Here is a 72,089-nt window from a genome sequence, read left to right as displayed (position 1 = left end):
TTTTTTTGTGTTTTATACTTTTGGCATTTTGGTTATTCATGTTGATTTTAAAATGACCTTTTTCATGTTTGAAATGTACTAACTCGTTTTTTCCTCACAGCAGGTCAACTTGGCAGTGGTTGCAACATTACGGTCCCATTGAGTACATTTTTGGAGAAAGGGACATCTGTTGCACCACAGGGTGGGAGGAGGATGAGCAGCTCAATACAATTTCTTTCTGTGGTAAGCATTTTCTTGTGTTTTATACTTTTGGATTTTCGGTTTTTCATGTTGATTTTAAAATGACCTTTTTCATGTTTGAAATGTACTAACTCGTTTTTTCCTCACAGCAGGTCAACTTGGCAGTGGTTGCAACATTAAGGTCCCATTGAGTACATTTTTGGAGTAAGGGACATCTGTTGCACCACAGGGCGGGAGGAGGGTGAGCAGCTCGATACAATTTCTTCCTTGGTAAGCATTTTTTTGTGTTTTATACTTTTGGAATTTTGGTTTTTCATGTTGATTTTAAAATGACCTTTTTCATGTTTGAAATGTACTAACTCGTTTTTTCCTCACAGCAGGTCAACTTGGCAGTGGTTGCAACATTACGGTCCCATTGAGTACATTTTTGGAGAAAGGGACATCTGTTGCACCACAGGGCGGGAGGTGAGTGAGCAGCTCGATACAATTTCTTTCTGTGGTTAGCATTTTTTTGTGTTTTGTACTTTTGGAATTTTGGTTTTTCATGTTGATTTTAAAATGACCTTTTTCATGTTTGAAATGTACTAACTCGTTTTTTCCTCATAGCAGGTCAACTTGGCAGTGGTTGCAACATTACGGTCCCATTGAGTACATTTTTGGAGAAAGGGACATCTGTTGCACCACAGGGCGTGAGGAGGGTGAGCAGCTCGATACAATTTCTTCCTTGGTAAGCATTTTTTTGTGTTTTATACTTTTGGAATTTTGGGATTTCATGTTGATTTTAAAATGACCTTTTTCATGTTTGAAATGTACTAACTCGTTTTTTCCTCACAGCAGGTCAACTTGGCAGTGGTTGCAACATTAAGGTCCCATTGAGTACATTTTTGGAGATAGGGACATCTGTTGCACCGCAGGGCGGGAGGAGGGTGAGCAGCTCGATACAATTCCTTCCTTGGTAAGCATTTTTTTATGTGTTATACTTTTGGAATTTTGGTTTTTCATGTTGATTTTAAAATGACCTTTTTCATGTTTGAAATGTACTAACTCGTTTTTTCCTCACAGCAGGTCAACTTGGCAGTGGTTGCAACATTAGGGTCCCATTGAGTACATTTTTGGAGAAAGGGACATCTGTTGCACCACAGGCCGGGAGGAGGGTGAGCAGCTCGATACAATTTCTTCCTTTGTTTTATACTTTTGGAATTTTGGTTTTTTATGTTGAATTTAAAATGACCTTTTTCATGTTTGAAATGTACTAACTCGTTTTTTCCTCACAGCAGGTCAACTTGGCAGTGGTTGCAACTTTAGGGTCTCATTGAGTACATTTTTGGAGAAAGGGACATCTGTTGCACCACAGGGTTGGAGGAGGGTGAGCAGCTCGATACAAGTTCTTTCTTGGTAAGCATTTTTTTGTGTTTTATACTTTTGGAAATTTGGTTTTTCATGTTGATTTCAAAATGACCTTTTTCATGTTTGAAATGTACTAACTCGTTTTTTCCTCACAGAAGGTCAATTTGGCAGTGGTTGCAACATTACGGTCCCATTGAGTACATTTTTGGAGAAAGGGACATCTGTTGCACCACAGGGCGGGAGGAGGGTGAGCAGCTCGATACAATTTCTTCCTTGGTAAGCATTTTTTGTGTTTTATACTTTTGGAATTTTGGTTTTTCATGTTGATTTTAAAATGAACTTTTTCATGTTTAAAATGTACTAACTCGTTTTTTCCTCACAGCCGGTCAACTTGGCAGTGGTTGCAATATTAGGGTCCAATTGAGTACATTTTTGGAGAAAGGGACATCTGTTGCACCACAGGGCGGGAGGAGGGTGAGCAGCTCGATACAATTTCTTTCTTGGTAAGCATTTTTTTGTGTTTTATACTTTTGGAATTTTGGTTTTTCATGTTGATTTTAAAATGACCTTTTTCATGTTTGAAATGTACTATCTTGTTTCTTCCTCACAGCAGGTCAACTTGGCTGTGGTTGCAACTTTAGGGTCCCATTGAGTACATTTTTGGAGAAAGGGACATCTGTTGCACCACATGGCGGGAGGAGGGTGAGCAGCTCGATACAATTTCTTTCTGTGGTAAGCATTTTTTTGTGTTTTATACTTTTGGAATTTTGGTTTTTCATGTTGATTTTAAAATGACCTTTTTCATGTTTGAAATGTACTAACTCGTTTTTTCCTCACAGCTGGTCAACTTGGCAGTGGTTGCAACATTGGGGTCCCATTGAGTACATTTTTGGAGAGAGGGACATCTGTTGCACCACAGTGCGGGAGGAGGGTGAGCAGCTCGATACAATTTCTTTCTGTGGTAAGCATTTCTTTGTGTTTTATACTTTTGGAATTTTGGTTTTTCATTTTGATTTTAAAATGACCTTTTTCATGTTTGAAATGTACTAACTCGTTTTTTCCTCACAGCAGGTCGACTTGGCAGTGGTTGCAACATTAGGGTCCCATTGAGTACATTTTTGGAGAAAGGGACATCTGTTGCACCACAGGGCGGGAGGAGGGTGAGCAGCTCGATACAATTTCTTTCTGTGGTAAGCATTTGTTTGTGTTTTATACTTTTGGAATTTTGGTTTTTCATGTTGATTTTAAAATGACCTTTTTCATGTTTGAAATGTACTAACTCGTTTTTTCCTCACAGCAGGTCAACTTGGCAGTGGTTGCAACATTAGGGTCCCATTGAGTACATTTTTGGAGAGAGGGACATCTGTTGCACCACAGGGCAGGAGGAGGGTGAGCAGCTCGATACAATTTCTTTCTGTGGTAAGCATTTTTTTGTGTTTTATACTTTTTGAATTTTGGTTTTTCATGTTGATTTTAAAATGACCTTTTTCATGTTTGAAATGTACTAACTCGTTTCTTCCTCACAGCAGGTCACCTTGGCAGTGGTTGCAACTTTGGGGTCCCATTGAGTACATTTTTGGAGAAAGGGTCATCTGTTGCACCACATGGCGGGAGGAGGGTGAGCAGCTCGATACAATTTCTTTCTGTGGTAAGCATTTTTTTATGTTTTATACTTTTGGAATTTTGGTTTTTCATGTTGATTTTAAAATGACCTTTTTCATGTTTGAAATGTACTAACTCGTTTCTTCCTCACAGCAGGTCACCTTGGCAGTGGTTGCAACTTTGGGGTCCCATTGAGTACATTTTTGGAGAAAGGGACATCTGTTGCACCACATGGCGGGAGGAGGGTGAGCAGCTCGATACAATTTCTTTCTGTGGTAAGCATTTTTTTATGTTTTATACTTTTGGAATTTTGGTTTTTCATGTTGATTTTAAAATGACCTTTTTCATGTTTGAAATGTACTAACTCGTTTCTTCCTCACAGCAGGTCACCTTGGCAGTGGTTGCAACTTTGGGGTCCTATTGAGTACATTTTTGGAGAAAGGGACATCTGTTGCACCACATGGCGGGAGGAGGGTGAGCAGCTCGATACAATTTCTTTCTGTGGTAAGCATTTTTTTATGTTTTATACTTTTGGAATTTTGGTTTTACATGTTGATTTTAAAATGACCTTTTTCATGTTTGAAATGTACTAACTCGTTTCCTCCTCACAGCAGGTCACCTTGGCAGTGGTTGCAACTTTGGGGTCCCATTGAGTACATTTTTGGAGAAAGGGACATCTGTTGCACCACATGGCGGGAGGAGGGTGAGCAGCTCGATACAATTTCTTTCTGTGGTAAGCATTTTTTTATGTTTTATACTTTTGGAATTTTGGTTTTTCATGTTGATTTTAAAATGACCTTTTTCATGTTTGAAATGTACTAACTCGTTTCTTCCTCACAGCAGGTCACCTTGGCAGTGGTTGCAACTTTGGGGTCCCATTGAGTACATTTTTGGAGAGAGGGACATCTGTTGCACCACAGGGCGGGGGGAGGGTGAGCAGCTCGATACAATTTCTTTCTGTGGTAAGCATTTTTGTGTTTTATACTTTTGGAATTTTGGTTTTCCATGTTGATTTAAAATGACCTTTTTCATGTTTGAAATGTACTAACTCGTTTTTTCTTCACAGCAGGTCAACTTGCCAGTGGTTGCAACATTAAGGTCCCGTTGAGTACATTTTTGGAGAAAGGGACATCTGTTGCACCACATGGCGGGAGGAGGGTGAGCAGCTCGATACAATTTCTTTCTGTGGTAAGCATTTTTTTGTGTTTTATACTTTTGGAATTTTGGTTTTTCATGTTGATTTTAAAATGACCTTTTTCATGTTTGAATTGTACTAACTCGTTTCTTCCTCACAGCAGGTCAACTTGGCAGTGGTTGCAACATTAGGGTCCCATTGAGTACATTTTTGGAGAGAGGGACATCTGTTGCACCACAGGGCGGGGGGCGGGTGAGCAGCTCGATACAATTTCTTTCTGTGGTAAGCATTTTTGTGTTTTATACTTTTGGAATTTTGGTTTTCCATGTTGATTTAAAATGACCTTTTTCATGTTTGAATTGTACTAACTCGTTTCTTCCTCACAGCAGGTCAACTTGGCAGTGGTTGCAACATTAGGGTCCCATTGAGTACATTTTTGGAGAGAGGGACATCTGTTGCACCACAGGGCGGGGGGAGGGTGAGCAGCTCGATACAATTTCTTTCTGTGGTAAGCATTTTTGTGTTTTATACTTTTGGAATTTTGGTTTTCCATGTTGATTTAAAATGACCTTTTTCATGTTTGAAATGTACTAACTCGTTTTTTCTTCACAGCAGGTAAACATGGCAGAGGTTGCAACATTAGGGTCCCATTGAGTACATTTTTGGAGAAAGGGACATCTGTTGCACCACAGGGCGGGAGGAGGGTGAGCAGCTCGATACAATTTCTTTCTGTGTTAAGCATTTTTTTGTGTTTTATACTTTTGGAATTATGGTTTTTCATGTTGATTTTAAAATGACCTTTTTCATGTTTGAAATGTACTAACTCGTTTTTTCCTCACAGCAGGTCAACTTGGCAGTGGTTGCAACATTAGGGTCCCATTGAGTACATTTTTGGAGAGAGGGACATCTGTTGCACCACAGGGCGGGAGGAGGGTGAGCAGCTCGATACAATTTCTTTCTGTGGTAAGCATTTTTTTGTGTTTTATACTTTTGGAATTTTGGTTTTTCATGTTGATTTTAAAATGACCTTTTTCATGTTTGAAATGTACTAACTCGTTTTTTCCTCACAGCAGGTCAACTTGGCAGTGGTTGCAACATTACGGTCCCATTGAGTACATTTTTGGAGAGAGGGACATCTGTTGCACCACAGGGCGGGAGGAGGGTGAGCAGCTCGATACAATTTCTTTCTGTGGTAAGCATTTTTTTGTGTTTTATACTTTTGGAATTATGGTTTTTCATGTTGATTTTAAAATGACCTTTTTCATGTTTGAAATGTACTAACTCGTTTTTTCCTCACAGCAGGTCAACTTGGCAGTGGTTGCAACATTAGGGTCCCATTGAGTACATTTTTGGAGAGAGGGACATCTGTTGCACCACGGGGCGGGAGGAGGGTGAGCAGCTCGATACAATTTCTTTCTGTGTTAAGCATTTTTTTGTGTTTTATACTTTTGGAATTATGGTTTTTCATGTTGATTTTAAAATGACCTTTTTCATGTTTGAAATGTACTAACTCGTTTTTTCCTCACAGCAGGTCAACTTGGCAGTGGTTGCAACATTAGGGCCCCATTGAGTACATTTTTGGAGAAAGGGACATCTGTTGCACCACAGGGCGGGAGGAGGGTGAGCAGCTCGATACAATTTCTTTCTGTGGTAAGCATTTTTTTGTGTTTTATACTTTTGGAATTATGGTTTTTCATGTTGATTTTAAAATGACCTTTTTCATGTTTGAAATGTACTAACTCGTTTTTTCCTCACAGCAGGTCAACTTGGCAGTGGTTGCAACATTACGGTCCCATTGAGTACATTTTTGGAGAGAGGGACATCTGTTGCACCACAGGGCGGGAGGAGGGTGAGCAGCTCGATACAATTTCTTTCTGTGGTAAGCATTTTTTTGTGTTTTATACTTTTGGAATTTTGGTTTTTCATGTTGATTTTAAAATGACCTTTTTCATGTTTGAAATGTACTAACTCGTTTTTTCCTCACAGCAGGTCAACTTGGCAGTGGTTGCAACATTAGGGTCCCATTGAGTACATTTTTGGAGAAAGGGACATCTGTTGCACCACAGGGCGGGAGGAGGGTGAGCAGCTCGATACAATTTCTTTCTGTGGTAAGCATTTTTTTGTGTTTTATACTTTTGGAATTTTGGTTTTTCATGTTGATTTTAAAATGACCTTTTTCATGTTTGAAATGTACTAACTCGTTTTTTCCTCACAGCAGGTCAACTTGGCAGCGGTTGCAACATTAGGGTCCCATTGAGTACATTTTTGGAGAGAGGGACATCTGTTGCACCACAGGGCGGGAGGAGGGTGAGCAGCTCGATACAATTTCTTTCTGTGGTAAGCATTTTTCTGTGTTTTATACTTTTGGAATTTTGGTTTTTCATGTTGATTTTAAAATGACCTTTTTCATGTTTGAAATGTACTAACTCGTTTTTTCCTCACAGCAGGTCAACTTGGCAGTGGTTGCAACATTAGGGTCCCATTGAGTACATTTTTGGAGAGAGGGACATCTGTTGCACCACAGGGCGGGAGGAGGGTGAGCAGCTCGATACAATTTCTTTCTGTGGTAAGCATTTTTTTGTGTTTTATACTTTTGGAATTTTGGTTTTTCATGTTGATTTTAAAATGACCTTTTTCATGTTTGAAATGTACTAACTCGTTTTTTCCTCACAGCAGGTCAACTTGGCAGTGGTTGCAACATTAGGGTCCCATTGAGTACATTTTTGGAGAGAGGGACATCTGTTGCACCACAGGGCGGGAGGAGGGTGAGCAGCTCGATACAATTTCTTTCTGTGGTAAGCATTTTTTTGTGTTTTATACTTTTGGAATTTTGGTTTTTCATGTTGATTTTAAAATGACCTTTTTCATGTTTGAAATGTACTAACTCGTTTTTTCCTCACAGCAGGTCAACTTGGCAGCGGTTGCAACATTAGGGTCCCATTGAGTACATTTTTGGAGAGAGGGACATCTGTTGCACCACAGGGCGGGAGGAGGGTGAGCAGCTCGATACAATTTCTTTCTATGTTAAGCATTTTTTTGTGTTTTATACTTTTGGAATTATGGTTTTTCATGTTGATTTTAAATTGACCTTTTTCATGTTTGAAATGTATTAACTCGTTTTTTCCTCACAGCAGGTCAACTTGGCAGTGGTTGCAACTTTAGGGTCTCATTGAGTACATTTTTGGAGAAAGGGACATCTGTTGCACCACAGGGTTGGAGGAGGGTGAGTAGCTCGATACAAGTTCTTTCTTGGTAAGCATTTTTTTGTGTTTTATACTTTTGGAATTTTGGTTTTTCACGTTGATTTTAAAATGACCTTTTCATGTTTGAAATGTACTAACTCGTTTTTTCCTCACAGCAGGTCAATTTGGCAGTGGTTGCAACATTACGGTCCCATTCAGTACATTTTTGGAGAAAGGGACATCTGTTGCACCACAGGGTGGGAGGAGGGTGAGCAGCTCGATACAAGTTCTTCCTTGGTAAGCATTTTTTTGTGTTTTATACTTTTAGAATTTTGGTTTTTCATGTTGATTTTTAAATGACCTTTTTCATGTTTAAATGTACTAACTCGTTTTTTCCTCACAGCAGGTCAACTTGGCAGTGGTTGCAACATTACGGTCCCATTGAGTACATTTTTGGAGAAAGGGACATCTGTTGCACCACAGGGCGTGAGGAGGGTGAGCAGCTCGATACAATTTCTTCCTTGGTAAGCATTTTTTTGTGTTTTATACTTTTGGAATTTTGGTTTTTCATGTTGATTTTAAATTGACCTTTTTCATGTTTGAAATGTACTAACTCGTTTTTTCCTCACAGCAGGTCAACTTGGCAGTGGTTGCAATATTAGGGTCCCATTGAGTACATTTTTGGAGAAAGGGACATCTGTTGCACCACAGGGCGGGAGGAGGGTGAGCAGCTCCATACAATTTCTTTCTTGGTAAGCATTTTTTTGTGTTTTATACTTTTGGAATTTTGGTTTTTCATGTTGATTTTAAAATGACCATTTTCATGTTTGAAATGTACTAACTCGTTTCTTCCTCACAGCAGGTCACCTTGGCAGTGGTTGCAACTTTGGGGTCCTATTGAGTACATTTTTGGAGAAAGGGACATCTGTTGCACCACAGGGCGGGAGGAGGGTGAGCAGCTCGATACAATTTCTTCCTTGGTAAGCATTTTTTTGTGTTTTATACTTTTGGAATTTTGGTTTTTCATGTTGATTTTAAAATGACCTTTTTCATGTTTAAAATGTACTAACTCGTTTTTTCCTCACAGCAGGTCAACTTGGCAGTGGTTGCAATATTAGGGTCCCATTGAGTACATTTTTGGAGAAAGGGACATCTGTTGCACCACAGGGCGGGAGGAGGGTGAGCAGCTCGATACAATTTCTTTCTGTGGTAAGCATTTTTTTGTGTTTTATACTTTTGGAATTTTGGTTTTTCATGTTGATTTTAAAATGACCTTTTTCATGTTTGAAATGTACTAACTCGTTTTTTCCTCACAGCAGGTCAACTTGGGTGTGGTTGCAACATTACGGTCCCATTGAGTACATTTTTGGAGAAAGGGACATCTGTTGCACCACAGGGCGGGGGGAGGGTGAGCAGCTCGATACAATTTCTTTCTGTGGTAAGCATTTTTTTGTGTTTTATACTTTTGGAATTTTGGTTATTCATGTTGATTTTAAAATGACCTTTCTCATGTTTGAAATGTACTAACTCGTTTTTTCCTCACAGCAGGTCAACTTGGCAGTGGTTGCAACATTACGGTCCCATTGAGTACATTTTTGGAGAAAGGGACATCTGTTGCACCACAGGGCGGGAGGAGGGTGAGCAGCTCGATACAATTTCTTCCTTTGTTTTATACTTTTGGAATTTTGGTTTTTCATGTTGATTTTAAAATGACCTTTTACATGTTTGAAATGTACTAACTCGTTTTTTCCTCACAGCAGGTCAACTTGGCAGAGGTTGCAACTTTAGGGTCCCATTGAGTACATTTTTGGAGAAAGGGACATCTGTTGCACCACAGGGCAGGAGGAGGGTGAGCAGCTCGATACAATTTCTTCCTTGGTAAGCATTTTTTTGTGTTTTATACTTTTGGAATTTTGGTTTTTCATGTTGATTTTAAAATGACCTTTTTCATGTTTGAAATGTACTAACTCGTTTTTTCCTCACAGAAGGTCAACTTGGGTGTGGTTGCAACATTACGGTCCCATTGAGTACATTTTTGGAGAAAGGGACATCTGTTGCACCACAGGGCGGGGGGAGGGTGAGCAGCTCGATACAATTTCTTCCTTGGTAAGCATTTTTTTGTGTTTTATACTTTTGGCATTTTGGTTATTCATGTTGATTTTAAAATGACCTTTTTCATGTTTGAAATGTACTAACTCGTTTTTTCCTCACAGCAGGTCAACTTGGCAGTGGTTGCAACATTACGGTCCCATTGAGTACATTTTTGGAGAAAGGGACATCTGTTGCACCACAGGGTGGGAGGAGGATGAGCAGCTCAATACAATTTCTTTCTGTGGTAAGCATTTTCTTGTGTTTTATACTTTTGGATTTTCGGTTTTTCATGTTGATTTTAAAATGACCTTTTTCATGTTTGAAATGTACTAACTCGTTTTTTCCTCACAGCAGGTCAACTTGGCAGTGGTTGCAACATTACGGTCCCATTGAGTACATTTTTGGAGTAAGGGACATCTGTTGCACCACAGGGCGGGAGGAGGGTGAGCAGCTCGATACAATTTCTTCCTTGGTAAGCATTTTTTTGTGTTTTATACTTTTGGAATTTTGGTTTTTCATGTTGATTTTAAAATGACCTTTTTCATGTTTGAAATGTACTAACTCGTTTTTTCCTCACAGCAGGTCAACTTGGCAGTGGTTGCAACATTACGGTCCCATTGAGTACATTTTTGGAGAAAGGGACATCTGTTGCACCACAGGGCGGGAGGTGAGTGAGCAGCTCGATACAATTTCTTTCTGTGGTTAGCATTTTTTTGTGTTTTGTACTTTTGGAATTTTGGTTTTTCATGTTGATTTTAAAATGACCTTTTTCATGTTTGAAATGTACTAACTCGTTTTTTCCTCATAGCAGGTCAACTTGGCAGTGGTTGCAACATTACGGTCCCATTGAGTACATTTTTGGAGAAAGGGACATCTGTTGCACCACAGGGCGTGAGGAGGGTGAGCAGCTCGATACAATTTCTTCCTTGGTAAGCATTTTTTTGTGTTTTATACTTTTGGAATTTTGGGATTTCATGTTGATTTTAAAATGACCTTTTTCATGTTTGAAATGTACTAACTCGTTTTTTCCTCACAGCAGGTCAACTTGGCAGTGGTTGCAACATTAAGGTCCCATTGAGTACATTTTTGGAGATAGGGACATCTGTTGCACCGCAGGGCGGGAGGAGGGTGAGCAGCTCGATACAATTCCTTCCTTGGTAAGCATTTTTTTGTGTGTTATACTTTTGGAATTTTGGTTTTTCATGTTGATTTTAAAATGACCTTTTTCATGTTTGAAATGTACTAACTCGTTTTTTCATCACAGCAGGTCAACTTGGCAGTGGTTGCAACATTAGGGTCCCATTGAGTACATTTTTGGAGAGCGGGACATCTGTTGCACCACAGGGCGGGAGGAGGGTGAGCAGCTCGATACAATTTCTTCCTTTGTTTTATACTTTTGGAATTTTGGTTTTTTATGTTGAATTTAAAATGACCTTTTTCATGTTTGAAATGTACTAACTCGTTTTTTCCTCACAGCAGGTCAACTTGGCAGTGGTTGCAACTTTAGGGTCTCATTGAGTACATTTTTGGAGAAAGGGACATCTGTTGCACCACAGGGTTGGAGGAGGGTGAGCAGCTCGATACAAGTTCTTTCTTGGTAAGCATTTTTTTGTGTTTTATACTTTTGGAAATTTGGTTTTTCATGTTGATTTCAAAATGACCTTTTTCATGTTTGAAATGTACTAACTCGTTTTTTCCTCACAGAAGGTCAATTTGGCAGTGGTTGCAACATTACGGTCCCATTGAGTACATTTTTGGAGAAAGGGACATCTGTTGCACCACAGGGCGGGAGGAGGGTGAGCAGCTCGATACAATTTCTTCCTTGGTAAGCATTTTTTGTGTTTTATACTTTTGGAATTTTGGTTTTTCATGTTGATTTTAAAATGAACTTTTTCATGTTTAAAATGTACTAACTCGTTTTTTCCTCACAGCCGGTCAACTTGGCAGTGGTTGCAATATTAGGGTCCAATTGAGTACATTTTTGGAGAAAGGGACATCTGTTGCACCACAGGGCGGGAGGAGGGTGAGCAGCTCCATACAATTTCTTTCTTGGTAAGCATTTTTTTGTGTTTTATACTTTTGGAATTTTGGTTTTTCATGTTGATTTTAAAATGACCTTTTTCATGTTTGAAATGTACTATCTTGTTTCTTCCTCACAGCAGGTCAACTTGGCTGTGGTTGCAACTTTAGGGTCCCATTGAGTACATTTTTGGAGAAAGGGACATCTGTTGCACCACATGGCGGGAGGAGGGTGAGCAGCTCGATACAATTTCTTTCTGTGGTAAGCATTTTTTTGTGTTTTATACTTTTGGAATTTTGGTTTTTCATGTTGATTTTAAAATGACCTTTTTCATGTTTGAAATGTACTAACTCGTTTTTTCCTCACAGCTGGTCAACTTGGCAGTGGTTGCAACATTGGGGTCCCATTGAGTACATTTTTGGAGAGAGGGACATCTGTTGCACCACAGTGCGGGAGGAGGGTGAGCAGCTCGATACAATTTCTTTCTGTGGTAAGCATTTCTTTGTGTTTTATACTTTTGGAATTTTGGTTTTTCATGTTGATTTTAAAATGACCTTTTTCATGTTTGAAATGTACTAACTCGTTTTTTCCTCACAGCAGGTCAACTTGGCAGTGGTTGCAACATTACGGTCCCATTGAGTACATTTTTGGAGTAAGGGACATCTGTTGCACCACAGGGCGGGAGGAGGGTGAGCAGCTCGATACAATTTCTTCCTTGGTAAGCATTTTTTTGTGTTTTATACTTTTGGAATTTTGGTTTTTCATGTTGATTTTAAAATGACCTTTTTCATGTTTGAAATGTACTAACTCGTTTTTTCCTCACAGCAGGTCAACTTGGCAGTGGTTGCAACATTACGGTCCCATTGAGTACATTTTTGGAGAAAGGGACATCTGTTGCACCACAGGGCGGGAGGTGAGTGAGCAGCTCGATACAATTTCTTTCTGTGGTTAGCATTTTTTTGTGTTTTGTACTTTTGGAATTTTGGTTTTTCATGTTGATTTTAAAATGACCTTTTTCATGTTTGAAATGTACTAACTCGTTTTTTCCTCATAGCAGGTCAACTTGGCAGTGGTTGCAACATTACGGTCCCATTGAGTACATTTTTGGAGAAAGGGACATCTGTTGCACCACAGGGCGTGAGGAGGGTGAGCAGCTCGATACAATTTCTTCCTTGGTAAGCATTTTTTTGTGTTTTATACTTTTGGAATTTTGGGATTTCATGTTGATTTTAAAATGACCTTTTTCATGTTTGAAATGTACTAACTCGTTTTTTCCTCACAGCAGGTCAACTTGGCAGTGGTTGCAACATTAAGGTCCCATTGAGTACATTTTTGGAGATAGGGACATCTGTTGCACCGCAGGGCGGGAGGAGGGTGAGCAGCTCGATACAATTCCTTCCTTGGTAAGCATTTTTTTGTGTGTTATACTTTTGGAATTTTGGTTTTTCATGTTGATTTTAAAATGACCTTTTTCATGTTTGAAATGTACTAACTCGTTTTTTCATCACAGCAGGTCAACTTGGCAGTGGTTGCAACATTAGGGTCCCATTGAGTACATTTTTGGAGAGCGGGACATCTGTTGCACCACAGGGCGGGAGGAGGGTGAGCAGCTCGATACAATTTCTTCCTTTGTTTTATACTTTTGGAATTTTGGTTTTTTATGTTGAATTTAAAATGACCTTTTTCATGTTTGAAATGTACTAACTCGTTTTTTCCTCACAGCAGGTCAACTTGGCAGTGGTTGCAACTTTAGGGTCTCATTGAGTACATTTTTGGAGAAAGGGACATCTGTTGCACCACAGGGTTGGAGGAGGGTGAGCAGCTCGATACAAGTTCTTTCTTGGTAAGCATTTTTTTGTGTTTTATACTTTTGGAAATTTGGTTTTTCATGTTGATTTCAAAATGACCTTTTTCATGTTTGAAATGTACTAACTCGTTTTTTCCTCACAGAAGGTCAATTTGGCAGTGGTTGCAACATTACGGTCCCATTGAGTACATTTTTGGAGAAAGGGACATCTGTTGCACCACAGGGCGGGAGGAGGGTGAGCAGCTCGATACAATTTCTTCCTTGGTAAGCATTTTTTGTGTTTTATACTTTTGGAATTTTGGTTTTTCATGTTGATTTTAAAATGAACTTTTTCATGTTTAAAATGTACTAACTCGTTTTTTCCTCACAGCCGGTCAACTTGGCAGTGGTTGCAATATTAGGGTCCAATTGAGTACATTTTTGGAGAAAGGGACATCTGTTGCACCACAGGGCGGGAGGAGGGTGAGCAGCTCCATACAATTTCTTTCTTGGTAAGCATTTTTTTGTGTTTTATACTTTTGGAATTTTGGTTTTTCATGTTGATTTTAAAATGACCTTTTTCATGTTTGAAATGTACTATCTTGTTTCTTCCTCACAGCAGGTCAACTTGGCTGTGGTTGCAACTTTAGGGTCCCATTGAGTACATTTTTGGAGAAAGGGACATCTGTTGCACCACATGGCGGGAGGAGGGTGAGCAGCTCGATACAATTTCTTTCTGTGGTAAGCATTTTTTTGTGTTTTATACTTTTGGAATTTTGGTTTTTCATGTTGATTTTAAAATGACCTTTTTCATGTTTGAAATGTACTAACTCGTTTTTTCCTCACAGCTGGTCAACTTGGCAGTGGTTGCAACATTGGGGTCCCATTGAGTACATTTTTGGAGAGAGGGACATCTGTTGCACCACAGTGCGGGAGGAGGGTGAGCAGCTCGATACAATTTCTTTCTGTGGTAAGCATTTCTTTGTGTTTTATACTTTTGGAATTTTGGTTTTTCATGTTGATTTTAAAATGACCTTTTTCATGTTTGAAATGTACTAACTCGTTTTTTCCTCACAGCAGGTCGACTTGGCAGTGGTTGCAACATTAGGGTCCCATTGAGTACATTTTTGGAGAAAGGGACATCTGTTGCACCACAGGGCGGGAGGAGGGTGAGCAGCTCGATACAATTTCTTTCTGTGGTAAGCATTTGTTTGTGTTTTATACTTTTGGAATTTTGGTTTTTCATGTTGATTTTAAAATGACCTTTTTCATGTTTGAAATGTACTAACTCGTTTTTTCCTCACAGCAGGTCAACTTGGCAGTGGTTGCAACATTAGGGTCCCATTGAGTACATTTTTGGAGAGAGGGACATCTGTTGCACCACAGGGCAGGAGGAGGGTGAGCAGCTCGATACAATTTCTTTCTGTGGTAAGCATTTTTTTGTGTTTTATACTTTTTGAATTTTGGTTTTTCATGTTGATTTTAAAATGACCTTTTTCATGTTTGAAATGTACTAACTCGTTTCTTCCTCACAGCAGGTCACCTTGGCAGTGGTTGCAACTTTGGGGTCCCATTGAGTACATTTTTGGAGAAAGGGTCATCTGTTGCACCACATGGCGGGAGGAGGGTGAGCAGCTCGATACAATTTCTTTCTGTGGTAAGCATTTTTTTATGTTTTATACTTTTGGAATTTTGGTTTTTCATGTTGATTTTAAAATGACCTTTTTCATGTTTGAAATGTACTAACTCGTTTCTTCCTCACAGCAGGTCACCTTGGCAGTGGTTGCAACTTTGGGGTCCCATTGAGTACATTTTTGGAGAAAGGGACATCTGTTGCACCACATGGCGGGAGGAGGGTGAGCAGCTCGATACAATTTCTTTCTGTGGTAAGCATTTTTTTATGTTTTATACTTTTGGAATTTTGGTTTTTCATGTTGATTTTAAAATGACCTTTTTCATGTTTGAAATGTACTAACTCGTTTCTTCCTCACAGCAGGTCACCTTGGCAGTGGTTGCAACTTTGGGGTCCTATTGAGTACATTTTTGGAGAAAGGGACATCTGTTGCACCACATGGCGGGAGGAGGGTGAGCAGCTCGATACAATTTCTTTCTGTGGTAAGCATTTTTTTATGTTTTATACTTTTGGAATTTTGGTTTTACATGTTGATTTTAAAATGACCTTTTTCATGTTTGAAATGTACTAACTCGTTTCCTCCTCACAGCAGGTCACCTTGGCAGTGGTTGCAACTTTGGGGTCCCATTGAGTACATTTTTGGAGAAAGGGACATCTGTTGCACCACATGGCGGGAGGAGGGTGAGCAGCTCGATACAATTTCTTTCTGTGGTAAGCATTTTTTTATGTTTTATACTTTTGGAATTTTGGTTTTTCATGTTGATTTTAAAATGACCTTTTTCATGTTTGAAATGTACTAACTCGTTTCTTCCTCACAGCAGGTCACCTTGGCAGTGGTTGCAACTTTGGGGTCCCATTGAGTACATTTTTGGAGAGAGGGACATCTGTTGCACCACAGGGCGGGGGGAGGGTGAGCAGCTCGATACAATTTCTTTCTGTGGTAAGCATTTTTGTGTTTTATACTTTTGGAATTTTGGTTTTCCATGTTGATTTAAAATGACCTTTTTCATGTTTGAAATGTACTAACTCGTTTTTTCTTCACAGCAGGTCAACTTGCCAGTGGTTGCAACATTAAGGTCCCGTTGAGTACATTTTTGGAGAAAGGGACATCTGTTGCACCACATGGCGGGAGGAGGGTGAGCAGCTCGATACAATTTCTTTCTGTGGTAAGCATTTTTTTGTGTTTTATACTTTTGGAATTTTGGTTTTTCATGTTGATTTTAAAATGACCTTTTTCATGTTTGAATTGTACTAACTCGTTTCTTCCTCACAGCAGGTCAACTTGGCAGTGGTTGCAACATTAGGGTCCCATTGAGTACATTTTTGGAGAGAGGGACATCTGTTGCACCACAGGGCGGGGGGAGGGTGAGCAGCTCGATACAATTTCTTTCTGTGGTAAGCATTTTTGTGTTTTATACTTTTGGAATTTTGGTTTTCCATGTTGATTTAAAATGACCTTTTTCATTTTGAATTGTACTAACTCGTTTCTTCCTCACAGCAGGTCAACTTGGCAGTGGTTGCAACATTAGGGTCCCATTGAGTACATTTTTGGAGAGAGGGACATCTGTTGCACCACAGGGCGGGGGGAGGGTGAGCAGCTCGATACAATTTATTTCTGTGGTAAGCATTTTTGTGTTTTATACTTTTGGAATTTTGGTTTTCCATGTTGATTTAAAATGACCTTTTTCATGTTTGAAATGTACTAACTCGTTTTTTCTTCACAGCAGGTAAACTTGGCAGAGGTTGCAACATTAGGGTCCCATTGAGTACATTTTTGGAGAAAGGGACATCTGTTGCACCACAGGGCGGGAGGAGGGTGAGCAGCTCGATACAATTTCTTTCTGTGTTAAGCATTTTTTTGTGTTTTATACTTTTGGAATTATGGTTTTTCATGTTGATTTTAAAATGACCTTTTTCATGTTTGAAATGTACTAACTCGTTTTTTCCTCACAGCAGGTCAACTTGGCAGTGGTTGCAACATTAGGGTCCCATTGAGTACATTTTTGGAGAGAGGGACATCTGTTGCACCACAGGGCGGGAGGAGGGTGAGCAGCTCGATACAATTTCTTTCTGTGGTAAGCATTTTTTTGTGTTTTATACTTTTGGAATTTTGGTTTTTCATGTTGATTTTAAAATGACCTTTTTCATGTTTGAAATGTACTAACTCGTTTTTTCCTCACAGCAGGTCAACTTGGCAGTGGTTGCAACATTAGGGTCCCATTGAGTACATTTTTGGAGAGAGGGACATCTGTTGCACCACAGGGCGGGAGGAGGGTGAGCAGCTCGATACAATTTCTTTCTGTGGTAAGCATTTTTTTGTGTTTTATACTTTTGGAATTATGGTTTTTCATGTTGATTTTAAAATGACCTTTTTCATGTTTGAAATGTACTAACTCGTTTTTTCCTCACAGCAGGTCAACTTGGCAGTGGTTGCAACATTAGGGTCCCATTGAGTACATTTTTGGAGAGAGGGACATCTGTTGCACCACGGGGCGGGAGGAGGGTGAGCAGCTCGATACAATTTCTTTCTGTGTTAAGCATTTTTTTGTGTTTTATACTTTTGGAATTATGGTTTTTCATGTTGATTTTAAAATGACCTTTTTCATGTTTGAAATGTACTAACTCGTTTTTTCCTCACAGCAGGTCAACTTGGCAGTGGTTGCAACATTAGGGTCCCATTGAGTACATTTTTGGAGAAAGGGACATCTGTTGCACCACAGGGCGGGAGGAGGGTGAGCAGCTCGATACAATTTCTTTCTGTGGTAAGCATTTTTTTGTGTTTTATACTTTTGGAATTATGGTTTTTCATGTTGATTTTAAAATGACCTTTTTCATGTTTGAAATGTACTAACTCGTTTTTTCCTCACAGCAGGTCAACTTGGCAGTGGTTGCAACATTACGGTCCCATTGAGTACATTTTTGGAGAGAGGGACATCTGTTGCACCACAGGGCGGGAGGAGTGTGAGCAGCTCGATACAATTTCTTTCTGTGGTAAGCATTTTTTTGTGTTTTATACTTTTGGAATTTTGGTTTTTCATGTTGATTTTAAAATGACCTTTTTCATGTTTGAAATGTACTAACTCGTTTTTTCCTCACAGCAGGTCAACTTGGCAGTGGTTGCAACATTAGGGTCCCATTGAGTACATTTTTGGAGAAAGGGACATCTGTTGCACCACAGGGCGGGAGGAGGGTGAGCAGCTCGATACAATTTCTTTCTGTGGTAAGCATTTTTTTGTGTTTTATACTTTTGGAATTTTGGTTTTTCATGTTGATTTTAAAATGACCTTTTTCATGTTTGAAATGTACTAACTCGTTTTTTCCTCACAGCAGGTCAACTTGGCAGCGGTTGCAACATTAGGGTCCCATTGAGTACATTTTTGGAGAGAGGGACATCTGTTGCACCACAGGGCGGGAGGAGGGTGAGCAGCTCGATACAATTTCTTTCTGTGGTAAGCATTTTTTTGTGTTTTATACTTTTGGAATTTTGGTTTTTCATGTTGATTTTAAAATGACCTTTTTCATGTTTGAAATGTACTAACTCGTTTTTTCCTCACAGCAGGTCAACTTGGCAGTGGTTGCAACATTAGGGTCCCATTGAGTACATTTTTGGAGAGAGGGACATCTGTTGCACCACAGGGCGGGAGGAGGGTGAGCAGCTCGATACAATTTCTTTCTGTGGTAAGCATTTTTTTGTGTTTTATACTTTTGGAATTTTGGTTTTTCATGTTGATTTTAAAATGACCTTTTTCATGTTTGAAATGTACTAACTCGTTTTTTCCTCACAGCAGGTCAACTTGGCAGTGGTTGCAACATTAGGGTCCCATTGAGTACATTTTTGGAGAGAGGGACATCTGTTGCACCACAGGGCGGGAGGAGGGTGAGCAGCTCGATACAATTTCTTTCTGTGGTAAGCATTTTTTTGTGTTTTATACTTTTGGAATTTTGGTTTTTCATGTTGATTTTAAAATGACCTTTTTCATGTTTGAAATGTACTAACTCGTTTTTTCCTCACAGCAGGTCAACTTGGCAGCGGTTGCAACATTAGGGTCCCATTGAGTACATTTTTGGAGAGAGGGACATCTGTTGCACCACAGGGCGGGAGGAGGGTGAGCAGCTCAATACAATTTCTTTCTATGTTAAGCATTTTTTTGTGTTTTATACTTTTGGAATTATGGTTTTTCATGTTGATTTTAAATTGACCTTTTTCATGTTTGAAATGTATTAACTCGTTTTTTCCTCACAGCAGGTCAACTTGGCAGTGGTTGCAACTTTAGGGTCTCATTGAGTACATTTTTGGAGAAAGGGACATCTGTTGCACCACAGGGTTGGAGGAGGGTGAGCAGCTCGATACAAGTTCTTTCTTGGTAAGCATTTTTTTGTGTTTTATACTTTTGGAATTTTGGTTTTTCACGTTGATTTTAAAATGACCTTTTCATGTTTGAAATGTACTAACTCGTTTTTTCCTCACAGCAGGTCAATTTGGCAGTGGTTGCAACATTACGGTCCCATTCAGTACATTTTTGGAGAAAGGGACATCTGTTGCACCACAGGGCGGGAGGAGGCTGAGCAGCTCCATACAATTTCTTTCTTGGTAAGCATTTTTTTGTGTTTTATACTTTTGGAATTTTGGTTTTTCATGTTGATTTTAAAATGACCTTTTTCATGTTTGAAATGTACTAACTCGTTTCTTCCTCACAGCAGGTCAACTTGGCAGTGGTTGCAACTTTAGGGTCCCATTGAGTACATTTTTGGAGAAAGGGACATCTGTTGCACCACATGGCGGGAGGAGGGTGAGCAGCTCGATACAATTTCTTTCTAGGGTAAGCATTTTTTTGTGTTTTATACTTTTGGAATTTTGGTTTTTCATGTTGATTTTAAAATGACCTTTTTCATGTTTGAAATGTACTAATTCGTTTCTTCCTCACAGCAGGTCAACTTGGCAGTGGTTGCAACATTAGGGTCCCATTGAGTACATTTTTGGAGAGAGGGACAGCTGTTGCACCACATGGCGGGAGGAGGGTGAGCAGCCCGATACAATTTCTTTCTGTGGTAAGCATTTTTTTGTGTTTTATACTTTTGGAATTTTTGTTTTTCATGTTGATTTTAAAATGACCTTTTTCATGTTTGAAATGTACTAACTCGTTTCTTCCTCACAGCAGGTCAACTTGGCAGTGGTTGCAACATTAGGGTCCCATTGAGTACATTTTTGGAGAGAGGGACATCTGTTGCACCACAGGGCGGGAGGAGGGTGAGCAGCTCGATACAATTTCTTTCTGTGGTAAGCATTTTTTTGTGTTTTATACTTTTGGAATTTTGGTTTTTCATGTTGATTTTAAAATGACCTTTTACATGTTTGAAATGTACTAACTCGTTTTTTCCTCACAGCAGGTCGACTTGGCAGTGGTTGGAACATTAGGGTCCCATTGAGTACATTTTTTGAGAAAGGGAGATCTGTTGCACCACAGGGCGGGAGGAGGGTGAGCAGCTCGATACAATTTCTTTCTGTAGTAAGTATTTTTTTGTGTTTTATACTTTTGGAATTTTGGTTTTTCATGTTGATTTTAAAATGACCTTTTTCATGTTTGAAATGTACTAACTCGTTTTTTCCTCACAGCAGGTCAACTTGGCAGTGGTTGCAACATAAGGGTCCCATTGAGTACATTTTTGGAGAGAAGGACATCTGTTGCACCACAGGGCGGGAGGAGGGTGAGCAGCTCGATACAATTTCTTTCTGTGGTAAGCATTTTTTTGTGTTTTATACTTTTGGAATTTTGGTTTTTCATGTTGATTTTAAAATGACCTTTTTCATGTTTGAAATGTACTAAGTCGTTTCTTCCTCACAGCAGGTCAACTTGGCAGTGGTTGCACATTTGGCGTCCCATTGAGTACATTTTTGGAGAAAGGGACATCTGTTGCACCACATGGCGGGAGGAGGGTGAGCAGCTCGATACAATTTCTTTCTGTGGTAAGCATTTTTTTGTGTTTTATACTTTTGGAATTTTGGTTTTTCATGTTGATTTTAAAATGACCTTTTCATGTTTGAAATGTACTAACTCGTTTTTTCCTCACAGCAGGTCAATTTGGCAGTGGTTGCAACATTACGGTCCCATTCAGTACATTTTTGGAGAAAGGGACATCTGTTGCACCACAGGGCGGGAGGAGGCTGAGCAGCTCCATACAATTTCTTTCTTGGTAAGCATTTTTTTGTGTTTTATACTTTTGGAATTTTGGTTTTTCATGTTGATTTTAAAATGACCTTTTTCATGTTTGAAATGTACTAACTCGTTTCTTCCTCACAGCAGGTCAACTTGGCAGTGGTTGCAACTTTAGGGTCCCATTGAGTACATTTTTGGAGAAAGGGACATCTGTTGCACCACATGGCGGGAGGAGGGTGAGCAGCTCGATACAATTTCTTTCTAGGGTAAGCATTTTTTTGTGTTTTATACTTTTGGAATTTTGGTTTTTCATGTTGATTTTAAAATGACCTTTTTCATGTTTGAAATGTACTAATTCGTTTCTTCCTCACAGCAGGTCAACTTGGCAGTGGTTGCAACATTAGGGTCCCATTGAGTACATTTTTGGAGAGAGGGACAGCTGTTGCACCACATGGCGGGAGGAGGGTGAGCAGCCCGATACAATTTCTTTCTGTGGTAAGCATTTTTTTGTGTTTTATACTTTTGGAATTTTTGTTTTTCATGTTGATTTTAAAATGACCTTTTTCATGTTTGAAATGTACTAACTCGTTTCTTCCTCACAGCAGGTCAACTTGGCAGTGGTTGCAACATTAGGGTCCCATTGAGTACATTTTTGGAGAGAGGGACATCTGTTGCACCACAGGGCGGGAGGAGGGTGGGCAGCTCGATACAATTTCTTTCTGTGGTAAGCATTTTTTTGTGTTTTATACTTTTGGAATTTTGGTTTTTCATGTTGATTTTAAAATGATCTTTTACATGTTTGAAATGTACTAACTCGTTTTTTCCTCACAGCAGGTCGACTTGGCAGTGGTTGGAACATTAGGGTCCCATTGAGTACATTTTTTGAGAAAGGGAGATCTGTTGCACCACAGGGCGGGAGGAGGGTGAGCAGCTCGATACAATTTCTTTCTGTAGTAAGTATTTTTTTGTGTTTTATACTTTTGGAATTTTGGTTTTTCATGTTGATTTTAAAATGACCTTTTTCATGTTTGAAATGTACTAACTCGTTTCTTCCTCACAGCAGGTCAACTTGGCAGTGGTTGCAACTTTAGGGTCCCATTGAGTACATTTTTGGAGAAAGGGACATCTGTTGCACCACATGGCGGGAGGAGGGTGAGCAGCTCGATACAATTTCTTTCTAGGGTAAGCATTTTTTTGTGTTTTATACTTTTGGAATTTTGGTTTTTCATGTTGATTTTAAAATGACCTTTTTCATGTTTGAAATGTACTAATTCGTTTCTTCCTCACAGCAGGTCAACTTGGCAGTGGTTGCAACATTAGGGTCCCATTGAGTACATTTTTGGAGAGAGGGACAGCTGTTGCACCACATGGCGGGAGGAGGGTGAGCAGCCCGATACAATTTCTTTCTGTGGTAAGCATTTTTTTGTGTTTTATACTTTTGGAATTTTTGTTTTTCATGTTGATTTTAAAATGACCTTTTTCATGTTTGAAATGTACTAACTCGTTTCTTCCTCACAGCAGGTCAACTTGGCAGTGGTTGCAACATTAGGGTCCCATTCAGTACATTTTTGGAGAGAGGGACATCTGTTGCACCACAGGGCGGGAGGAGGGTGAGCAGCTCGATACAATTTCTTTCTGTGGTAAGCATTTTTTTGTGTTTTATACTTTTGGAATTTTGGTTTTTCATGTTGATTTTAAAATGACCTTTTACATGTTTGAAATGTACTAACTCGTTTTTTCCTCACAGCAGGTCGACTTGGCAGTGGTTGGAACATTAGGGTCCCATTGAGTACATTTTTTGAGAAAGGGAGATCTGTTGCACCACAGGGCGGGAGGAGGGTGAGCAGCTCGATACAATTTCTTTCTGTAGTAAGTATTTTTTTGTGTTTTATACTTTTGGAATTTTGGTTTTTCATGTTGATTTTAAAATGACCTTTTTCATGTTTGAAATGTACTAACTCGTTTTTTCCTCACAGCAGGTCAACTTGGCAGTGGTTGCAACATAAGGGTCCCATTGAGTACATTTTTGGAGAGAAGGACATCTGTTGCACCACAGGGCGGGAGGAGGGTGAGCAGCTCGATACAATTTCTTTCTGTGGTAAGCATTTTTTTGTGTTTTATACTTTTGGAATTTTGGTTTTTCATGTTGATTTTAAAATGACCTTTTTCATGTTTGAAATGTACTAAGTCGTTTCTTCCTCACAGCAGGTCAACTTGGCAGTGGTTGCACATTTGGCGTCCCATTGAGTACATTTTTGGAGAAAGGGACATCTGTTGCACCACATGGCGGGAGGAGGGTGAGCAGCTCGATACAATTTCTTTCTGTGGTAAGCATTTTTTTGTGTTTTATACTTTTGGAATTTTGGTTTTTCATGTTGATTTTAAAATGACCTTTTTCATGTTTGAAATGTACTAACTCGTTTCTTCCTCACAGCAGGTCAACTTGGCAGTGGTTGCAACATTAGGGTCCCATTGAGTACATTTTTGGAGAAAGGGACATCTGTTGCACCACAGGGCGGGAGGAGGGTGAGCAGCTCGATACAATTTCTTTCTGTGGTAAGCATTTTTTTGTGTTTTATACTTTTGGAATTTTGGTTTTTCATGTTGATTTTAAAATGACCTTTTTCGTGTTTGAAATGTACTAACTCGTTTCTTCCTCACAGCAGGTCAACTTGGCAGTCGCTGCAACATTAGGGTCCCATTGAGTACATTTTTGGAGAGAGGGACATCTGTTGCACCACAGGGCGGGAGGAGGGTGAGCAGCTCGATACAATTTCTTTCTGTGGTAAACATTTTTTTGTGTTTTATACTTTTGGAATTTTGGTTTTTCATGTTGATTTTAAAATGACCTTTTTCATGATTGAAATGTACTATCTCGTTTTTTCCTCACAGCAGGTCAACTTGGCAGTGGTTGCAACATTAGAGTCCCATTGAGTACATTTTTGGAGAGAGGGACATCTGTTGCTCCACAGGGCGGGAGGACGGTGAGCAGCTCGATACAATTTCTTTCTTGGTAAGCATTATTTTGTGTTTTATACTTTTGGAATTTTGGTTTTCCATGTTGATTTTAAAATGACCTTTTTCATGTTGGAAATGTACTAACTCGTTTTTTCCTCACAGCAGGTCAACTTGGCAGTGGTTGCAACATTAGGGTCCCATTGAGTACATTTTTTGAGAAAGGGAGATCTGTTGCACCACAGGGCGGGAGGAGGATGAGCAGCTCGATACAATTTCTTTCTGTAGTAAGCATTTTTTTGTGTTTTATACTTTTGGAATTTTGGTTTTTCATGTTGATTTTAAAATGACCTTTTTCATGTTTGAAATGTACTAACTCGTTTTTTCCTCACAGCAGGTCAACTTGGCAGTGGTTGCAACATTAGGGTCCCATTGAGTACATTTTTGGAGAGAAGGACATCTGTTGCACGACAGGGCGGGAGGAGGGTGAGCAGCTCGATACAATTACTTTCTGTGGTAAGCATTTTTTTGTGTTTTATACTTTTGGAATTTTGGTTTTTCATGTTGATTTTAAAATGACCTTTTTCATGTTTGAAATGTACTAAGTCGTTTCTTCCTCACAGCAGGTCAACTTGGCAGTGGTTGCACATTTGGCGTCCCATTGAGTACATTTTTGGAGAAAGGGACATCTGTTGCACCACATGGCGGGAGGAGGGTGAGCAGCTCGATACAATTTCTTTCTGTGGTAAGCATTTTTTTGTGTTTTATACTTTTGGAATTTTGGTTTTTCATGTTGATTTTAAAATGACCTTTTTCATGTTTGAAATGTACTAACTCGTTTCTTCCTCACAGCAGGTCAACTTGGCAGTGGTTGCAACATTAGGGTCCCATTGAGTACATTTTTGGAGAAAGGGACATCTGTTGCACCACAGGGCGGGAGGAGGGTGAGCAGCTCGATACAATTTCTTTCTGTGGTAAGCATTTTTTTGTGTTTTATACTTTTGGAATTTTGGTTTTTCATGTTGATTTTAAAATGACCTTTTTCGTGTTTGAAATGTACTAACTCGTTTCTTCCTCACAGCAGGTCAACTTGGCAGTCGCTGCAACATTAGGGTCCCATTGAGTACATTTTTGGAGAGAGGGACATCTGTTGCACCACAGGGCGGGAGGAGGGTGAGCAGCTCGATACAATTTCTTTCTGTGGTAAACATTTTTTTGTGTTTTATACTTTTGGAATTTTGGTTTTTCATGTTGATTTTAAAATGACCTTTTTCATGATTGAAATGTACTATCTCGTTTTTTCCTCACAGCAGGTCAACTTGGCAGTGGTTGCAACATTAGAGTCCCATTGAGTACATTTTTGGAGAGAGGGACATCTGTTGCTCCACAGGGCGGGAGGACGGTGAGCAGCTCGATACAATTTCTTTCTTGGTAAGCATTATTTTGTGTTTTATACTTTTGGAATTTTGGTTTTCCATGTTGATTTTAAAATGACCTTTTTCATGTTGGAAATGTACTAACTCGTTTTTTCCTCACAGCAGGTCAACTTGGCAGTGGTTGCAACATTAGGGTCCCATTGAGTACATTTTTTGAGAAAGGGAGATCTGTTGCACCACAGGGCGGGAGGAGGATGAGCAGCTCGATACAATTTCTTTCTGTAGTAAGCATTTTTTTGTGTTTTATACTTTTGGAATTTTGGTTTTTCATGTTGATTTTAAAATGACCTTTTTCATGTTTGAAATGTACTAACTCGTTTTTTCCTCACAGCAGGTCAACTTGGCAGTGGTTGCAACATTAGGGTCCCATTGAGTACATTTTTGGAGAGAAGGACATCTGTTGCACGACAGGGCGGGAGGAGGGTGAGCAGCTCGATACAATTACTTTCTGTGGTAAGCATTTTTTTGTGTTTTATACTTTTGGAATTTTGGTTTTTCATGTTGATTTTAAAATGACCTTTTTCATGTTTGAAATGTACTAAGTCGTTTCTTCCTCACAGCAGGTCAACTTGGCAGTGGTTGCACCTTTGGCGTCCCATTGAGTACATTTTTGGAGAAAGGGACATCTGTTGCACCACATGGCGGGAGGAGGGTGAGCAGCTCGATGCAATTTCTTTCTGTGGTAAGCATTTTTTTGTGTTTTATACTTTTGGAATTTTGGTTTTTCATGTTGATTTTAAAATGACCTTTTTCATGTTTGAAATGTACTAACTCGTTTCTTCCTCACAGCAGGTCAACTTGGCAGTGGTTGCAACATTAAGGTCCCATTGAGTACATTTTTGGAGAGAGGGACATCTGTTGCACCACAGGGCGGGAGGAGGGTGAGCAGCTCGATACAATTTCTTTCTGTGGTAAGCATTTTTTTGTGTTTTATACTTTTGGAATTTTGGTTTTTCATGTTGATTTTAAAATGACCTTTTTCATGTTTGAAATGTACTATCTCGTTTTTTCCTCACAGCAGGTCAACTTGGCAGTGGTTGCAACATTAGGGTCCCATTGAGTACATTTTTGGAGAGAGGGACATCTGTTGCTCCACAGGGCGGGAGGACGGTGAGCAGCTCGATACAATTTCTTTCTTGGTAAGCATTATTTTGAGTTTTATACTTTTGGAATTTTGGTTTTCCATGTTGATTTTAAAATGACCTTTTTCATGTTTGAAATGTACTAACTCGTTTTTTCCTCACAGCAGGTCAACTTGGCAGTGGTTGCAACATTACGGTCCCATTGAGTACATTTTTGGAGAAAGGGACATCTGTTGCACCACTGGGCGGGAGGAGGGTGAGCAGCTCGATACAATTTCTTTCTGTGGTAAGCATTTATTTGTGTTTTATACTTTTGGAATTTTGGTTTTTCATGTTGATTTTAAAATGACCTTTTTCATGTTTGAAATGTACTAACTCGTTTTTTCCTCACAGCGGGTCAACTTGGCAGTGGTTGCAACATTAGGGTCCCATTGAGTACATTTTTGGAGAGAGGGACATCTGTTGCTCCACAGGGCGGGAGGACGGTGAGCAGCTCGATACAATTTCTTTCTTGCTAAGCATTTTTTTGTGTTTTATACTTTTGGAATTTTGGTTTTTCATGTTGATTTTAAAATGACCTTTTTCATGTTTGAAATGTACTAACTCGTTTTTTCCTCACAGCAGGTCAACTTGGCAGTGGTTGCAACATTGGGGTCCCATTGAGTACATTTTTGGAGAGAGGGACATATGTTGCACCACAGGGCGGGAGGAGGGTGAGCAGCTCGATACAATTTCTTTCTTGGTAAGCATTTTTTTGTGTTTTATACTTTTGGAATTTTGGTTTTTCATGTTGATTTTAAAATGACCTTTTTCATGTTTGAAATGTACTAACTCGTTTTTTCCTCACAGCAGGTCGACTTGGCAGTGGTTGCAACATTAGGGTCCCATTGAGTACATTTTTGGAGAAAGGGACATCTGTTGCACCACAGGGCGGGAGGAGGGTGAGCAGCTCGATACAATTTCTTTCTGTGGTAAGCATTTTTTTGTGTTTTATACTTTTGGAATTTTGGTTTTTCATGTTGATTTTAAAATGACCTTTTTCATGTTTGAAATGTACTAACTCGTTTTTTCCTCACAGCAGGTCAACTTGGTAGAGGTTTCAACATTAGGGTCCCATTGAGTACATTTTTGGAGAGAGGGACATCTGTTGCACCACAGGGCGAGAGGAGGGTGAGCAGCTCGATATAATTTCTTTCTGTGGTAAGCATTGTTTTGTGTTTTATACTTTTGGAATTTTGGTGTTTCATGTTGATTTTAAAATGACCTTTTTCATGTTTGAAATGTACTAACTCGTTTCTTCCTCACAGCAGGTCAACTTGGCAGTGGTTGCAACTTTGGGGTCCCATTGAGTACATTTTTGGAGAAAGGGACATCTGTTGCACCACATGGCGGGAGGAGGGTGAGCAGCTCGATACAATTTCTTTCTGTGGTAAGCATGTTTTTGTGTTTTATACTTTTGGAATTTTGGTTTTTCATGTTGATTTTAAAATGACCTTTTTCATGTTTGAAATGTAATAACTCGTTTCTTCCTCACAGCAGGTCAACTTGGCAGTGGTTGCAACATTAGGGTCCCATTGAGTACATTTTTGGAGAGAGGGACATCTGTTGCACCACAGGGCGGGAGGAGGGTGAGCAGCTCAATACAATTTCTTTCTGTGGTAAGCATTTTTTTGTGTTTTATACTTTTGGAATTTTGCTTTCTCATGTTGATTTTAAAATGACCTTTTTCATGTTTGAAATGTACTAACTCGTTTCTTCCTCACAGCAGGTCAACTTGGCAGTGGTTGCAACATTAGGGTCCCATTGAGTACATTTTTGGAGAGAGGGACATCTGTTGCACCACAGGGCGGGAGGAGGGTGAGCAGCTCGATACAATTTCTTTCTGTGGTAAGCATTTTTTTGTGTTTTATACTTTTGGAATTTTGGTTTTTCATGTTGATTTTAAAATGACCTTTTTCATGTTTGAAATGTACTAACTCGTTTTTTCCTCACAGCAGGTCAACTTGGCAGTGGTTGCAACATTATGGTCCCATTGAGTACATTTTTGGAGAGAGGGACATCTGTTGCTCCACAGGGCGGGAGGACGGTGAGCAGCTCGATACAATTTCTTTCTTGGTAAGCATTATTTTGTGTTTTATACTTTTGGAATTTTGGTTTTCCATGTTGATTTTAAAATGACCTTTTTCATGTTTGAAATGTACTAACTCGTTTTTTCCTCACAGCAGGTCAACTTGGCAGTGCTTGCAACATTACGGTCCCATTGAGTACATTTTTGGAGAAAGGGACATCTTTTGCACCACAGGGTGGGAGGAGGGTGAGCAGCTCGATAGAATTTCTTTCTGGGGTAAGCATTTTTTTGTGTTTTATACTTTTGGAATTTTGGTTTTTCATGTTGATTTTAATATGACCTTTTTCATGTTTGAAATGTACTAACTCGTTTTTTCCTCACAGCAGGTCAACTTGGCAGTGGTTGCAACATTAGGGTCCCATTGAGTACATTTTTGGAGAGAGGGACATCTGTTGCTCCACAGGGCGGGAGGACGGTGAGCAGCTCGATACAATTTCTTTCTTGCTAAGCATTTTTTTGTGTTTTATACTTTTAGAATTTTGGTTTTTCATGTTGATTTTAAAATGACCTTTTTCATGTTTGAAATGTACTAACTCGTTTTTTCCTCACAGCAGGTCAACTTGGCAGTGCTTGCAACATTACGGTCCCATTGAGTACATTTTTGGAGAAAGGGACATCTGTTGCACCACAGGGCGGGAGGAGGGTGAGCAGCTCGATACAATTTCTTTCTGTGGTAAGCATCTCTTTGTGTTTTATACTTTTGTAATTTTGGTTTTTCACGTTGATTTTAAAATGAGCTTTTTCATGTTTGAAATGTACTAACTCGTTTTTTCCTCACAGCAGGTCAACTTGGCAGTGGTTGCAAATTTGGGGTCCCATTGAGTACATTTTTGGAGAAAGGGACATCTGTTGCACCACAGGGCAAGAGGACGGTGAGCAGCTCGATACAATTTCTTTCTGTGGTAAGCATCTCTTTGTGTTTTATACTTTTGGAATTTTGGTTTTTCACGTTGATTTTAAAATGAGCTTTTTCATGTTTGAAATGTACTAACTCGTTTTTTCCTCACAGCAGGTCAACTTGGCAGTGGTTGCAAATTTGGGGTCCCATTGAGTACATTTTTGGAGAAAGGGACATCTGTTGCACCACAGGGCGGGAGGAGGGTGAGCAGCTCGATACAATTTCTTTCTGTGGTAAGCATCTCTTTGTGTTTTATACTTTTGGAATTTTGGTTTTTCACGTTGATTTTAAAATGAGCTTTTTCATGTTTGAAATGTACTAACTCGTTTTTTCCTCACAGCAGGTCAACTTGGCAGTGGTTGCAACATTACGGTCCCATTGAGTACATTTTTGGAGAAAGTGACATCTGTTGCACCACAGGGCGGGAGGAGGGTTAGCAGCTCGATACAATTTCTTTCTTTCTGTGGAGAGCATGTTTTTGTGTTTTATACTTTTGGAATTTTGGTTATTCATGTTGATTTTAAAATGACCTTTTTCATGTTTGAAATGTACTAACTCGTGTTTTCCTCACATCAGGTCAACTTGGCAGTGGTTGCAACATTAGGGTCCCATTGAGTACATTTTTGGAGAGAGGGACATTGTTGCACCAGAGGGCGGGAGAAGGATGAGCAGCTCCATACAATTTCTTTCTGTGGTAAGCATTTTTTGTGTGTTTTATACTTTTGCAATTTTGGTTTTTCATGTTGATTTTAAAATGACCTTTTTCATGTTTGAAATGTACTAACTCGTTTTTTCCTCACAGCAGGTCAACTTGGCAGTGGTTGCAACATTACGGTCCCATTGAGTACATTTTTGGAGAGAGGGACATCTGTTGCACAACAGGGTGGGAGGAGGGTGAGCAGCTCGATACAATTTCTTTCTTGGTAAGCATTTTTTTGTGTTTTATACTTTTGGAATTTTGGTTTTTCATGTTGATTTTAAAATGACCTTTTTCATGTTTGAAATGTACTAACTCGTTTTTTCCTCACAGCAGGTCAACTTGGCAGTGGTTGCAACATTACGGTCCCATTGAGTACATTTTTGGAGAAAGGTACATCTGTTGCACCATAGGGCGGGAGGAGGGTGAGCAACTCGATACAATTTCTTTCTGTGGTAAGCATTTTTTTGTGTTTTATACTTTTGGAATTTTGTTTTTTTATGTTGTTTTTAAAATGAAGTTTTTCATATTTGAAGTCTACTAACTCGTTTTCTCCTCACAGCTGGTCAACTTCGCAGTGGTTGCAACATTACGGTCCCATTGAGTACATTTTTGGAGAGAGGGACATCTGTTGCACAACAGGGCGGGAGGAGGGTGAGCAGCTCGATACAATTTCTTTCTTGGTAAGCATTTTTTTGTGTTTTATACTTTTGGAATTTTGGTTATTCATGTTGATTTTAAAATGACCTTTTTCATGTTTGAAATGTACTAACTCGTTTTTTCCTCACAGCAGGTCAACTTGGCAGTGGTTGCAACATTACGGTCCCATTGAGTACATTTTTGGAGAGAGGGACATCTGTTGCACAACAGGGTGGGAGGAGGGTGAGCAGCTCGATACAATTTCTTTCTTGGTAAGCATTTTTTTGTGTTTTATACTTTTGGAATTTTGGTTATTCATGTTGATTTTAAAATGACCTTTTTCATGTTTGAAATGTACTAACTCGTTTTTTCCTCACAGCAGGTCAACTTGGCAGTGGTTGCAACATTAGGGTCCCATTGAGTACATTTTTGGAGAGAGGGACATTGTTGCACCAGAGGGCGGGAGAAGGATGAGCAGCTCCATACAATTTCTTTCTGTGGTAAGCATTTTTTGTGTGTTTTATACTTTTGCAATTTTGGTTTTTCATGTTGATTTTAAAATGACCTTTTTCATGTTTGAAATGTACTAACTCGTTTTTTCCTCACAGCAGGTCAACTTGGCAGTGGTTGCAACATTACGGTCCCATTGAGTACATTTTTGGAGAGAGGGACATCTGTTGCACAACAGGGCGGGAGGAGGGTGAGCAGCTCGATACAATTTCTTTCTTGGTAAGCATTTTTTTGTGTTTTATACTTTTGGAATTTTGGTTTTTCATGTTGATTTTAAAATGACCTTTTTCATGTTTGAAATGTACTAACTCGTTTTTTCCTCACAGCAGGTCAACTTGGCAGTGGTTGCAACATTACGGTCCCATTGAGTACATTTTTGGAGAAAGGGACATCTGTTGCACCAGAGGGCGGGAGGAGGGTGAGCAGCTCGATACAATTTCTTTCTGTGGTAAGCATTTTTTTGTGTTTTATAATTTTGGAATTTTGGTTTTTCATGTTGATTTTAAAATGACCTTTTTCATATTTGAAATCTACTAACTCGTTTTTTCCTCACAGCAGGTCAAATTGGCAGTGGTTGCAACATTACGGTCCCATTGAGTACATTTTTGGAGAAAGGGACATCTGTTGCACCAGAGGGCGGGAGGAGGGTGAGCAGCTCGATACACTTTCTTTCTGTGGTAAGCATTTTTTTGTCTTTTATACTTTTGAAATTTTGGTTTTTCATGTTGATTTTAAAATGACCTTTTCCATGTTTGAAATGTGCTAACTCGTTTTTTCCTCACAACAGGTCAACTTGGCAGTGGTTGCAACATTAAGGTCCCGTTGAGTACATTTTTGGAGAGAGGGACATCTGTTGCACCACAGGGCAGGAGAAGGGTGAGCAGCTCCATACAATTTCTTTCTGTGGTACGCATTTTTTTGTGTTTTATACTTTTGAAATTTTGGTTTTTCATGTTGATGTTAAAATGACCTTTTTCATGTTTGAAATGTACTAACTCGTTTTTTCCTCACAGCGGGTCAACTTGCCAGTGGTTGCAACATTAGGGTCCCATTGAGTACATTTTTGGAGAGAGGGACATCTGTTGCACCACAGGACGGGAGAAGGGTGAGCAGCTCGATATAATTTCTTTCTTGGTAAGCATTTTTTTGTGTTTTATACTTTTGGAATTTTTTTTCATGTTGATTTTAAAATGACCTTTTTCATGTTTGAAATTAACTAACTTGTTTTTTCCTCACAGCAGGTCAACTTGGCAGTGGTTGCAACATTAGGTTCCCATTGAGTACATTTTTGGAGAGAGAGACATCTGTTGCACCACAGTGCGGGAGGAGGGTGAGCAGCTCGATACAATTTCTTTCTGTGGTAAGCATTTGTTTGTGGTTTATACTTTTGGAACTTTTGTTTTTCATGTTGATTTTAAAATGACCTATTTCATGTTTGAAATGTACTTACTTGTTTTTTCCTCACAGCGGGTCAACTTGGCAGTGGTTGCAACATTACGGTCCCATTGAGTACATTTTTGGAGAAAGGGACATCTGTTGCACCACAGGGCGGGAGGAGGGTGAGCAGCTCGATACAATTTCTTCCTTGGTAAGCATTTTTTTGTGTTTTATACCTTTGGAATTTTGGTTATTCATGTTGATTTTAAAATGACCTTTTTCATGTTTGAAATGTACTAACTCGTTTTTTCCTCACAGCAGGTCAACTTGGCAGTGGTTACAACATTACGGTCCCATTGAGTACATTTTTGGAGAAAGGGACATCTGTTGCACCACAGGGCGGGAGGAGGGTGAGCAGTTCGATACAATTTCTCTCTGTGGTAAGCATTTTTTTGTGTTTTATACTTTTGGAATTTTGGTTTTTCATGTTGATTGTAAAATGACCTTTTTCATGTTTGAAATGTACTAACTCGTTTTTTCCTCACAGCAGGTCAACTTGGCAGTGGTTGCAACATTACGGTCCCATTGAGTACATTTTTGGAGAAAGGGAGATCTGTTGCACCACAGGGCGGGAGGAGGGTGAGCAGCTCGATACAATTTCTTCCTTGGTAAGCATTTTTTTGTGTTTTATACTTTTGGAATTTTGGTTTTTCATGTTGATTTTAAAATGACCTTTTTCATGTTTGAAATGTACTAACTCGTTTTTTCCTCACAGCAGGTCAACTTGGCAGTGGTTGCAACATTACGGTCCCATTGAGTACATTTTTGGAGAAAGGGCATCTGTTGCACCACAGGGCGTGAGGAGGGTGAGCAGCTCGATACAATTTCTTTCTGTGGTAAGCATTTTTTTGTGTTTTATACTTTTGGAATTTTGGTTTTTCATGTTGATTTTAAAATGACCTTTTTCATGTTTGAAATGTACTAACTCGTTTTTTCCTCACAGCAGGTCAACTTGGCAGTGGTTACAACATTACGGTCCCGTTGAGTACATTTTTGGAGAAAGGGACATCTGTTGCACCACAGGGCGGGAGGAGGGTGAGCAGTTCGATACAATTTCTTTCTGTGGTAAGCATTTTTTTGTGTTTTATACTTTTGGAATTTTGGTTTTTCATGTTGATTGTAAAATGACCTTTTTCATGTTTGAAATGTACTAACTCGTTTTTTCCTCACAGCGGGTCAACTTGGCAGTGGTTGCAACATTACGGTCCCATTGAGTACATTTTTGGAGAAAGGGACATCTGTTGCACCACAGGGCGGGAGGAGGGTGAGCAGCTCGATACAATTTCTTTCAGTGGTAAGCATTTTTTTGTGTTTTATACTTTTGGAATTTTGGTTTTTCATGTAGATTTTAAAATGACCTTTTTCATGTTTGAAATGTACTAACTCGTTTTTTCCTCACAGCAGGTCAACTTGGGTGTGGTTGCAACATTACGGTCCCTTTGAGTACATTTTTGGAGAAAGGGACATCTGTTGCACCACAGGGCGGGAGGAGGGTGAGCAGCTCGATACAATTTCTTTCTGTGGTAAGCATTTTTTTGTGTTTTATACTTTTGGAATTTTGGTTTTTCATGTTGATTTTAAAATGACCTTTTTCATGTTTGAAATGTACTAACTCGTTTTTTCCTCACAGCAGGTCAACTTGGGTGTGGTTGCAACATTACGGTGCCATTGAGTAAATTTTTGGAGAAAGGGACATCTGTTGCACCACAGGGCGGGGGGAGGGTGAGCAGCTCGATACAATTTCTTCTTTGGTAAGCGTTTTTTTGTGTTTTATCCTTTTGGAATTTTGGTTATTCATGTTGATTTTAAAATGACCTTTTTCATGTTTGAAATGTACTAACTCGTTTTTTCCTCACAGCAGGTCAACTTGGCAGTGTTTGCAACATTACGGTCCCATTGAGTACATTTTTGGAGAAAGGGACATCTGTTGCACCACAGGGCGGGAGGAGGGTGAGCAGCTCGATACAATTTCTTTCTGTGGTAAGCATTTTTTTGTCTTTTATACTTTTGGAATTTTGGTTTTTCATGTTGATTTTAAAATGACCTTTTTCATGTTTGAAATGTACTAACTCGTTTTTTCCTCACAGCAGGTCAACTTGGGTGTGGTTGCAACATTACGGTCCCATTGAGTACATTTTTGGAGAAAGGGACATCTGTTGCACCACAGGGCGGGAGGAGGGTGAACAGCTCGATACAATTTCTTTCTGTGGTAAGAATTTTTTTGTGTTTCATACTTTTGGAATTTTGGTTTTTCATGTTGATTTTAAAATGACCTTTTTCATGTTTGAAATGTACTAACTCGTTTTTTCCTCACAGCAGGTCAACTTGGCAGTGGTTGCAACATTACGGTCCCATTGAGTACATTTTTGGAGAAAGGGACATCTGTTGCACCACAGGGCGGGAGGAGGGTGAGCAGCTCGATACAATTTCTTCCTTGGAAAGCATTTTTTCTGTTTTATACTTTTGGAATTTTGGTTTTTCATGTTGATTTTAAAATGACCTTTTTCATGTTTGAAATGTACTAACTCGTTTTTTCCTCACAGCAGGTCAACTTGGCAGTGGTTGCAACATTACGGTCCCATTGAGTACATTTTTGGAGAAAGGGACATCTGTTGCACCACAGGGCGGGAGGAGGGTGAGCAGCTTAATACAATTTCTTTCTGTGGTAAGCATTTTTTTGTGTTTTATAGTTTTGGAATTTTGGTTTTTCATGTTGATTTTAAAATGACCTTTTTCATATTTGAAATCTTCTAACTGGTTTTTTCCTCACAGCAGGTCAACTTGGCAGTGGTTGCAACATTACGGTCCCATTGAGTACATTTTTGGAGAAAGGGACATCTGTTGCACCACAGGGCGGGAGGAGGGTGAGCAGCTCGATACACTTTCTTTCTGTGGTAAGCATTTTTTTGTCTTTTATACTTTTGAAATTTTGGTTTTTCATGTTGATTTTAAAATGACCTTTTCCATGTTTGAAATGTGCTAACTCGTTTTTTCCTCACAACAGGTCAACTTGGCAGTGGTTGCAACATTAAGGTCCCGTTGAGTACATTTTTGGAGAGAGGGACATCTGTTGCACCACAGGGCAGGAGGAGGGTGAGCAGCTCCATACAATTTCTTTCTGTGGTACGCATTTTTTTGTGTTTTATACTTTTGAAATTTTGGTTTTTCATGTTGATGTTAAAATGACCTTTTTCATGTTTGAAATGTACTAACTCGTTTTTTCCTCACAGCGGGTCAACTTGGCAGTGGTTGCAACATTAAGGTCCCATTGAGTACATTTTTGGAGAGAGGGACATCTGTTGCACCACAGGGCGGGAGAAGGGTGAGCAGCTCGATATAATTTCTTTCTTGGTAAGCATTTTTTTGTGTTTTATACTTTTGGAATTTTTTTTCATGTTGATTTTAAAATGACCTTTTTCATGTTTGAAATTAACTAACTTGTTTTTTCCTCACAGCAGGTCAACTTGGCAGTGGTTGCAACATTAGGTTCCCATTGAGTACATTTTTGGAGAGAGAGACATCTGTTGCACCACAGTGCGGGAGGAGGGTGAGCAGCTCGATACAATTTCTTTCTGTGGTAAGCATTTGTTTGTGGTTTATACTTTTGGAACATTTGTTTTTCATGTTGATTTTAAAATGACCTATTTCATGTTTGAAATGTACTAACTTGTTTTTTCCTCACAGCGGGTCAACTTGGCAGTGGTTGCAACATTACGGTCCCATTGAGTACATTTTTGGAGAAAGGGACATCTGTTGCACCACAGGGCGGGAGGAGGGTGAGCAGTTCGATATAAGTTCTTCCTTGGTAAGCATTTTTTTGTGTTTTATACTTTTGGAATTTTGGTTTTTCATGTTGATTTTAAAATTACCTTTTTCATGTTTGAAATGTACTAACTCGTTTTTTCCTCACAGCAGGTCAACTTGGCAGTGGTTGCTACATTAGGGTCCCATTGAGTACATTTTTGGAGAGAGGGACATCTGTTGCACCACAGGGCGGGAGGAGGGTGAGCAGCTCGATACAATTTCTTTCTGTGGTAAGCATTTTTTTGTGTTTTATACTTTTGGAATTTTGGTTTTTCATGTTGATTTTAAAATGACCTTTTTCATGTTTGAAATGTACTAACTCGTTTTTTCCTCACAGCAGGTCAACTTGGCAGTGGTTGCAACATTACGGTCCCATTGAGTATATTTTTGGAGAAAGGGACATCTGTTGCACCACAGGGCGGGAGGAGGGTGAGCAGCTCAATACAATTTCTTTCTGTGGTAAGCATTTTTTTGTGTTTTATAGTTTTGGAATTTTGGTTTTTCATGTTGATTTTAAAATGACCTTTTTCATGTTTGAAATGTACTAACTCGTTTTTTCCTCACAGCAGGTCAACTTGGCAGTGGTTGCAACATTACGGTCCCATTGAGTACATTTTTGGAGAAAGGGACATCTGTTGCACCACAGGGCGGGAGGAGGGTTAGCCGCTCGATACAATTTCTTCCTTTGTTTTATACTTTTGGAATTTTGGTTATTCATGTTGATTTTAAAATGACCTTTTTCATGTTTGAAATGTACTAACTCGTTTTTTCCTCACAGCAGGTCAACTTGGGTGTGGTTGCAACATTACGGTCCCATTGAGTACATTTTTGGAGAAAGGGACATCTGTTGCACCACAGGGCGGGAGGAGGGTGAGCAGCTCGATACAATTTCTTTCTGTGGTAAGCATTTTTTTGTGTTTTATACTTTCGTATTTTGGGTTTTTATGTTGATTTTAAAATGACCTTTTTCATGTTGGAAATGTACTAACTCGTTTTTTCCTCACAGCAGGTCAACTTGGCAGTGGTTGCAACATTACGGTCCCATTGAGTACATTTTTGGAGAAAGGGACATCTGTTGCACCACAGGGCGGGAGGAGGGTGAGCAGCTCAATACAATTTCTTTCTGTGGTAAGCATTTTTTTGTGTTTTATAGTTCTGGAATTTTGGTTTTTCATGTTGATTTTAAAATGACCTTTTTCATGTTTGAAATGTACTAACTCGTTTTTTCCTCACAGCAGGTCAACTTGGCAGTGGTTGCAACATTACGGTCCCATTGAGTACATTTTTGGAGAAAGGGACATCTGTTGCACCACAGGGCGGGAGGAGGGTTAGCCGCTCGATACAATTTCTTCCTTTGTTTTATACTTTTGGAATTTTTGTTATTCATGTTGATTTTAAAATGAACTTTTTCATGTTTGAAATGTACTAACTCGTTTTTTCCTCACAGCAGGTCAACTTGGCAGTGGTTGCAATATTACGGTCCCATTGAGTACATTTTTGGAGAAAGGGACATCTGTTGCACCACAGGGCGGGAGGAGGGTGAGCAGCTCGATACAATTTCTTTCTGTGGTAAATATTTTTTGTGTTTTATACTTTTGGAATTTTGGTTTTTCATGTTGATTTTAAAATGACCTTTTTCATGTTTGAAATGTACTAACTCGTTTTTTCCTCACAGCAGGTCAACTTGGGTGTGGTTGCAACATTACGGTCCCATTGAGTACATTTTTGGAGAAAGGGACATCTGTTGCACCACAGGGCGGGAGGAGGGTGAGCAGCTCGATACAATTTCTTTCTGTGGTAAGCATTTTTTTGTGTTTTATACTTTTGGAATTTTGGGTTTTCATGTTGATTTTAAAATGACCTTTTTCATGTTTGAAATGTACTAACTCGTTTTTTCCTCACAGCAGGTCAACTTGGGTGTGGTTGCAACATTACGGTCCCATTGAGTACATTTTTGGAGAAAGGGACATCTGATGCACCACAGGGCGGGGGGAGGGTGAGCAGCTCGATACAATTTCTTCCTTGGTAAGCATTTTTTTGTGTTTTATACTTTTGGAATTTTGGTTTTTCATGTTGATTTTAAAATGACCTTTTTCATGTTTGAAATGTACTAACTCGTTTTTTCCTCACAGCAGGTCAACTTGGCAGTGGTTGCAACATTACGGTCCCATTGAGTACATTTTTGGAGAAACGGACATCTGTTGCACCACAGGGCGGGAGGAGGGTGAGCAGCTCGATTAAATTTCTTCCTTGGTAAGCATTTTTTTGTGTTTTATACTTTTGGAATTTTGGTTTTTCATGTTGACTTTAAAATGACCTTTTTCATGTTTGAAATGTACTAACTAGTTTTTTCCTCACAGCAGGTTAACTTGGCAGTGGTTGCAACATTACGGTCCCATTGAGTACATTTTTGGAGAAAGGGACATCTGTTGCACCACAGGGCGGGAGGAGGGTGAGCAGTTCGATACAATTTCTTCCTTGGTAAGCATTTTTTTGTGTTTATACTTTTGGAATCTTGGTTTTCATGTTGATTTTAAAATGACCTTTTTCATGTTTGAAATGTACTAACTCGTTTTTTCCTCACAGCAGGTCAACTTGGCAGTGGTTGCAACATTACGGTCCCATTGAGTACATTTTTGGAGAAAGGGACATCTGTTGCACCACAGGGCGGGAGGAGGGTGAGCAGCTCGGTACAATTTCTTCCTTGGAAACCATTTTTTTCTGTTTTATACTTTTGGAATTTTGGTTTTTCATGTTGATTTTAAAATGACCTTTTTCATGTTTGAAATGTACTAACTCGTTTTTTCCTCACAGCAGGTCAACTTGGCAGTGGTTGCAACATTACGGTCCCATTGAGTACATTTTTGGAGAAAGGGACATCTGTTGCACCACAGGGCGGGAGGTGGGTGAGCAGCTCGATACAATTTCTTTCTGTGGTAAGCATTTTTTGTGTTTTATACTTTTGGAATTTTGGTTTTTCATGTTGATTTTAAAATGACCTTTTTCATGTTTGAAATGTACTAACTCGTTTTTTCCTCACAGCAGGTTAACTTGGCAGTGGTTGCAACATTACGGTCCCATTGAGTACATTTTTGGAGAAAGGGACATCTGTTGCACCACAGGGCGGGAGGAGGGTGAGCAGTTCGATACAATTTCTTCCTTGGTAAGCATTTTTTTGTGTTTATACTTTTGGAATTTTGGTTTTTCATGTTGATTTTAAAATGACCTTTTTCATGTTTGAAATGTACTAACTCGTTTTTTCCTCACAGCAGGTCAACTTGGCAGTGGTTGCAACATTACGGTCCCATTGAGTACATTTTTGGAGAAAGGGACATCTGTTGCACCACAGGGCGGGAGGAGGGTGCGGAGCTGATACAATTTCTTTCTTTGGTAAGCATTTTTTTGTGTTTTATACTTTTGGAATTTTGGTTTTTCATGTTGATTTTAAAATTACCTTTTTCATGTTTGAAATGTACTAACTCGTTTTTTCCTCACAGCAGGTCAACTTGGGTGTGGTTGCAACATTACGGTCCCATTGAGTACATTTTTGGAGAAAGGGACATCTGTTGCACCACAGGGCGGGAGGAGGGTGAGCAGCTCGATACAGTTTCTTCCTTGGTAAGCATTTTTTTGTGTTTTATACTTTTGGAATTTTGGTTATTCATGTTGTTTCAAAATGTCCTTTTTCATGTTTGAAATGTACTAACTCGTTTTTTCCTCACAGCAGGTCAACTTGGCAGTGGTTGCAACATTACGGTCCCATTGAGTACACTTTTGGAGAAAGGGACATCTGTTGCACCACAGGGCGGGAGGAGGGTGAGCAGCTCGATACAATTTCTTCCTTGGTAAGCATTTTTTTGTGTTTTATACTTTTGGAATTTTGGTTTTTCATGTTGATTTTAAAATGACCTATTTCATGTTTGAAATGTACTACCTCGTTTTTTCCTCACAGCAGGTCAACTTGGCAGTGGTTGCAACATTACGGTCCCATTGAGTACATTTTTGGAGAAAGGGACATCTGTTGCACCACAGGGCGGGAGGAGGGTGAGCAGCTCGATACAATTTCTTCCTTTGTCTTATACTTTTGGAATTTTGGTTTTTCATGTTGATTTTAAAATGACCTTTTTCATGTTTGAAATGTACTAACTTGTTTTTTCCTCACAGCAGGTCAACTTGGCAGTGGTTGCAACATTACGGTCCCATTGAGTACATTTTTGGAGAAAGGGACATCTGTTGCACCACAGGGCGGGAGGAGGGTGAGCAGCTCGATACAATTTCTTCCTTTGTTTTATACTTTTGGAATTTTGGTTTTTCATGTTGATTTAAAAATGACCTTTTTCATGTTTGAAATGTACTAACTCGTTTTTTCCTCTCAGCAGGTCAACTTGGCCGTGGTTGCAACTTTAGTGTCGCATTGAGTACATTTTTGGAGAAAGGGACATCTGTTGCACCACAGGGCGGGCGGAGGGTGAGCAGCTCGATACAAGTTCTTCCTTGGTAAGCATTTTTTTGTGTTTTATACTTTTGGAAATTTGGTTTTTCATGTTGATTTTAAAATGACCTTTTTCATGTTTGAAATGTACTAACTGGTTTTTTCCTCACAGCAGGTCAACTTGGCAGTGGTTGCAACATTATGGTCCCATTGAGTAAATTTTTGGAGAGAGGGACATCTGTTGCACCACAGGGCGGGTGGCGGGTGAGCAGCTCGATTCAATTTCTTTCTTGGTAAGCATTTTTTTGTCTTTTATACTTTTGGAATTTTGGTTTTTCATGTTGATTTTAAAATGACCTTTTTCATGTTTGAAATGTACTAACTTGTTTTTTCATCACAGCAGGTCAACTTGGGTGTGGTTGCAACATTACGGTCCCATTGAGTACATTTTTGGAGAGAGGGACATCTGTTGCACCACAGGGCGGGAGGAGGGTGAGCAGCTCGATACAATTTCTTTCTTGGTAAGCATTTTTTTGTGTTTTCTACTTTTGGAATTTTGGTTTTTCATGTTGATTTTAAAATGACCTTGTTCATGTTTGAAATGTACTAACTCGTTTTCTCCTCACAGCAGGTCAACTTGCCAGTGATTGCAACATTACGATCCCATTGAGTACATTTTTGGAGAAAGGGACATCTGTTGCACCACAGGGCGGGAGGAGGGTGAGCAGCTCGATACAATTTCTTTCTGTGGTAAGCATTTTTTTGTGTTTTATACTTTTGGAATTTTGGTTTTTCACGTTGATTTTAAAATGACCTTTTTCATGTTTGAAATGTACTAACTCGTTTTTTCCTCACAGCAGGTCAACTTGGCAGTGGTTGCAACATTACGGTCCCATTGAGTACATTTTTGGAGAAAGGGACATCTGTTGCACCACAGGGCGGGAGGAGGGTGAGCAGCTCGATACAATTTCTTCCTTGGTAAGCATTTTTTTGTGTTTTATACTTTTGGAATTTTGGTTTTTCATGTTGATTTTAAAATGACCTTTTTCATGTTCGAAATGTACTAACTCGTTTTTTCCTCACAGCAGGTCAACTTGGCAGTGGTTGTAACATTACGGTCCCATTGAGTACATTTTTGGAGAAAGGGACATCTGTTGCACCACAGGGCGGGAGGAGGGTGAGCAGCTCGATACAATTTCTTCCTTTGTTTTATACTTTTGGAATTTTGGTTTTTCATGTTGATTTTAAAATGACCTTTTTCATGTTTGAAATGTACTATCTCGTTTTTTCCTCACAGCAGTTCAACTTGGCAGTGGTTGCAACATTACGGTCCCATTGAGTACATTTTTGGAGAAAGGGACATCTGTTGCACCACAGGGAGGGAGGAGGGTGAGCAGCTCGATACAATTTCTTCCTTGGTAAGCATTTTTTTGTGTTTTATACTTTTGGAATTTTGGTTTTTCATGTTGATTTTAAAATGACCTTGTTCATGTTTGAAATGTACTAACTCGTTTTCTCCTCACAGCAGGTCAACTTGCCAGTGGTTGCAACATTACGATCCCATCGAGTACATTTTTGGAGAAAGGGACATCTGTTGCACCACAGGGCGGGAGGAGGGTGAGCAGCTCGATACAATTTCTTTCTGTGGTAAGCATTTTTTTGTGTTTTATACTTTTGGAATTTTGGTTTTTCACGTTGATTTTAAAATGACCTTTTTCATGTTTGAAATGTACTAACTCGTTTTTTCCTCACAGCAGGTCGACTTGGCAGTGGTTGCAACATTACGGTCCCATTGAGTACATTTTTGGAGAAAGGGACATCTGTTGCACCACAGGGCGGGAGGAGGGTGAGCAGCTCGATACAATTTCTTCCTTGGTAAGCATTTTTTTGTGTTTTATACTTTTGGAATTTTGGTTTTTCATGTTGATTTTAAAATGACCTTGTTCATGTTTGAAATGTACTAACTCGTTTTCTCCTCACAGCAGGTCAACTTGCCAGTGGTTGCAACATTACGATCCCATCGAGTACATTTTTGGAGAAAGGGACATCTGTTGCACCACAGGGCGGGAGGAGGGTGAGCAGCTCGATACAATTTCTTTCTGTGGTAAGCATTTTTTTGTGTTTTATACTTTTGGAATTTTGGTTTTTCACGTTGATTTTAAAATGACCTTTTTCATGTTTGAAATGTACTAACTCGTTTTTTCCTCACAGCAGGTCGACTTGGCAGTGGTTGCAACATTACGGTCCCATTGAGTACATTTTTGGAGAAAGGGACATCTGTTGCACCACAGGGCGGGAGGAGGGTGAGCAGCTCGATACAATTTCTTCCTTTGTTTTATACTTTTGGAATTTTGGTTTTTCATGTTGATTTTAAAATGACCTTTTCATGTTTGAAATGTACTATCTCGTTTTTTCCTCACACCAGGTCAACTTGGCAGGGGTTGCAACTTTAGTGTCGCATTGAGTACATTTTTGGAGAAAGGGACATCTGTTGCACCACAGGGAGGGAGGAGGGTGAGCAGCTCGATACAAGTTCTTCCTTGGTAAGCATTTTTTTGTGTTTTATACTTTTGGAATTTTGGTTTTTCATGTTGATTTTAAAATGACCTTTTTCATGTTTGAAATGTACTAACTCGTTTTTTCCTCACAGCAGGTCAACTTGGCAGTGGTTGCAACATTACGGTCCCATTGAGTACATTTTTGGAGAAAGGGACATCTGTTGCACCACAGGGCGGGAGGAGGGTGAGCAGCTCGATACAAGTTGTTTCTTGGTAAGAATTTTTTTGTGTTTTATACTTTTGGGATTTTGGTTTTTCATGTTGATTTTAAAATGACCTTTTTCATGTTGGAAATGTACTAACTCGTTTTTTCCTCACAGCAGATCAACTTGGCAGTGGTTGCAACATTACGGTCCCATTGAGTACATTTTTGGACAAAGGGACATCTGTTGCACCACAGGGCGGGAGGAGGGTGAGCAGCTCGATACAATTTCTTCCTTGGTAAGCATTTTTTTGTGTTTTATACTTTTGGAATTTTTGTTTTTCATGTTGATTTTAAAATGACCTTTTCATGTTTGAAATGTACTAACTCGTTTTTTCCTCACAGCAGGTCAACTTGGCAGTGGTTACAACATTACGGTCCCATTGAGTACATTTTTGGACAAAGGGACATCTGTTGCACCACAGGGCGGGAGGAGGGTGAGCAGCTCGATACAATTTCTTCCTTGGTAAGCATTTTTTTGTGTTTTATACTTTTGGAATTTTGGTTTTTCATGTTGATTTTAAAATGACCTTTTTCATGTTTGAAATGTACTAACTCGTTTTTTCCTCACAGCAGGTCAACTTGGCAGTGGTTGCAACATTACGGTCCCATTGAGTACATTTTTGGAGAAAGGGACATCTGTTGCACCACAGGGCGGGAGGAGGGTGAGCAGCTCGATACAATTTCTTTCTGTGGTAAGCATTTTTTTGTGTTTTATACTTTTGGAATTTTGGTTTTTCATGTTGATTTTAAAATGACCTTTTTCATGTTTGAAATGTACTAACTCGTTTTTTCCTCACAGCAGGTCAACTTGGCAGTGGTTGCAACATTACGGTCCCATTGAGTACATTTTTGGAGAGAGGGACATCTGTTGCACCACAGGGCGGGAGGAGGGTGAGCAGCTCGATACAATTTCTTCCTTGGTAAGCATTTTTTTGTGTTTTATACTTTTGGAATTTTGGTTTTTCATGTTGATTTTAAAATGACCTTTTTCATGTTTGAAATGTACTAACTCGTTTTTTCCTCACAGCAGGTCAACTTGGCAGTGGTTGCAACATTACGGTCCCATTGAGTACATTTTTTGAGAAAGGGACATCTGTTGCACCACAGGGCGGGAGGAGGGTGAGCAGCTTGATACAATTTCTTCCTTGGTAAGCATTTTTTTGTGTTTTATACTTTTGGAATTTTGGTTTTTCATGTTGATTTCAAAATGACCTTTTTCATGTTTGAAATGTACTAACTCGTTTTTTCCTCACAGCAGGTCAACTTGGCAGTGGTTGCAACATTACGGTCCCATTGAGTACATTTATGGAGAAAGGGACATCTGTTGCACCACAGGGCGGGAGGAGGGTGAGCAGCTCGATACAAGTTCTTTCTTGGTAAGCATTTTTTTGTTTTTTTTCTTTTGGAATTTTGGTTTTTCATGTTGATTTTAAAATGACCTTTTTCATGTTGGAAATGTACTAACTCGTTTTTTCCTCACAGCAGATCAACTTGGCAGTGGTTGCAACATTACGGTCCCATTGAGTACATTTTTGGAGAAAGGGAGATCTGTTGCACCACAGGGCGGGAGGAGGGTGAGCAGCTCGATACAATTTCTTTCTGTGGTAAGCATTTTTTTGTGTTTTATACTTTTGGAATTTTGGTTTTTCATGTTGATTTTAAAATGACCTTTTTCATGTTTGAAATGTACTAACTCGTTTTTTCCTCACAGCAGGTCAACTTGGGTGTGGTTGCAACATTACGGTCCCATTGAGTACATTTTTGGAGAAAGGGACATCAGTTGCACCACAGGGCGGGAGGAGGGTGAGCAGCTCGATACAATTTCTTCCTTGGTAAGCATTTTTTTGTGTTTTATACTTTTGGAATTTTTGTTTTTCATGTTGATTTTAAAATGACCTATTTCATGTTTAAAATGTACTAACTCGTTTTTTCCACACAGCAGGTCAACTTGGCAGTGGTTGCAACATTACGGTCCCATTGAGTACATTTTTGGAGAAAGGGACATCTGTTGCACCACAGGGCGGGAGGAGGGTGAGCCCCTCGATACAATTTCTTCCTTTGTTTTATACTTTTGGAATTTTGGTTATTCATGTTGATTTTAAAATGACCTTTTTCATGTTTGAAATGTACTAACTCGTTTTTTCCTCACAGCAGGTCAACTTGCCAGTGGTTGCAACATTAGGGTCCCATTGAGTACATTTTTGGAGAGAGGGACATCTGTTGCACCACAGGGCGGGAGGAGGGTGAGCAGCTCGATACAATTTCTTTCTTGGTAAGCATTTTTTTGTGTTTTATACTTTTGGAATTTTGGTTTTTCATGTTGATTTTAAAATGACCTTTTTCATGTTTGAAATGTACTAACTCGTTTTTTCCTCACAGCAGGTCAACTTGGCAGTGGTTGCAACATTAAGGTCACGTTGACTACATTTTTGGAGAAAGGGACATCTGTTGCACCACAGGGCGGGAGGAGGGTGAGCAGCTCAATACAATTTCTTTCTGTGGTAAGCATTTTTTTGTGTTTTATAGTTTTGGAATTTTGGTTTTTCATGTTGATTTTAAAATGACCTTTTTCGTGTTTGAAATGTACTAACTCGTTTTTTCCTCACAGCAGGTCAACTTGGCAGTGGTTGCAACATTACGGTCCCTTTGAGTACATTTTTGGAGAAAGGGACATCTGTTGCACCACAGGGCGGGAGGAGGGTGAGCAGCTCAATACAATTTCTTTCTGTGGTAAGCATTTTTTTGTGTTTTATAGTTTTGGAATTTTGGTTTTTCATGTTGATTTTAAAATGAACTTTTTCATGTTTGAAATGTACTAACTCGTTTTTTCCTCACAGCAGGTCAACTTGGCAGTGGTTGCAACATTACGGTCCCATTGAGTACATTTTTGGAGAAAGGGACATCTGTTGCACCACAGGGCGGGAGGAGGGTTAGCCGCTCGATACAATTTCTTCTTTTGCTTTATACTTTTGGAATTTTGGTTATTCATGTTGATTTTAAAATGACCTTTTTCATGTTTGAAATGTACTAACTCGTTTTTTCCTCACAGCAGGTCAACTTGGCAGTGGTTGCAACATTACGGTCCCATTGAGTAGATTTTTGGAGAGAGGGACATCTGTTGCACCACAGGGCGGGAGGAGGGTGAGCAGCTCGATACAATTTCTTTCTTGGTAAGCATTTTTTTGTGTTTTATACTTTTTGAATTTTGGTTTTTCATGTTGATTTTAAAATGACCTTTTTCATGTTTGAAATGTACTAACTCGTTTTTTCCTCACAGCAGGTCAACTTGGCAGTGGTTGCATCATTAAGGTCCCGTTGAGTACATTTTTGGAGAAAGGGACATCTGTTGCACCACAGGGCGGGAGGAGGGTCAGCAGCTCAATACAATTTCTTTCTGTGGTAAGCATTTTTTTGTGTTTTATAGTTTTGGAATTTTGGTTTTTCATGTTGATTTTAAAATGACCTTTTTCATGTTTGAAATGTACTAACTCGTTTTTTCCTCACAGCAGGTCAACTTGGCAGTGGTTGCAACATTACGGTCCCATTGAGTACATTTTTGGAGAAAGGGACATCTGTTGCACCACAGGGCGGGAGGAGGGTTAGCCGCTCGATACAATTTCTTCCTTTGTTTTATACTTTTGGAATTTTGGTTATTCATGTTGATTTTAAAAAGACCTTTTTCATGTTTGAAATGTACTAACTCGTTTTTTCCTCACAGCAGGTCAACTTGGCAGTGGTTGCAACATTAGGGTCCCATTGAGTACATTTTTGGAGAGAGGGACATCTGTTGCACCACAGGGCGGGAGGAGGGTGAGCAGCTCAATACAATTTCTTTCTTGGTAAGCATTTTTTTGTGTTTTATACTTTCGGAATTTTGGTTTTTCATGTTGATTTTAAAATGACCTTTTTCATGTTTGAAATGTACTAACTCGTTTTTTCCTCACAGCAGGTCAACTTGGCAGTGGTTGCAACATTAAGGTCCCGTTGAGTACATTTTTGGAGAAAGGGATATCTGTTGCACCACAGGGCGGGAGGAGGGTGAGCAGCTCAATACAATTTCTTTCTGTGGTAAGCATTTTTTTGTGTTTTATAGTTTTGGAATTTTGGTTTTTCATGTTGATTTTAAAATGACCTTTTTCATGTTTGAAATGTACTAACTCGTTTTTTCCTCACAGCAGGTCCACTTGGCAGTGGTTGCATCATTACGGTCCCATTGAGTACATTTTTGGAGAAAGGGACATCTGTTGCACCATAGGGCGGGAGGAGGGTGAGCAGCTCGATACAAGTTGTTTCTTGGTAAGAATTTTTTTGTGTTTTATACTTTTGGGATTTTGGTTTTTCATGTTGATTTTAAAATGACCTTTTTCATGTTGGAAATGTACTAACTCGTTTTTTCCTCACAGCAGATCAACTTGGCAGTGGTTGCAACATTACGGTCCCATTGAGTACATTTTTGGACAAAGGGACATCTGTTGCACCACAGGGCGGGAGGAGGGTGAGCAGCTCGATACAATTTCTTCCTTGGTAAGCATTTTTTTGTGTTTTAAACTTTTGGAATTTTGGTTTTTCATGTTGATTTTAAAATGACCTTTTTCATGTTTGAAATGTACTAACTCGTTTTTTCCTCACAGCAGGTCAACTTGGCAGTGGTTACAACATTACGGTCCCATTGAGTACATTTTTGGACAAAGGGACATCTGTTGCACCACAGGGCGGGAGGAGGGTGAGCAGCTCGATACAATTTCTTCCTTGGTAAGCATTTTTTTGTGTTTTATACTTTTGGAATTTTTGTTTTTCATGTTGATTTTAAAATGACCTTTTTCATGTTTGAAATGTACTAACTCGTTTTTTCCTCACAGCAGGTCAACTTGGCAGTGGTTGCAACATTACGGTCCCATTGAGTACATTTTTGGAGAAAGGGACATCTGTTGCACCACAGGGCGGGAGGAGGGTGAGCAGTTCGATACAATTTCTTTCTGTGGTAAGCATTTTTTTGTGTTTTATACTTTTGGAATTTTGGTTTTTCATGTTGATTTTAAAATGACCTTTTTCATGTTTGAAATGTACTAACTCGTTTTTTCCTCACAGCAGGTCAACTTGGCAGTGGTTGCAACATTACGGTCCCATTGAGTACATTTTTGGAGAGAGGGACATCTGTTGCACCACAGGGCGGGAGGAGGGTGAGCAGCTCGATACAATTTCTTCCTTGGTAAGCATTTTTTTGTGTTTTATACTTTTGGAATTTTGGTTTTTCATGTTGATTTTAAAATGACCTTTTTCATGTTTGAAATGTACTAACTCGTTTTTTCCTCACAGCAGGTCAACTTGGCAGTGGTTGCAACATTACGGTCCCATTGAGTACATTTTTTGAGAAAGGGACATCTGTTGCACCACAGGGCGGGAGGAGGGTGAGCAGCTTGATACAATTTCTTCCTTGGTAAGCATTTTTTTGTGTTTTATACTTTTGGGATTTTGGTTTTTCATGTTGATTTCAAAATGACCTTTTTCATGTTTGAAATGTACTAACTCGTTTTTTCCTCACAGCAGGTCAACTTGGCAGTGGTTGCAACATTACGGTCCCATTGAGTACATTTTTGGAGAAAGGGACATCTGTTGCACCACAGGGCGGGAGGAGGGTGAGCCGCTCGATACAATTTCTTCCTTTGTTTTATACTTTTGGAATTTTGGTTATTCATGTTGATTTTAAAATGACCTTTTTCATGTTTGAAATGTACTAACTCGTTTTTTCCTCACAGCAGGTCAACTTGGCAGTGGTTGCAACATTAGGGTCCCATTGAGCACATTTTTGGAGAGAGGGACATCTGTTGCACCACAGGGCGGGAGGAGGGTGAGCAGCTCGATACAATTTCTTTCTTGGTAAGCATTTTTTTGTGTTTTATACTTTTTGAATTTTGGTTTTTCATGTTGATTTTAAAATGACCTTTTTCATGTTTGAAATGTACTAACTCGTTTTTTCCTCACAGCAGGTCAACTTGGCAGTGGTTGCAACATTAAGGTCACGTTGAGTACATTTTTGGAGAAAGGGACATCTGTTGCACCACAGGGCGGGAGGAGGGTGAGCAGCTCAATACAATTTCTTTCTGTGGTAAGTATTTTTTTGTGTTTTATAGTTTTGGAATTTTGGTTTTTCATGTTGATTTTAAAATGACCTTTTTCATGTTTGAAATGTACTAACTCGTTTTTTCCTCACAGCAGGTCAACTTGGCAGTGGTTGCAACATTACGGTCCCATTGAGTACATTTTTGGAGAAAGGGACATCTGTTGCACCACAGGGCGGGAGGAGGGTGAGCAGCTCAATACAATTTCTTTCTGTGGTAAGCATTTTTTTGTGTTTTATAGTTTTGGAATTTTGGTTTTTCATGTTGATTTTAAAATGAACTTTTTCATGTTTGAAATGTACTAACTCGTTTTTTCCTCACAGCAGGTCAACTTGGCAGTGGTTGCAACATTACGGTCCCATTGAGTACATTTTTGGAGAAAGGGACATCTGTTGCACCACAGGGCGGGAGGAGGGTTAGCCGCTCGATACAATTTCTTCCTTTGCTTTATACTTTTGGAATTTTGGTTATTCATGTTGATTTTAAAATGACCTTTTTCATGTTTGAAATGTACTAACTCGTTTTTTCCTCACAGCAGGTCAACTTGGCAGTGGTTGCAACATTACGGTCCCATTGAGTACATTTTTGGAGAGAGGGACATCTGTTGCACCACAGGGCGGGAGGAGGGTGAGCAGCTCGATACAATTTCTTTCTTGGTAAGCATTTTTTTGTGTTTTATACTTTTTGAATTTTGGTTTTTCATGTTGATTTTAAAATGACCTTTTTCATGTTTGAAATGTACTAACTCGTTTTTTCCTCACAGCAGGTCAACTTGGCAGTGGTTGCATCATTAAGGTCCCGTTGAGTACATTTTTGGAGAAAGGGACATCTGTTGCACCACAGGGCGGGAGGAGGGTGAGCAGCTCAATACAATTTCTTTCTGTGGTAAGCTTTTTTTTGTGTTTTGTGGTTTTGGAATTTTGGTTTTTCATGTTGATTTTAAAATGACCTTTTTCATGTTTGAAATGTACTAACTCGTTTTTTCCTCACAGCAGGTCAACTTGGCAGTGGTTGCAACATTACGGTCCCATTGAGTACATTTTTGGAGAAAGGGACATCTGTTGCACCACAGGGCGGGAGGAGGGTTAGCCGCTCGATACAATTTCTTCCTTTGTTTTATACTTTTGGAATTTTGGTTATTAATGTTGATTTTAAAATGACCTTTTTCATGTTTGAAATGTACTAACTCGTTTTTTCCTCACAGCAGGTCAACTTGGCAGTGGTTGCAACATTAGGGTCCCATTGAGTACATTTTTGGAGAGAGGGACATCTGTTGCACCACAGGGCGGGAGGAGGGTGAGCAGCTCGATACAATTTCTTTCTTGGTAAGCATTTTTTTGTGTTTTATACTTTTTGAATTTTGGTTTTTCATGTTGATTTTAAAATGACCTTTTTCATGTTTGAAATGTACTAACTCGTTTTTTCCTCACAGCAGGTCAACTTGGCAGTGGTTGCAACATTAAGGTCCCGTTGAGTACATTTTTGGAGAAAGGGACATCTGTTGCACCACAGGGCGGGAGGAGGGTGAGCAGCTCAATACAATTTCTTTCTGTGGTAAGCATTTTTTTGTGTTTTATAGTTTTGGAATTTTGGTTTTTCATGTTGATTTTAAAATGACCTTTTTCATGTTTGAAATGTACTAACTCGTTTTTTCCTCACAGCAGGTCAACTTGGCAGTGGTTGCATCATTACGGTCCCATTGAGTACATTTTTGGAGAAAGGGACATCTGTTGCACCACAGGGCGGGAGGAGGGTGAGCCACTCGATACAATTTCTTCCTTTGTTTTACACTTTTGGAATTTTCGTTATTCATGTCGATTTTAAAATGACCTTTTTCATGTTTGATATGTACTAACTCGTTTTTTCCTCACAGCAGGTCAACTTGGCAGTGGTTGCAACATTACGGTCCCATTGAGTACATTTTTGGAGAAAGGGACATCTGTTGCACCACAGGGCGGGAGGAGGGTGAGCAGCTCAATACAATTTCTTTCTGTGGTAAGCATTTTTTTGTGTTTTATAGTTTTGGAATTTTGGTTTTTCATGTTGATTTTAAAATGAACTTTTTCATGTTTGAAATGTACTAACTCGTTTTTTCCTCACAGCAGGTCAACTTGGCAGTGGTTGCAACATTACGGTCCCATTGAGTACATTTTTGGAGAAAGGGACATCTGTTGCACCACAGGGCGGGAGGAGGGTTAGCCGCTCGATACAATTTCTTCCTTTGCTTTATACTTTTGGAATTTTGGTTATTCATGTTGATTTTAAAATGACCTTTTTCATGTTTGAAATGTACTAACTCGTTTTTTCCTCACAGCAGGTCAACTTGGCAGTGGTTGCAACATTACGGTCCCATTGAGTACATTTTTGGAGAGAGGGACATCTGTTGCACCACAGGGCGGGAGGAGGGTGAGCAGCTCGATACAATTTCTTTCTTGGTAAGCATTTTTTTGTGTTTTATACTTTTGGAATTTTGGTTTTTCATGTTGATTTTAAAATGACCTTTTTCATGTTTGAAATGTACTAACTCGTTTTTTCCTCACAGCAGGTCAACTTGGCAGTGGTTGCATCATTAAGGTCCCGTTGAGTACATTTTTGGAGAAAGGGACATCTGTTGCACCACAGGGCGGGAGGAGGGTGAGCAGCTCAATACAATTTCTTTCTGTGGTAAGCATTTTTTTGTGTTTTATAGTTTTGGAATTTTGGTTTTTCATGTTGATTTTAAAATGACCTTTTTCATGTTTGAAATGTACTAACTCGTTTTTTCCTCACAGCAGGTCAACTTGGCAGTGGTTGCAACATTACGGTCCCATTGAGTACATTTTTGGAGAAAGGGACATCTGTTGCACCACAGGGCGGGAGGAGGGTTAGCCGCTCGATACAGTTTCTTCCTTTGTTTTATACTTTTGGAATTTTGGTTATTCATGTTGATTTTAAAATGACCTTTTTCATGTTTGAAATGTACTAACTCGTTTTTTCCTCACAGCAGGTCAACTTGGCAGTGGTTGCAACATTAGGGTCCCATTGAGTACATTTTTGGAGAGAGGGACATCTGTTGCACCACAGGGCGGGAGGAGGGTGAGCAGCTCGATACAATTTCTTTCTTGGTAAGCATTTTTTTGTGTTTTATACTTTTTGAATTTTGGTTTTTCATGTTGATTTTAAAATGACCTTTTTCATGTTTGAAATGTACTAACTCGTTTTTTCCTCACAGCAGGTCAACTTGGCAGTGGTTGCAACATTAAGGTCCCGTTGAGTACATTTTTGGAGAAAGGGACATCTGTTGCACCACAGGGCGGGAGGAGGGTGAGCAGCTCAATACAATTTCTTTCTGTGGTAAGCATTTTTTTGTGTTTTATAGTTTTGGAATTTTGGTTTTTCATGTTGATTTTAAAATGACCTTTTTCATGTTTGAAATGTACTAACTCGTTTTTTCCTCACAGCAGGTCAACTTGGCAGTGGTTGCATCATTACGGTCCCATTGAGTACATTTTTGGAGAAAGGGACATCTGTTGCACCACAGGGCGGGAGGAGGGTGAGCCACTCGATACAATTTCTTCCTTTGTTTTACACTTTTGGAATTTTCGTTATTCATGTCGATTTTAAAATGACCTTTTTCATGTTTGATATGTACTAACTCTTTTTTTCCTCACAGCAGGTCAACTTGGCAGTGGTTGCAACATTACGGTCCCATTGAGTACATTTTTGGAGAAAGGGACATCTGTTGCACCACAGGGCGGGAGGAGGGTGAGCAGCTCAATACAATTTCTTTCTGTGGTAAGCATTTTTTTGTGTTTTATAGTTTTGGAATTTTGGTTTTTCATGTTGATTTTAAAATGAACTTTTTCATGTTTGAAATGTACTAACTCGTTTTTTCCTCACAGCAGGTCAACTTGGCAGTGGTTGCAACATTACGGTCCCATTGAGTACATTTTTGGAGAAAGGGACATCTGTTGCACCACAGGGCGGGAGGAGGGTTAGCCGCTCGATACAATTTCTTCCTTTGCTTTATACTTTTGGAATTTTGGTTATTCATGTTGATTTTAAAATGACCTTTTTCATGTTTGAAATGTACTAACTCGTTTTTTCCTCACAGCAGGTCAACTTGGCAGTGGTTGCAACATTACGGTCCCATTGAGTACATTTTTGGAGAGAGGGACATCTGTTGCACCACAGGGCGGGAGGAGGGTGAGCAGCTCGATACAATTTCTTTCTTGGTAAGCATTTTTTTGTGTTTTATACTTTTGGAATTTTGGTTTTTCATGTTGATTTTAAAATGACCTTTTTCATGTTTGAAATGTACTAACTCGTTTTTTCCTCACAGCAGGTCAACTTGGCAGTGGTTGCATCATTAAGGTCCCGTTGAGTACATTTTTGGAGAAAGGGACATCTGTTGCACCACAGGGCGGGAGGAGGGTGAGCAGCTCAATACAATTTCTTTCTGTGGTAAGCATTTTTTTGTGTTTTATAGTTTTGGAATTTTGGTTTTTCATGTTGATTTTAAAATGACCTTTTTCATGTTTGAAATGTACTAACTCGTTTTTTCCTCACAGCAGGTCAACTTGGCAGTGGTTGCAACATTACGGTCCCATTGAGTACATTTTTGGAGAAAGGGACATCTGTTGCACCACAGGGCGGGAGGAGGGTTAGCCGCTCGATACAGTTTCTTCCTTTGTTTTATACTTTTGGAATTTTGGTTATTCATGTTGATTTTAAAATGACCTTTTTCATGTTTGAAATGTACTAACTCGTTTTTTCCTCACAGCAGGTCAACTTGGCAGTGGTTGCAACATTAGGGTCCCATTGAGTACATTTTTGGAGAGAGGGACATCTGTTGCACCACAGGGCGGGAGGAGGGTGAGCAGCTCGATACAATTTCTTTCTTGGTAAGCATTTTTTTGTGTTTTATACTTTTTGAATTTTGGTTTTTCATGTTGATTTTAAAATGACCTTTTTCATGTTTGAAATGTACTAACTCGTTTTTTCCTCACAGCAGGTCAACTTGGCAGTGGTTGCAACATTAAGGTCCCGTTGAGTACATTTTTGGAGAAAGGGACATCTGTTGCACCACAGGGCGGGAGGAGGGTGAGCAGCTCAATACAATTTCTTTCTGTGGTAAGCATTTTTTTGTGTTTTATAGTTTTGGAATTTTGGTTTTTCATGTTGATTTTAAAATGACCTTTTTCATGTTTGAAATGTACTAACTCGTTTTTTCCTCACAGCAGGTCAACTTGGCAGTGGTTGCATCATTACGGTCCCATTGAGTACATTTTTGGAGAAAGGGACATCTGTTGCACCACAGGGCGGGAGGAGGGTGAGCCGCTCGATACAATTTCTTCCTTTGTTTTATACTTTTGGAATTTTGGTTATTCATGTCGATTTTAAAATGACCTTTTTCATGTTTGATATGTACTAACTCGTTTTTTCCTCACAGCAGGTCAACTTGGCAGTGGTTGCAACATTACGGTCCCATTGAGTACATTTTTGGAGAAAGGGACATCTGTTGCACCACAGGGCGGGAGGAGGGTGAGCAGCTCAATACAATTTCTTTCTGTGGTAAGCATTTTTTTGTGTTTTATACTTTTGGAATTTTGGTTTTTCATGTTGATTTTAAAATGACCTTTTTCATGTTTGAAATGTACTAACTCGTTTTTTCCTCACAGCAGGTCAACTTGGCAGTGGTTGCATCATTAAGGTCCCGTTGAGTACATTTTTGGAGAAAGGGACATCTGTTGCACCACAGGGCGGGAGGAGGGTGAGCAGCTCAATACAATTTCTTTCTGTGGTAAGCATTTTTTTGTGTTTTATAGTTTTGGAATTTTGGTTTTTCATGTTGATTTTAAAATGACCTTTTTCATGTTTGAAATGTACTAACTCGTTTTTTCCTCACAGCAGGTCAACTTGGCAGTGGTTGCAACATTACGGTCCCATTGAGTACATTTTTGGAGAAAGGGACATCTGTTGCACCACAGGGCGGGAGGAGGGTTAGCCGCTCGATACAGTTTCTTCCTTTGTTTTATACTTTTGGAATTTTGGTTATTCATGTTGATTTTAAAATGACCTTTTTCATGTTTGAAATGTACTAACTCGTTTTTTCCTCACAGCAGGTCAACTTGGCAGTGGTTGCAACATTAGGGTCCCATTGAGTACATTTTTGGAGAGAGGGACATCTGTTGCACCACAGGGCGGGAGGAGGGTGAGCAGCTCGATACAATTTCTTTCTTGGTAAGCATTTTTTTGTGTTTTATACTTTTTGAATTTTGGTTTTTCATGTTGATTTTAAAATGACCTTTTTCATGTTTGAAATGTACTAACTCGTTTTTTCCTCACAGCAGGTCAACTTGGCAGTGGTTGCAACATTAAGGTCCCGTTGAGTACATTTTTGGAGAAAGGGACATCTGTTGCACCACAGGGCGGGAGGAGGGTGAGCAGCTCAATACAATTTCTTTCTGTGGTAAGCATTTTTTTGTGTTTTATAGTTTTGGAATTTTGGTTTTTCATGTTGATTTTAAAATGACCTTTTTCATGTTTGAAATGTACTAACTCGTTTTTTCCTCACAGCAGGTCAACTTGGCAGTGGTTGCATCATTACGGTCCCATTGAGTACATTTTTGGAGAAAGGGACATCTGTTGCACCACAGGGCGGGAGGAGGGTGAGCCGCTCGATACAATTTCTTCCTTTGTTTTATACTTTTGGAATTTTGGTTATTCATGTCGATTTTAAAATGACCTTTTTCATGTTTGATATGTACTAACTCGTTTTTTCCTCACAGCAGGTCAACTTGGCAGTGGTTGCAACATTACGGTCCCATTGAGTACATTTTTGGAGAAAGGGACATCTGTTGCACCACAGGGCGGGAGGAGGGTGAGCCGCTCGATACAATTTCTTCCTTTGTTTTATACTTTTGGAATTTTGGTTATTCATGTTGATTTTAAAATGACCTTTTTCATGTTTGAAATGTACTAACTCGTTTTTTCCTCACAGCAGGTCAACTTGGCAGTGGTTGCAACATTAGGGTCCCATTGAGCACATTTTTGGAGAGAGGTACATCTGTTGCACCACAGGGCGGGAGGAGGGTGAGCAGCTCGATACAATTTCTTTCTTGGTAAGCATTTTTTTGTGTTTTATACTTTTTGAATTTTGGTTTTTCATGTTGATTTTAAAATGACCTTTTTCATGTTTGAAATGTACTAACTCGTTTTTTCCTCACAGCAGGTCAACTTGGCAGTGGTTGCAACATTAAGGTCACGTTGAGTACATTTTTGGAGAAAGGGACATCTGTTGCACCACAGGGCGGGAGGAGGGTGAGCAGCTCAATACAATTTCTTTCTGTGGTAAGTATTTTTTTGTGTTTTATAGTTTTGGAATTTTGGTTTTTCATGTTGATTTTAAAATGACCTTTTTCATGTTTGAAATGTACTAACTCGTTTTTTCCTCACAGCAGGTCAACTTGGCAGTGGTTGCAACATTACGGTCCCATTGAGTACATTTTTGGAGAAAGGGACATCTGTTGCACCACAGGGCGGGAGGAGGGTGAGCAGCTCAATACAATTTCTTTCTGTGGTAAGCATTTTTTTGTGTTTTATAGTTTTGGAATTTTGGTTTTTCATGTTGATTTTAAAATGAACTTTTTCATGTTTGAAATGTACTAACTCGTTTTTTCCTCACAGCAGGTCAACTTGGCAGTGGTTGCAACATTACGGTCCCATTGAGTACATTTTTGGAGAAAGGGACATCTGTTGCACCACAGGGCGGGAGGAGGGTTAGCCGCTCGATACAATTTCTTCCTTTGCTTTATACTTTTGGAATTTTGGTTATTCATGTTGATTTTAAAATGACCTTTTTCATGTTTGAAATGTACTAACTCGTTTTTTCCTCACAGCAGGTCAACTTGGCAGTGGTTGCAACATTACGGTCCCATTGAGTACATTTTTGGAGAGAGGGACATCTGTTGCACCACAGGGCGGGAGGAGGGTGAGAAGCTCGATACAATTTCTTTCTTGGTAAGCATTTTTTTGTGTTTTATACTTTTTGAATTTTGGTTTTTCATGTTGATTTTAAAATGACCTTTTTCATGTTTGAAATGTACTAACTCGTTTTTTCCTCACAGCAGGTCAACTTGGCAGTGGTTGCATCATTAAGGTCCCGTTGAGTACATTTTTGGAGAAAGGGACATCTGTTGCACCACAGGGCGGGAGGAGGGTGAGCAGCTCAATACAATTTCTTTCTGTGGTAAGCTTTTTTTTGTGTTTTATGGTTTTGGAATTTTGGTTTTTCATGTTGATTTTAAAATGACCTTTTTCATGTTTGAAATGTACTAACTCGTTTTTTCCTCACAGCAGGTCAACTTGGCAGTGGTTGCAACATTACGGTCCCATTGAGTACATTTTTGGAGAAAGGGACATCTGTTGCACCACAGGGCGGGAGGAGGGTTAGCCGCTCGATACAATTTCTTCCTTTGTTTTATACTTTTGGAATTTTGGTTATTAATGTTGATTTTAAAATGACCTTTTTCATGTTTGAAATGTACTAACTCGTTTTTTCCTCACAGCAGGTCAACTTGGCAGTGGTTGCAACATTAGGGTCCCATTGAGTACATTTTTGGAGAGAGGGACATCTGTTGCACCACAGGGCGGGAGGAGGGTGAGCAGCTCGATACAATTTCTTTCTTGGTAAGCATTTTTTTGTGTTTTATACTTTTTGAATTTTGGTTTTTCATGTTGATTTTAAAATGACCTTTTTCATGTTTGAAATGTACTAACTCGTTTTTTCCTCACAGCAGGTCAACTTGGCAGTGGTTGCAACATTAAGGTCCCGTTGAGTACATTTTTGGAGAAAGGGACATCTGTTGCACCACAGGGCGGGAGGAGGGTGAGCAGCTCAATACAATTTCTTTCTGTGGTAAGCATTTTTTTGTGTTTTATAGTTTTGGAATTTTGGTTTTTCATGTTGATTTTAAAATGACCTTTTTCATGTTTGAAATGTACTAACTCGTTTTTTCCTCACAGCAGGTCAACTTGGCAGTGGTTGCATCATTACGGTCCCATTGAGTACATTTTAGGAGAAAGGGACATCTGTTGCACCACAGGGCGGGAGGAGGGTGAGCCACTCGATACAATTTCTTCCTTTGTTTTACACTTTTGGAATTTTCGTTATTCATGTCGATTTTAAAATGACCTTTTTCATGTTTGATATGTACTAACTCGTTTTTTCCTCACAGCAGGTCAACTTGGCAGTGGTTGCAACATTACGGTCCCATTGAGTACATTTTTGGAGAAAGGGACATCTGTTGCACCACAGGGCGGGAGGAGGGTGAGCAGCTCAATACAATTTCTTTCTGTGGTAAGCATTTTTTTGTGTTTTATAGTTTTGGAATTTTGGTTTTTCATGTTGATTTTAAAATGAACTTTTTCATGTTTGAAATGTACTAACTCGTTTTTTCCTCACAGCAGGTCAACTTGGCAGTGGTTGCAACATTACGGTCCCATTGAGTACATTTTTGGAGAAAGGGACATCTGTTGCACCACAGGGCGGGAGGAGGGTTAGCCGCTCGATACAATTTCTTCCTTTGCTTTATACTTTTGGAATTTTGGTTATTCATGTTGATTTTAAAATGACCTTTTTCATGTTTGAAATGTACTAACTCGTTTTTTCCTCACAGCAGGTCAACTTGGCAGTGGTTGCAACATTACGGTCCCATTGAGTACATTTTTGGAGAGAGGGACATCTGTTGCACCACAGGGCGGGAGGAGGGTGAGCAGCTCGATACAATTTCTTTCTTGGTAAGCATTTTTTTGTGTTTTATACTTTTGGAATTTTGGTTTTTCATGTTGATTTTAAAATGACCTTTTTCATGTTTGAAATGTACTAACTCGTTTTTTCCTCACAGCAGGTCAACTTGGCAGTGGTTGCATCATTAAGGTCCCGTTGAGTACATTTTTGGAGAAAGGGACATCTGTTGCACCACAGGGCGGGAGGAGGGTGAGCAGCTCAATACAATTTCTTTCTGTGGTAAGCATTTTTTTGTGTTTTATAGTTTTGGAATTTTGGTTTTTCATGTTGATTTTAAAATGACCTTTTTCATGTTTGAAATGTACTAACTCGTTTTTTCCTCACAGCAGGTCAACTTGGCAGTGGTTGCAACATTACGGTCCCATTGAGTACATTTTTGGAGAAAGGGACATCTGTTGCACCACAGGGCGGGAGGAGGGTTAGCCGCTCGATACAGTTTCTTCCTTTGTTTTATACTTTTGGAATTTTGGTTATTCATGTTGATTTTAAAATGACCTTTTTCATGTTTGAAATGTACTAACTCGTTTTTTCCTCACAGCAGGTCAACTTGGCAGTGGTTGCAACATTAGGGTCCCATTGAGTACATTTTTGGAGAGAGGGACATCTGTTGCACCACAGGGCGGGAGGAGGGTGAGCAGCTCGATACAATTTCTTTCTTGGTAAGCATTTTTTTGTGTTTTATACTTTTTGAATTTTGGTTTTTCATGTTGATTTTAAAATGACCTTTTTCATGTTTGAAATGTACTAACTCGTTTTTTCCTCACAGCAGGTCAACTTGGCAGTGGTTGCAACATTAAGGTCCCGTTGAGTACATTTTTGGAGAAAGGGACATCTGTTGCACCACAGGGCGGGAGGAGGGTGAGCAGCTCAATACAATTTCTTTCTGTGGTAAGCATTTTTTTGTGTTTTATAGTTTTGGAATTTTGGTTTTTCATGTTGATTTTAAAATGACCTTTTTCATGTTTGAAATGTACTAACTCGTTTTTTCCTCACAGCAGGTCAACTTGGCAGTGGTTGCATCATTACGGTCCCATTGAGTACATTTTTGGAGAAAGGGACATCTGTTGCACCACAGGGCGGGAGGAGGGTGAGCACTCGATACAATTTCTTCCTTTGTTTTACACTTTTGGAATTTTCGTTATTCATGTCGATTTTAAAATGACCTTTTTCATGTTTGATATGTACTAACTCGTTTTTTCCTCACAGCAGGTCAACTTGGCAGTGGTTGCAACATTACGGTCCCATTGAGTACATTTTTGGAGAAAGGGACATCTGTTGCACCACAGGGCGGGAGGAGGGTGAGCAGCTCAATACAATTTCTTTCTGTGGTAAGCATTTTTTTGTGTTTTATAGTTTTGGAATTTTGGTTTTTCATGTTGATTTTAAAATGAACTTTTTCATGTTTGAAATGTACTAACTCGTTTTTTCCTCACAGCAGGTCAACTTGGCAGTGGTTGCAACATTACGGTCCCATTGAGTACATTTTTGGAGAAAGGGACATCTGTTGCACCACAGGGCGGGAGGAGGGTTAGCCGCTCGATACAATTTCTTCCTTTGCTTTATACTTTTGGAATTTTGGTTATTCATGTTGATTTTAAAATGACCTTTTTCATGTTTGAAATGTACTAACTCGTTTTTTCCTCACAGCAGGTCAACTTGGCAGTGGTTGCAACATTACGGTCCCATTGAGTACATTTTTGGAGAGAGGGACATCTGTTGCACCACAGGGCGGGAGGAGGGTGAGCAGCTCGATACAATTTCTTTCTTGGTAAGCATTTTTTTGTGTTTTATACTTTTGGAATTTTGGTTTTTCATGTTGATTTTAAAATGACCTTTTTCATGTTTGAAATGTACTAACTCGTTTTTTCCTCACAGCAGGTCAACTTGGCAGTGGTTGCATCATTAAGGTCCCGTTGAGTACATTTTTGGAGAAAGGGACATCTGTTGCACCACAGGGCGGGAGGAGGGTGAGCAGCTCAATACAATTTCTTTCTGTGGTAAGCATTTTTTTGTGTTTTATAGTTTTGGAATTTTGGTTTTTCATGTTGATTTTAAAATGACCTTTTTCATGTTTGAAATGTACTAACTCGTTTTTTCCTCACAGCAGGTCAACTTGGCAGTGGTTGCAACATTACGGTCCCATTGAGTACATTTTTGGAGAAAGGGACATCTGTTGCACCACAGGGCGGGAGGAGGGTTAGCCGCTCGATACAGTTTCTTCCTTTGTTTTATACTTTTGGAATTTTGGTTATTCATGTTGATTTTAAAATGACCTTTTTCATGTTTGAAATGTACTAACTCGTTTTTTCCTCACAGCAGGTCAACTTGGCAGTGGTTGCAACATTAGGGTCCCATTGAGTACATTTTTGGAGAGAGGGACATCTGTTGCACCACAGGGCGGGAGGAGGGTGAGCAGCTCGATACAATTTCTTTCTTGGTAAGCATTTTTTTGTGTTTTATACTTTTTGAATTTTGGTTTTTCATGTTGATTTTAAAATGACCTTTTTCATGTTTGAAATGTACTAACTCGTTTTTTCCTCACAGCAGGTCAACTTGGCAGTGGTTGCAACATTAAGGTCCCGTTGAGTACATTTTTGGAGAAAGGGACATCTGTTGCACCACAGGGCGGGAGGAGGGTGAGCAGCTCAATACAATTTCTTTCTGTGGTAAGCATTTTTTTGTGTTTTATAGTTTTGGAATTTTGGTTTTTCATGTTGATTTTAAAATGACCTTTTTCATGTTTGAAATGTACTAACTCGTTTTTTCCTCACAGCAGGTCAACTTGGCAGTGGTTGCATCATTACGGTCCCATTGAGTACATTTTTGGAGAAAGGGACATCTGTTGCACCACAGGGCGGGAGGAGGGTGAGCCGCTCGATACAATTTCTTCCTTTGTTTTATACTTTTGGAATTTTGGTTATTCATGTCGATTTTAAAATGACCTTTTTCATGTTTGATATGTACTAACTCGTTTTTTCCTCACAGCAGGTCAACTTGGCAGTGGTTGCAACATTACGGTCCCATTGAGTACATTTTTGGAGAAAGGGACATCTGTTGCACCACAGGGCGGGAGGAGGGTGAGCAGCTCAATACAATTTCTTTCTGTGGTAAGCATTTTTTTGTGTTTTATACTTTTGGAATTTTGGTTTTTCATGTTGATTTTAAAATGACCTTTTTCATGTTTGAAATGTACTAACTCGTTTTTTCCTCACAGCAGGTCAACTTGCCAGTGGTTGCAACATTACGGTCCCATTGAGTACATTTTTGGAGAAAGGGACATCTGTTGCACCACAGGGCGGGAGGAGGGTGAGCAGCTCAATACAATTTCTTTCTGTGGTAAGCATTTTTTTGTGTTTTATAGTTTTGGAATTTTGGTTTTTCATGTTGATTTTAAAATGACCTTTTTCATGTTTGAAATGTACTAACTCGTTTTTTCCTCACAGCAGGTCAACTTGGCAGTGGTTGCAACATTACGGTCCCATTGAGTACATTTTTGGAGAAAGGGACATCTGTTGCACCACAGGGCGGGAGGAGGGTGAGCAGCTCAATACAATTTCTTTCTGTGGTAAGCATTTTTTTGTGTTTTATAGTTTTGGAATTTTGGTTTTTCATGTTGATTTTAAAATGACCTTTTTCATGTTTGAAATGTACTAACTCGTTTTTTCCTCACAGCAGGTCAACTTGGCAGTGGTTGCAACATTACGGTCCCATTGAGTACATTTTTGGAGAAAGGGACATCTGTTGCACCACAGGGCGGGAGGAGGGTTAGCCGCTCGATACAGTTTCTTCCTTTGTTTTATACTTTTGGAATTTTGGTTATTCATGTTGATTTTAAAATGACCTTTTTCATGTTTGAAATGTACTAACTCGTTTTTTCCTCACAGCAGGTCAACTTGGCAGTGGTTGCAACATTAGGGTCCCATTGAGTACATTTTTGGAGAGAGGGACATCTGTTGCACCACAGGGCGGGAGGAGGGTGAGCAGCTCGATACAATTTCTTTCTTGGTAAGCATTTTTTTGTGTTTTATACTTTTTGAATTTTGGTTTTTCATGTTGATTTTAAAATGACCTTTTTCATGTTTGAAATGTACTAACTCGTTTTTTCCTCACAGCAGGTCAACTTGGCAGTGGTTGCAACATTAAGGTCCCGTTGAGTACATTTTTGGAGAAAGGGACATCTGTTGCACCACAGGGCGGGAGGAGGGTGAGCAGCTCAATACAATTTCTTTCTGTGGTAAGCATTTTTTTGTGTTTTATAGTTTTGGAATTTTGGTTTTTCATGTTGATTTTAAAATGACCTTTTTCATGTTTGAAATGTACTAACTCGTTTTTTCCTCACAGCAGGTCAACTTGGCAGTGGTTGCATCATTACGGTCCCATTGAGTACATTTTTGGAGAAAGGGACATCTGTTGCACCACAGGGCGGGAGGAGGGTGAGCCACTCGATACAATTTCTTCCTTTGTTTTACACTTTTGGAATTTTCGTTATTCATGTCGATTTTAAAATGACCTTTTTCATGTTTGATATGTACTAACTCGTTTTTTCCTCACAGCAGGTCAACTTGGCAGTGGTTGCAACATTACGGTCCCATTGAGTACATTTTTGGAGAAAGGGACATCTGTTGCACCACAGGGCGGGAGGAGGGTGAGCAGCTCAATACAATTTCTTTCTGTGGTAAGCATTTTTTTGTGTTTTATAGTTTTGGAATTTTGGTTTTTCATGTTGATTTTAAAATGAACTTTTTCATGTTTGAAATGTACTAACTCGTTTTTTCCTCACAGCAGGTCAACTTGGCAGTGGTTGCAACATTACGGTCCCATTGAGTACATTTTTGGAGAAAGGGACATCTGTTGCACCACAGGGCGGGAGGAGGGTTAGCCGCTCGATACAATTTCTTCCTTTGCTTTATACTTTTGGAATTTTGGTTATTCATGTTGATTTTAAAATGACCTTTTTCATGTTTGAAATGTACTAACTCGTTTTTTCCTCACAGCAGGTCAACTTGGCAGTGGTTGCAACATTACGGTCCCATTGAGTACATTTTTGGAGAGAGGGACATCTGTTGCACCACAGGGCGGGAGGAGGGTGAGCAGCTCGATACAATTTCTTTCTTGGTAAGCATTTTTTTGTGTTTTATACTTTTGGAATTTTGGTTTTTCATGTTGATTTTAAAATGACCTTTTTCATGTTTGAAATGTACTAACTCGTTTTTTCCTCACAGCAGGTCAACTTGGCAGTGGTTGCATCATTAAGGTCCCGTTGAGTACATTTTTGGAGAAAGGGACATCTGTTGCACCACAGGGCGGGAGGAGGGTGAGCAGCTCAATACAATTTCTTTCTGTGGTAAGCATTTTTTTGTGTTTTATAGTTTTGGAATTTTGGTTTTTCATGTTGATTTTAAAATGACCTTTTTCATGTTTGAAATGTACTAACTCGTTTTTTCCTCACAGCAGGTCAACTTGGCAGTGGTTGCAACATTACGGTCCCATTGAGTACATTTTTGGAGAAAGGGACATCTGTTGCACCACAGGGCGGGAGGAGGGTTAGCCGCTCGATACAGTTTCTTCCTTTGTTTTATACTTTTGGAATTTTGGTTATTCATGTTGATTTTAAAATGACCTTTTTCATGTTTGAAATGTACTAACTCGTTTTTTCCTCACAGCAGGTCAACTTGGCAGTGGTTGCAACATTAGGGTCCCATTGAGTACATTTTTGGAGAGAGGGACATCTGTTGCACCACAGGGCGGGAGGAGGGTGAGCAGCTCGATACAATTTCTTTCTTGGTAAGCATTTTTTTGTGTTTTATACTTTTTGAATTTTGGTTTTTCATGTTGATTTTAAAATGACCTTTTTCATGTTTGAAATGTACTAACTCGTTTTTTCCTCACAGCAGGTCAACTTGGCAGTGGTTGCAACATTAAGGTCCCGTTGAGTACATTTTTGGAGAAAGGGACATCTGTTGCACCACAGGGCGGGAGGAGGGTGAGCAGCTCAATACAATTTCTTTCTGTGGTAAGCATTTTTTTGTGTTTTATAGTTTTGGAATTTTGGTTTTTCATGTTGATTTTAAAATGACCTTTTTCATGTTTGAAATGTACTAACTCGTTTTTTCCTCACAGCAGGTCAACTTGGCAGTGGTTGCATCATTACGGTCCCATTGAGTACATTTTTGGAGAAAGGGACATCTGTTGCACCACAGGGCGGGAGGAGGGTGAGCCGCTCGATACAATTTCTTCCTTTGTTTTATACTTTTGGAATTTTGGTTATTCATGTCGATTTTAAAATGACCTTTTTCATGTTTGATATGTACTAACTCGTTTTTTCCTCACAGCAGGTCAACTTGGCAGTGGTTGCAACATTACGGTCCCATTGAGTACATTTTTGGAGAAAGGGACATCTGTTGCACCACAGGGCGGGAGGAGGGTGAGCAGCTCAATACAATTTCTTTCTGTGGTAAGCATTTTTTTGTGTTTTATACTTTTGGAATTTTGGTTTTTCATGTTGATTTTAAAATGACCTTTTTCATGTTTGAAATGTACTAACTCGTTTTTTCCTCACAGCAGGTCAACTTGCCAGTGGTTGCAACATTACGGTCCCATTGAGTACATTTTTGGAGATAGGGACATCTGTTGCACCACAGGGCGGGAGGAGGGTGAGCAGCTCAATACAATTTCTTTCTGTGGTAAGCATTTTTTTGTGTTTTATAGTTTTGGAATTTTGGTTTTTCATGTTGATTTTAAAATGACCTTTTTCATGTTTGAAATGTACTAACTCGTTTTTTCCTCACAGCAGGTCAACTTGGCAGTGGTTGCAACATTAAGGTCCCGTTGAGTACATTTTTGGAGAAAGGGACATCTGTTGCACCACAGGGCGGGAGGAGGGTGAGCAGCTCAATACAATTTCTTTCTGTGGTAAGCATTTTTTTGTGTTTTATAGTTTTGGAATTTTGGTTTTTCATGTTGATTTTAAAATGACCTTTTTCATGTTTGAAATGTACTAACTCGTTTTTTCCTCACAGCAGGTCAACTTGGCAGTGGTTGCAACATTAGGGTCCCATTGAGTACATTTTTGGAGAGAGGGACATCTGTTGCACCACAGGGCGGGAGGAGGGTGAGCAGCTCGATACAATTTCTTTCTTGGTAAGCATTTTTTTGTGTTTTATACTTTTTGAATTTTGGTTTTTCATGTTGATTTTAAAATGACCTTTTTCATGTTTGAAATGTACTAACTCGTTTTTTCCTCACAGCAGGTCAACTTGGCAGTGGTTGCAACATTAAGGTCCCGTTGAGTACATTTTTGGAGAAAGGGACATCTGTTGCACCACAGGGCGGGAGGAGGGTGAGCAGCTCAATACAATTTCTTTCTGTGGTAAGCATTTTTTTGTGTTTTATAGTTTTGGAATTTTGGTTTTTCATGTTGATTTTAAAATGACCTTTTTCATGTTTGAAATGTACTAACTCGTTTTTTCCTCACAGCAGGTCAACTTGGCAGTGGTTGCAACATTACGGTCCCATTGAGTACATTTTTGGAGAACGGGACATCTGTTGCACCACAGGGCGGGAGGAGGGTGAGCAGCTCAATACAATTTCTTTCTGTGGTAAGCATTTTTTTGTGTTTTATAGTTTTGGAATTTTGGTTTTTCATGTTGATTTTAAAATGACCTTTTCCATGTATGAAATGTGCTAACTCGTTTTTTCCTCACAGCAGGTCAACTTGGCAGTGGTTGCAACATTAAGGTCCCGTTGAGTACATTTTTGGAGAAAGGGACATCTGTTGCACCACAGGGCGGGAGGAGGGTGAGCAGCTCGATACAATTTCTTTCTGTGGTAAGCATTTTTTTGTGTTTTATACTTTTTGAATTTTGGTTTTTCATGTTGATTTTAAAATGACCTTCTTCATGTTTGAAATGTACTAACTCGTTTTTTCCTCACAGCAGGTCAACTTGGCAGTGGTTGCAACATTAAGGTCCCGTTGAGTACATTTTTGGAGAAAGGGACATCTGTTGCACCACAGGGGGGGAGGAGGGTGAGCAGCTCAATACAATTTCTTTCTGTGGTAAGCATTTTTTTGTGTTTTATAGTTTTGGAATTTTGGTTTTTCATGTTGATTTTAAAATGACCTTTTTCATGTTTGAAATGTACTAACTCGTTTTTTCCTCACAGCAGGTCAACTTGGCAGTGGTTGCAACATTACGGTCCCATTGAGTACATTTTTGGAGAAAGGGACATCTGTTGCACCACAGGGCGGGAGGAGGGTGAGCCGCTCGATACAATTTCTTCCTTTGTTTTATACTTTTGGAATTTTGGTTATTCATGTTGATTTTAAAATGACCTTTTTCATGTTTGAAATGTACTATCTCGTTTTTTCCTCACAGCAGGTCAACTTGGCAGTGGTTGCAACATTTGGGTCCCATTGAGTACATTTTTGGAGAAAGGGACATCTGTTGCACCACAGGGCGGGAGGAGGGTGAGCAGCTCGATACAATTTCTTTCTGTGGTAAGCATTTTTTTGTGTTTTATACTTTTGGAATTTTGGTTTTTATGTTGATTTTAAAATGACCTTTTTCGTGTTTGAAATGTACTAACTCGTTTTTTCCTCACAGCAGGTCAACTTGGCAGTGGTTGCAACATTACGGTCCCATTGAGTACATTTTTGGAGAAAGGGACATCTGTTGCACCACAGGGCGGGAGGAGGGTGAGCAGCTCAATACAATTTCTTTCTGTGGTAAGCATTTTTTTGTGTTTTATAGTTTTGGAATTTTGGTTTTTCATGTTGATTTTAAAATGACCTTTTTCATATTTGAAATCTACTAACTCGTTTTTTCCTCACAGCAGGTCAACTTGGCAGTGGTTGCAACATTAAGGTCCCATTGAGTACATTTTTGGAGAAAGGGACATCTGTTGCACCACAGGGCGGGAGGAGGGTGAGCAGCTCAATACAATTTCGTTCTGTGGTAAGCATTTTTTTGTGTTTTATAGTTTTGGAATTTTGGTTTTTCATGTTGATTTTAAAATGACCTTTTTCATGTTTGAAATCTACTAACTCGTTTTTTCCTCACAGCAGGTCAACTTGGCAGTGGTTGCAACATTACGGTCCCATTGAGTACATTTTTGGAGAAAGGGACATCTGTTGCACCACAGGGCGGGAGGAGGGTGAGCAGCTCGATACAATTTCTTTCTGTGGTAAGCATTTTTTTTGTGTTTTATAGTTTTGGAATTTTGGTTTTTCATGTTGATTTTAAAATGACCTTTTCCATGTTTGAAATGTGCTAACTCGTTTTTTCCTCACAGCAGGTCAACTTGCCAGTGGTTGCAACATTAAGGTCCCGTTGAGTACATTTTTGGAGAAAGGGACATCTGTTGCACCACAGGGCGGGAGGAGGGTGAGCAGCTCGATACAATTTCTTTCTGTGGTAAGCATTTTTTGTGTTTTATACTTTTGGAATTTTGGTTTTTCATGTTGATTTTAAAATTACCTTTTTCATATTTGAAATATACTAACACCGTTTTTTCCTCACAGCAGGTCAACTTGGCAGTGGTTGCAACATTACGGTCCCATTGAGTACATTTTTGGAGAAAGGGACATCTGTTGCACCACAGGGCGGGAGGAGGGTGAGCAGCACAATACAATTTCTTTCTGTGGTAAGCATTTTTTTGTGTTTTATAGTTTTGGAAATTTGGTTTTTCATGTTGATTTTAAAATGACCTTTTTCATATTTGAAATCTACTAACTCGTTTTTTCCTCACAACAGGTCAACTTGGCAGTGGTTGCAACATTACGGTCCCATTGAGTACATTTTTGGAGAAAGGGACATCTGTTGCACCACAGGGCGGGAGGAGGGTGAGCAGCTCAATACAATTTCTTCCTGTGGTAAGCACTTTTTTGTGTTTTATAGTTTTGGAATTTTGGTTTTTCATGTTGATTTTAAAATGACCTTTTTCATATTTGAAATCTACTAACTCGTTTTTTCCTCACAGCAGGTCAACTTGCCAGTGGTTGCAACATTACGGTCCCATTGAGTACATTTTTGGAGAAAGGGACATCTGTTGCACCACAGGGCGGGAGGAGGGTGAGCAGCTCAATACAATTTCTTTCTGTGGTAAGCATTTTTCTGTGTTTTATAGTTTTGGAATTTTGGTTTTTCATGTTGATTTTAAAATGACCTTTTTCATATTTGAAATCTACTAACTCGTTTTTTCCTTACAGCAGGTCAACTTGGCAGTGGTTGCAACATTACGGTCCCATTGAGTACATTTTTGGAGAAAGGGACATCTGTTGCACCACAGGGCGGGAGGAGGGTGAGCAGCTCGATACAATTTCTTTCTGTGGTAAGCATTTTTTTGTCTTTTATACTTTTGGAATTTTGGTTTTTCATGTTGATTTTAAAATGACCTTTTCCATGTTTGAAATGTACTAACTCGTTTTTTCCTCACAGCAGGTCAACTTGGCAGTGGTTGCAACATTACGGTCCCATTGAGTACATTTTTGGAGAAAGGGACATCTGTTGCACCACAGGGCGGGAGGAGGGTGAGCAGCTCGATACAATTTCTTTCTGTGGTAAGCATTTTTTTGTCTTTTATACTTTTGGAATTTTGGTTTTTCATGTTGATTTTAAAATGACCTTTTTCATATTTGAAATCTACTAACTCGTTTTTTCCTCACAGCAGGTCAACTTGGCAGTGGTTGCAACATTACGGTCCCATTGAGTACATTTTTGGAGAAAGGGACATCTGTTGCACCACAGGGCGGGAGGAGGGTGAGCAGCTCGATACAATTTCTTTCTGTGGTAAGCATTTTTTTGTCTTTTATACTTTTGGAATTTTGGTTTTTCATGTTGATTTTAAAATGACCTTTTTCATATTTGAAATCTACTAACTCGTTTTTTCCTCATAGCAGGTCAACTTGGCAGTGGTTGCAACATTACAGTCCCGTTGAGTACATTTTTGGAGAAAGGGACATCTGTTGCACCACAGGGCGGGAGGAGGGTGAGCAGCTCAATACAATTTCTTTCTGTGGTAAGCATTTTTTTGTCTTTTATACTTTTGGAATTTTGGTTTTTCATGTTGATTTTAAAATGACCTTTTCCATGTTTGAAATGTGCTAACTCGTTTTTTCCTCACAGCAGGTCAACTTGGCAGTGGTTGCAACATTAAGGTCCCATTGAGTACATTTTTGGAGAAAGGGACATCTGTTGCACCACAGGGCGGGAGGAGGGTGAGCAGCTCAATACAATTTCTTTCTGTGGTAAGCATTTTTCTGTGTTTTATACTTTTGGAATTTTGGTTTTTCATGTTGATTTTAAAATGACCTTTTCCATGTTTGAAATGTGCTAACTCGTTTTTTCCTCACAGCAGGTCAACTTGGCAGTGGTTGCAACATTATGGTCCCGTTGAGTACATTTTTGGAGAAAGGGACATCTGTTGCACCACAGGGCGGGAGGAGGGTGAGCAGCACGATACAATTTCTTTCTGTGGTAAGCATTTTTTTGTGTTTTATACTTTTGGAATTTTGGTTTTTCATGTTGATTTTAAAATGAACTTTTTCATATTTGAAATCTACTAACTCGTTTTTTCCTCACAGCAGGTCAACTTGGCAGTGTTTGCAACATTACGGTCCCATTGAGTACATTTTTGGAGAAAGGGACATCTGTTGCACCACAGGGCGGGAGAAGGGTGAGCAGCTCAATACAATTTCTTTCTGTGGTAAGCATTTTTTTGTGTTTTATAGTTTTGGAATTTTGGTTTTTCATGTTGATTTTAAAATGACCTTTTCCATGTTTGAAATGTGCTAACTCGTTTTTTCCTCACAGCAGGTCAACTTGGCAGTGGTTGCAACATTAAGGTCCCGTTGAGTACATTTTTGGAGAAAGGGACATCTGTTGCACCGCAGGGCGGGAGGAGGGTGAGCAGCTCATTACAATATCTTTCTATGGTAAGCATTTTTTTGTCTTTTATACTTTTGGAATTTTGGTTTTTCATGTTGATTTTAAAATGACCTTTTCCATGTTTGAAATGTGCTAACTCGTTTTTTTCTCACAGCAGGTCAACTTGGCAGTGGTTGCAACATTAAGGTCCTGTTGAGTACATTTTTGGAGAAAGGGACATCTGTTGCACCACAGGACGGGACGAGGGTGAGCAGCTCGATACAATTTCTTTCTGTGGTAAGCATTTTTTTGTGTTATACTTTTGGAATTTTGGTTTTTCATGTTGATTTTAAAATGAACTTTTTCATATTTGAAATCTACTAACTCGTTTTTTCCTCACAGCA

Source organism: Schistocerca nitens, chromosome 10 (genome assembly GCF_023898315.1).
Source record: "Schistocerca nitens isolate TAMUIC-IGC-003100 chromosome 10, iqSchNite1.1, whole genome shotgun sequence".
Taxonomy (NCBI): domain Eukaryota; kingdom Metazoa; phylum Arthropoda; class Insecta; order Orthoptera; family Acrididae; genus Schistocerca; species Schistocerca nitens.
The sequence above is the reverse complement of the archived record's forward strand: the minus strand, read 5'-3'. Positions refer to the sequence as shown.